At 37.7% G+C, this 72,089-nt stretch overlaps 1 pseudogene across 1 annotated transcript; it reads right to left on the bottom strand.

Moving 5' to 3' along the window:
* Positions 1-41,146: 41,146 nt before the first annotated feature.
* On the bottom strand, positions 41,147-43,635 carry LOC143633069 (serine carboxypeptidase 1-like; annotated as a pseudogene). Its single transcript, XR_013153625.1, has 8 exons — positions 42,815-43,635; positions 42,623-42,730; positions 42,279-42,549; positions 41,937-42,182; positions 41,698-41,860; positions 41,585-41,663; positions 41,405-41,510; positions 41,147-41,323 (listed from the first exon to the last, which is right to left on the bottom strand). The product of XR_013153625.1 is annotated as a serine carboxypeptidase 1-like (transcript).
* Between the last annotated feature and the right edge of the window lie 28,454 nt (positions 43,636-72,089).

Here is a 72,089-nt window from a genome sequence, read left to right as displayed (position 1 = left end):
CTGTTTAAGTCATTTAACATCCCTAATTTGGAAATTTCTGAAGAAGAAGAAAGAATTGCGTCAAAGATGATACTTGATGAGGAAGAGAATCTATTGCAACGACAGCTTATTGAGAAAAGTCAACCTTCCACATCAAACACTATTGATACCCCTGCTGCCTTACCTGAAGATGAGTTTATCAATCCATTTCACTCTCAGCCAGAAACAACCATTGATGAGATCTCTTCAAATTTGAAAGATAATTTGCATGTCGGTGCTGTTCCGACCACGAGAATTCACAAAGATCACCCATTGGAGAATATTATAGGTGATGTGTCCTCCAGTGTACAAACCAGAAGTAGCTTGAATGAGCACACCTGTGTTTATACAAGCATTAAAGAAACGGGTATAATGAACGAATGTTTGTACTCCTGCTTTATTAGCCAGATTGAACCGAAAAATTATCAAATGGCTCTTAAGGACAGCTCGTGGGTCGAGGCCATGCAAGAAGAGTTGGCTCAATTCGAGAAGATGGAAGTCTGGACTTTGGTTGAAAAACCAAGGAATGTGCATGCTATAGGCACAAAATGGGTGTTTAAGTGCAAGAGGGATGAAAAGGGGATTATCATTAGAAACAAGGCAAGGCTGGTTGTTAAAGGTTTTAATCAGCAAGAGGGTATTGATTACAATGAGGTGTTCGCTCCTGTCGCCCGGTTGGAAGCAATAAGATTGTTTTTGGCGTTTGCTGCATGTAAGAGAATGAAGGTGTTTCAGCTAGATGTGAAGAGTGCGTTTTTAAATGGGAAAGTTGATGAGGTTGTGTATGTTGAGCAACCTCCGGGTTTTCCTGACCCAGACTTCCCAGATCACGTATACAAGTTGAGCAAGGCGCTGTATGGATTACATCAGGCACCTCGTGCCTGGTATTCAACGTTATCGGACTACTTGCTCGAGAATGGTTTTGAAAGGGGTTTAATTGACAGCACACTGTTCGTGAAGAGAGAAGGAAGCGACTTCCTACTAGTTCAAGTCTACGTGGATGACATCATATTTGCTGCATCAAGAGTCTCCATGTGTCAAGATTTTGAGGATGTCATGAAGAAAAGGTTCGAAATGAGTGCTATGGGTGAACTAACTTTCTTTCTAGGATTGCAGGTTGATCAGAAGAATGACGGGATGTTCATTCATCAGACGAAGTACGTTCATGATGTGCTCAAGCGATTCAAGATGGAGAACAGTTCTCCATATGACACTCCAATCTGCGTCAATCACAAATTGGGCGCTGAATCAGACGGTGACGCAGATGTGGACCCAACTCTGTATCGGGCGATAATAGGTTCATTAATGTATTTAACTGCTTCTAGGCCTGATATAATGTTTGCTGTTTGTCTTTGTGCACGTTTTCAGGCAAATCCGAAAGAATCTCATTTGAAAGGTGCAAAGAGGATACTACGGTATCTCAAGGGCAAGCCGAAGCTAGGGTTGTGGTACCCGAAGGGAGGAGACGTGGAACTGGTTGCTTATACTGATTCTGATTATGGAGGGTGCAATCAGAGTCGGAAGTCGACAACAGGAGGATGTCAGTTTCTCGGTGGAAGATTAGTTTCCTGGCAGTGCAAGAAACAGACGTCAGTTGCAATCTCAACATGTGAAGCTGAATATATGGCAGAGCATCCAACTGCTGTTCACAGGTTTTGTGGATTCAGCAACAATTGCGCTACTATGGTCTGAATTTCTTACTCACTCCTATTTTAATTGATAACACTGCAGCCATCTCAGTAATTAATAATCCCGTGAAACATAGTAAAACCAAACATATTGACATTCGTCATCATTTCATACGGGATTGTGCTGAGAAGAAACTGATTAAGATCGAAAAAGTCGATACGCTCGAGAATTTCGCTGATTTATTTACAAAAGCGTTTGATAAATCCTGATTTCAAAACCTAATTGAGCTAAACGGGATGATCAATCCCGAGTAACCATGCTTTTCTTTTGTGTCTTAAAAAAAAAAAAAAAAAAAAAAAAAAAAACGTCACTAATCGCTTAAAATTATGTCGGTTATCTCAGTTGGAAGGACATGTCTTAGGATATGTTTTGGTCCTCATCTTCTACTTGTAGATTTTGAGGATATCCATTAACCAGATGACTGAAAGTGACCGGGGCGATTTATGATGTGTTTTCTTTCTATCGCTGAAAATTAGTCGTTCATACTTAGTTAGAAGAACACATACTTGTATGTGGTCGGTCCAGTTGATCCATTGGATCTTCAGGATTACCGTTTACCTGAAAACTTTGACGTGAACGGGGCGATTGAAGTCAAAATTTTTTTGGGAAATGAAATTACTTTTCAAGTCTGTTACTTCGTATGAAGTAAATGTGCTATGTTTAACAGAAAGTTGATCCAACCTTGGAAAATGATATATATACTGATTGTGTGTGCTTAACTAGTGAAGTTATTAGGCTTAAAAGACTTTAGGACAGTCATTGTATGTCATGGTAATTTTTTATGGTGCGTAAAAGTGTATGTGATATTAACTTAAATTACTCGATTTTACGTGGAAACTCCTTAAGAGTTTTGAATGTCTTCATGCATTTCTTTCCGAATGATAGGCAGAAAAGCGACTACCCAGTCATACACGAGCCCGTAAGTGTTCTGATTCCCGTGAAGAAAGCATTTCAAGACACTGCAGTGATCCAGATTCGGGACTTGCAATGGTTTAGTACTCCGAAGTCTATAAGTATGTGCGGTTAAAAAAAAAAAAATTTAAGTACTTATGAGTTATTGTAACAATCAAGACTTCTCAATTCTGGAGTAAGAAGAGAACGGGAAGCAGACAACGAGTATCTACAAGTTAATCAGACACTATGGGTCGAAGTCAATTCAGGGTGACTTGGGTATAGCCAAATACGCTTTGAGAATAGATAGAAGGCTTCATTATCTCTGAGTTGTTGCCCACTTAAATTTTAAGCTAAATTGAACCTTAATCCGTATCACAGAAACGATGAAAACCATTTAAGTTATTTCCATGCTTACAACCTGTTTCTCTATGTCATAATACGGCTAAACACGGATCTATATGACAGTCACGTAGTGAGTGTGATTCCTGTTAGGATCTTTTCTAAAAACATAGTGGTCCCTGACTAGACTGAAATTTGATCCCTTATTTCGTTAAATTTTTATAAGTTTTTCTATTTTTTGAAGTTGTATTATTTTATATCTGGTTACTTAGACTTGATCATTTTTGTTTAACTCTTTATGAAACTTTCAAATGTTAATTGCAAAATGTTCAAACTTAAAGGGTTGATTTTGAAATTATAGGCAAAGTTCTTGAATCCGGCGAACTTATGCTTAACTTCGCCTAGGCGAAGTTATCCGTAACTTCGCCTGAACTACACTGACCCTATATAAGGATTATTAAACAGTGATTTTCATTATTTTCAAAATTCTCAGCGAACATAAGCTCCGGATTTTCCGGCGAACTTAAGAGATTTCCGGCGAACTTGTGTTTATCTCCGTTTTCGATCTTTGCTTCTAGTTTCTATTATCATTGAGGGTATGTGTTGTCGATATCTCTCACAAACTTGTTTGTTCTTGATCGTTTTTACCCGGTTCGAGACCTCGGGTCGTCGGACCTTCAAAACCGAAATCTTAAAACCTTGTGTTAACGTGTGCATGGACATCCTTTTCAACTTCACATCCTTAATATCATGTGTATTGATGTCCTTGATCGTCGAACATAGCCGAAAACACCGGATTTCCGGTGTTGGAATCCTAACAGTCGCCGATTAAGTTCAGGCGAAGTTAGGGTTTAGGCGAAGTTATCCACAACTTCGCCTGGGGCTTAATTTCGCCTAAGGCGAAGTTATCCATAACTTCGCCTGAAGCTTAATTTCGCCTAACACTTATCTTCGCCTGAGGCGATGTTGTGATAAGGCGAAGTTATCTTCAACTTCGCCTAAACCAATTTGTTTAACAGTTATTTAGACGAACTTACAGATGAAGCGAAGTTGTTCCCAACTTCGCCTCACCTTTAAGTTCGCCTATACAGTTTTAATCACAACTTCGCTCATGGTATAACGCGAACTTGTGAGTTGCTTAACAGTTATCTAACTTGGTTCGTTTAGTGCAGATATGGCTGCTGTTGGCGGTGCTGGCGGTGATGACGGTAATGATCAAAGACAGTTCTTTCCAGCGCATAACCAGTACATCATGTTAGACCCAGACGCAAGTGGCGTGGAGGACTACAGGGAAATAATCACATTTCTCCTGCGCTCAAGGATCTTCCATGCGATCACGAATACCCTGCCTATTTCACTACCTAACATTGAAGACTTTTGGCAGTCGGTAGAGTATGATTGCCGGGTTGAGCCCCCGGTGATGCGAGCAACCGTAAATGGTCATGTTGTGCAGTTCTCTTCAGAAGATATACGGTTGGCTTTGCAGTTTGGAGAAGAAACGAGGGATGACCCAACGGAGTTCGTCGCTCCTTTTCATGATGGGGCATATCTCAGGATGGGTTATTCAGGTCCGTTGGGGGACACGCAGAGGAGAAAAGGATTTTTGTTAGATCAGTGGCGCTTCCTAATGCACGTCTTGATCGTGTGCATGTCTGGGAGGAAGGCAGGAACTGATGGAATGGGCGCGACGATGCAGTCTGCCATGACTGCCCTGACTTACAACAGAAGATATTCATTTAGTCAGCTGATATTTTACGAGATTGATCGTCAGAGGAGGGCTATGGCGCGTGAGCGATTTATTATGTATCCTCGATTCTTACAAATGATTCTCAATCATGTGGCTCCGTTGCTACCTCAGAGACGCCCTATTAGATACGTTGAATGTGTGACGAAGCGTATCTTTGCTCAGTGTCGCACTTCTAGCGCACGAAGCAAGCCTGAGCTGCGTCCCAGGCATACTCCACTGTTCGGGTATCTTGTCAACCCGGAGTATGTTCCTGCTGGTGGGGACGAGTTCAGAGACCCAAGACCACAACAGGCGGCAGCACCTCATGCTGTATCAGCTGCGCCTGCTGTGCCTACTGCTGAAGACGTCGACCTTGATGCTGCTTTTAGCGGCCAAGGATTGTTTGATATGGATGTCTCGGGTTCTCAGGCCATGGATGTTACTAGAGCAGTTACTTCGGTAGCTGACTCCGATCTTGATGAGACATTTGCTGAAGCTAGACGATTGATGGTGTCTAGGGAGAGAACGATTGGGAAGAGGATGAGAACGGTTGACGACGATGACGAGGAAGATGATGAAGAAGAAGCAGTTCAGCTAGTGCTCAGACGTTCAAGAAGAGAACGGACAGGTATGGGTTCGGGAGCTGGAGAAACTTCAAGGCTGGTATGTTTTGCTCCACCTGCCTTGTCTGGTATGTCTCTTATTCCTTCTACAGCACAGGTTACTGCCGTCCAGACGTCGACTCCAACAATTGTGTCTCTACCACCTCAATCGCTTACTCCATCGGTGGTAGTAGCACGATTTGTTGAGTCTACAGTCACTACTACTGCAGGGTTACCAAGTGTACCACCTGCGGTCACTTCTGCTGCTGATGTCCCGCCAACTCCAACGCCTACTTCAGACTCTGAAAGGATAGCTTCACTAGAGCGGATCGTAGCTGAACAGTCCAAGACTATTCAAAGCCTAGTGGAAGCAAACCAACTACAGGCCTCCCTCCTGGTCGAGCATGGGAAGATCATAGACGCTATGAAAGCGTTCTTGGCATCTCAGGGGGAGATGAGCTGTAGGGGAGATGAGTTGAGGACAAAACGGAGAGAAGATCATGACGATGATCCCAATGCACCGGAAGGTGCAGGTGGTGAGCTGCCAAGAACTTCTATAGCTCTTGGTACTTCCACAGCTGAGGGGGAGTCTACAAGCGCAGCTGGTGATGATGTGGTAGATATTGATGATGATGATGATGTTGATGATGTAATCGACGCGTTGAAAGAGCTAGATGATGATGATGATTTTATGCTTGAAGAAGATGTGCTGCCGAGTGATGAGATTGAGAAGATCGGTGAGCAAATTATTGTTGAAAATGTGATAGAAGAAGGGGAGATAGTAGATGAAGATATTGAACACGAGATTCCAGAGGTTGAGATGCCCGATATGGGTGATGAGACAGTTGTGGAAGATACTGAATGGGAAGAGCAGCCGAATTGGAAGGAAGGTTGTGCTCAATGGTTCGTAAAGACGAAGAAACCGGCGGTCCCTAAAATGTTCAAAAAGAGTTACAATATTAAGGGATACGCTGAAGCAAAGAAAGGTATTATCTGCTGGATATATGATGAGCAGCTGCGGCTCTTCGTGATCCAAAGATATGACGGGATTCAGTACTTCAGGAGAACTTTGAGGTCATTAAACACACTGCCTGAATGTGAGGTTAAAGACTTAGCCAGATTGGGGTTGATAAATCGAAGTGACAATAACATGGCTAGAGTCATCGGAAAGATCGTATGGAAAGAGAGCATTAAGGAGAAGAAGTTTGAGCTGCTGAAACCACAAAAGGGGAAACTTGTCGAAGACAAGGATAGAGGTTTGAGAGCTGATGGAAAGCCTTGGATGGTTATGAAGTATAAACCAATCCGGTGCCTTAAAGAAGTACCGATGAAGCTTATGCCCAAGGACGTGCTCAAAGACCTAAAATGGTGGTTCGTGGATTGTGAAACAGCGGAGGCGGTAATGGAAGATGAGGATGAACAAGAAGTGCTTAGGGTTTACGACCCGATGCATCTTGTTAATCTATCGCAAGCTGATCTGAAGATGCTCAACGAAAAGAAGATCTTCTACATTCCTGCTTGGAAGGATCAAGCAAGGAAATATCAAAGGGTGGTGTCGGTATGTGTTAGAGAAGGAGCGCACGCGTAAAGATATAAGATTATAAGACTCAAGCTTTGAAAATCAAGATATGAAGCTACTGCCAAGGGGGAGTCTGTTGGTACATGTATGTCAGTAGTTCATAGTCTAACGTTTGTAATCGAGTCTGTAATGTAATTATGTTTTTGATTATGTTTATGTTTATGTAACGAGCGAAGTTGTCAACAAGTTCGCTCAGGCGAACTTGTTGAACAAGCGAAGTTATGGACAACTTCGCCTGAGGCGAAGTTGTCGTGTTTATATATACTGTTCACCGTAACAGTTGAGGGGTGTTCGTGAGGTTGGTTAGGGTTCGTTTTAGTTGATTAGTTCGAGAGTTACGTGTTTACAAGTCAGAGTCTGTAATAGTGACCTCGTGTCACGTGTTCGGGTTATCAATATAACGTGTTTCGGTTATTGCTCGTGTGTTTGTTTTATACGTATTCTACGCTCGTATCTACCTACGCAGGGATTCCGCACCTGCGCAGATAGCGACATCCCGTGTACGATCCGTCCAGGAACCTACAGCTGATACATGCGAACTTGTGAACTAAGCGAAGTTAGGGACAACTTCGCCTGAACATGCCAGGCGAAGTTGTCGTGATTATATAAACATAAGTTACGGCTTATGTTTTCATTATTCAGTCAGTTTATTAGTTTACGTGTTTACGAGTTCTGTAATCAGTGATTGATATCACGTGTTTAAGGTTGCAATATAACGAGTATTTGTTTATTGTAACGTGTGTTCGATTGTGTTAACTCGTATCGTCTTCTACGCTCGTAACGTCTTACGTAGGGATTCCGCACCTACGTAGAACGAGATATCTCGTGTAGATCCGGCTGGGAACCTACACATTGCCACCATAGCAAGATACAAACACGAGTAGACTGAAATGAACAAACAAATGAAATGCAATCTTCATTGATCAAATATGTATGTTGTGTTGTTGTTTAGAGGATATATATAAAGCCATTTATATTTGCAGATGGATACATGTGGGAAGTAACGTTTAATGTTTTCTTGAGTTGACAGTTTAGGTGACAAATCCTATGTTTTCATTGTTTGAAAAATGAAATAAAACAACAAACTTGATACAAGGTTGCCGCCTCTTTATGGACTTAGATGCCCGTGGCTTGTACCTGATCCTCGGCTCCTCCCGAGTCGAGAATGGGTCAGTTCGGTTTGATTATGGTCTTAAACCGCACCATAACCGAACCGGTTATTAAAACACCAGTTACATATGTTACAATTCACGCAACAAGCTTTTCATATAATATCTACTAGCTTGGTGCCAACGCGACGCGACTGGGTATGCACACACTGACACACACATGACATCGAACGCGTAACCGGTGTCACCGTTTCTGTACGTGCATGACTTCACAATAGTAGAAGCTTAACCGGTGTTAGTATGCATGTCACACAAGACTGTACGCACGCGGTCAGGTGTCAGTGCGCACGTAACGCTACATTGAACCTGTCTTGACCCGCAACCCGTTCTGCCTGACACTCTTGACTTGACCCCTTTCGACCCGAACCCGACCAGGCCCGACCTGACCCAAAACAAATTAATCTTTTTTATATCGAGCCATTCCAACCTTAACCTTTTAGACCCATGAACCGAACGACTGAACCCTCCCGACCCGTTTGCCAGTCCTTAATAGTAATCACGTATCACGTTAATTTTTAAAATGAAAAAATATTAGCAATATCATACTCAAATTAAAGAGTATAAAATATTCGTTTTTATGGTATAATGTTTTTAGAAAAATATTAACGTGTGAAAAGCCTATAAATGTTTAAACATGTAAAGCCACGAGCCCGGTGCCCTGCATTATCTTTAGATTTACTCATAAACACAGTTTTAAATATCAGAGTAAATTAAAACTTTCGCGGAAACATTAAACTTCAACCATATATTACATAATCATCCAAATCTTTTCATAACAATCAAACTCTTGTCTTAAAACATAATATAAAGTCATTTTAAAACATCATAACATTCTCTTCAAGATGCCAGTCTCTTCAGTCCAATGCCATACGTATCCCTCAAGCCAGCTACCTTAGCCTATTTACCTGTGTGCATACTAAAGTCAGCTACATTGAGTGAGTTCTAGTTAATTAGGAAACATACATTACATTCACACATATATGTAACCGAAGACACATATTGTATACTTAACTTACCTTTCATTCATACACACATACATTCGTACTTTATTACTTTCATAATTTTCATATATTCCTTCTTTATTGCTTTATCTTACTAATACATACATATTCATTCCTACGTTTTAAATAGCATTTTGCCTTACTTCCTTGAGTATTATTAGGGCCCGGTTCCACTCTGCCTTGGATATTATTAGGGCCCGGTTCCCTTTTGCCTCGTATATTATTAGGGTATGGTTCTCTTTTGCATCGGATAACCATACAACTATACATCTGCCTCGAATATTATTAAGGCCAGATTCCCTTATGCATCGGATAACCACACAACCATACAATAGATATAAACAAGTTCTTATACGTTTATTTGTATACTTTTAATTCTTTCTACATTCATTCATTAAACATTCATATAACATACACTTATCACTTTAGGTAAGTGTATTAACTAACCACATAGGAGTATGCACACAGCCCCAAAAAAACATAACAAGGAAAGGGGCTAGAAACTCACTTGAGTACTGTTCCTCTCAGAGTTAATTGTAACACCTCTGCTTAGTTGTGCACGACTAACCGTGTAATAACATATATATCAGTTAACTACCTCTACCCAAATCATACTTCAAGGTTAGTGAAACCTCTAGCTAACGGGAGTCCGGGGGCAGCGCTTCTAGCAACAGGGTTCTAGGGGCGGCAGCCCCTAGCAGGGTCCAAGGGACAGAGTATTTAGCTAAGGTTAATTAAGCTATAAATTCATCAGAAAATTTAAGTTTAATCAAATCGAGTCTCATTCTATTCGAATCAAGTCTCATTCTAATCTAATTTAGTTTCACTATAGTTGAATCGAGTTTCATTCGATTCGATTCGGCTCAATTCGATTCGATTCATTTCATTTCGATTCAATTCTTAGTTCGATTCAATACTTCTTCCAAACAAATCAAGTTTATCAAGAACTTGATCCAAATATGGAATTTCGTGCCTTTCCATTCTGATCACTTTCTTACATCCCGTTATGCCCGTTTTACTGATAAAATGAGTTATGGGCTATAACAACTTCATTTTCTTGCTTTAACATGGTCCGAACGTCACTCGTTCATTCTGTTTCGTTCTAAACAACTTGTTTACTACAAAGTTTATGTTTTTCTTACATCATAAGGCCCGATTTGCCTTAGTATCAGATCTTAAAACAAATTTACATCTAAAACCTGACCTTTATATCAACAACATACCTTTTAGGGTTTCGGTTTGGTTTAGATAAGGACCAACACGTGGATCTAGACGTGTTTCTTGTTGTTTGATGATGCTTGAATCACGAAATCTTCCTCTCCTTAGCCCAAATCTAAATCTGGGTTGCAGAGGAGTTTTTGTGTGTGTTTAGAGTGTGTATAAGGAGGTTGGTGATGAAATGAGGGTTTTAGGGAGGGTTTAGGGTGTTTATATATCCTCAAGCCTATGGATTTAAGGGCCATCACCATTTTTTTATTCTATCTATTATTGTCCAAGTACACACTCTATTATTTTTATTTAACTTAATAAAATAATAATACACCATTAAGTAAACAAAATTATTTTATTTATATCAAAAGATGTTACACAACGTCGTTGGGGTAGTTGGTCTAAAATAAGAGGTATATATGTAACTATTCCTATAAATTACCAAAATACGGTTAAAGTTAAATGACCAAGCTTTTAATTATTTTTGAAAAAATTAAGAAGTAACTTGCCAACTCTACTTAAAATAAGTTAATATGTTATATGTCATCGTATTATCTTTATCTAGAGTAAAAGTAGTGTCTGGTGCCACAAACATTAAGCTTGTTGTTTGACTTTTAGATATGTTATTTGGGAAGTTAATCAATGTGTTGTGTTGATCTGGTGGTTGATGTTATGTTTGTTAAAACATTGGTGAGATGGGGCTCATGCCCGAATCTGGTTTGAAGCATTGGCCTTTTGTTTGATTTTAGGTTTTTAGAGATATATTATTATTATTATTATTATTATTATTATTATTATTTGTTAACGTTTTACGACTATGGTTTGTGTTTTACTAACACCCGGGTTTTACCAACCAAATAAATCTCTTTTTAAATATTTTAATTTTTTATATGTTAATCAACCGACCAAATCTTACTAATCTATTAAAGCAATACAATTTGTATACATATCATTCACCTAGCTTATCCACATAGGATTCTATGTCATCAAATTTTCATTTATTTATTTTCCACATAGTCACAATTAAATTTTAATCAAAAAAAACAAAAAACGTGCGGCCCATTTTATTTCTATAACTCGATTCCCATTTTTAGTCCAGTCGTTGTTTGTTCTCAACCTGCAAATTCTAATTTCTTTCTCCGCCCAATTGATGCAGCAACGATGACCATTTTCTCCATTGTTTACATCCGTCTAACTTCCATCCCTCTTCAATCTGTCATATATCAAAACATATTTTTACCCCTTTATCAATTTCTATCTTTATCGATATCTCTCTTTATCCATATGTCTTCAATCTATTATTTAATTCGTCTACTTCTTCAATTTGTCCATCTTCTTCATCAAATATGTGTCGGTAGGTATATTAATTTTAGAGTTCTTCAATTTACTGTCTTTAATTCCATGTTAGTTATTTCATTTCAACGTTGTAAATTTTTTATTTCATATAGTTGATTTAATAAAATTACTAGGTTATTGACCTGTGTACAACACGGGTAGAAATATTGAAATTGTCTAATAAACACATGTAATAAAGGACAACATGAGTTGTTATATATTTTTGGGATGACAACAAACTTCAAGTTGTAAATAATATTGTAACATCCTGAATATTATAATGATAAATAAAGAAAGTTACGCTTAGTGATTTCGCGTTATTAATTAAGTAATATCGAGTAAAGAACGGATCATGGACTTAGATTAATTAGGTGGGTTAAATGGGAATGGGCCTTAGGTCCATGGGCTTTAAGGGATATAAATATCCCCTAAACCAACCTAAAACCCTAAACCCTCATTCATTTCCATCTTATTCTCTACACACTCAACACACACACACACCCTACACCACCATAAACCTTACGGCCGAGAGGGAAGAGGGAAAACGAGATCGAGCGAACATCCATTTGTGGTAGATCTTTGCTATACGAGTCATACACGAAGATCTAGAGTCCATAAGCAAGCTAACCGAGACCGAAAGGTAAGCCGTTTTACTTTAAAGTTTACGTTTTTAGTAAACGTTTAAGCCTTAAAGATTCATGCTTTATGCTGTTACGTGTTAAGTTTTATCCGAAAATGAACATAAGAATGTTTACGGGTTTGGTTAAACTCGCATTCAAGGCTTTCGTGATGAAACGATGATGATTATGGGGTTTGGGGATGAACAGTAGGCCGCAGCTGGATAACTTCGCCAAAGGCCAAGTTCGCTGTGAAGGTTAACTTCGCCTAAGGCCAAGTTCGCCAAGCCTAACTTCGCCTGGCTTAAAGTTCGCCATCAGCTAAGTTCGCCCTATATGTTCGCTTCCTAGTTAATTTCACCGGATACATAAGTTCGTTGGTTATATAAGTACGCTGCTATATAACTTCGCCTAAAGTTAAGTTCGCTTAGAAAATAAATTAAAAACCTAATGGAAAATGTGTTAAGACAGTTAATGTAAATAAAATTTTTCCAAGCTGACCTAGCAGCTCGACCCCAGCCAAAGGCTCTGCCCCTTGGACCCTGCTAGGGGCTGCCTCCCCTAGACCCCGCTGCCAGGGGCGCTGCCCCCCGGACCCCCGTTCGTTGTGGGTTATATAAAGATAGAAATACAACATGAGTAGTAGTAGTTAATTGATACATGTAAATATTATACAGTTAGCCGTGCACAGCTCAAGAAGGGAATAACGATTAACGGAGAGCGTAACAGGATTCAGGTGAGTTTCTAGCCCCATTTATGTGTTATGTTTTCGGGGCTGTGTGCATACTCAATATGTTTGTTAATACGCTTATCCTAAGAGATAAGTGTATGCCTTATGTGAATAATGTGAAATGTATGAATGATTGCTTGATGGTACGTGAACGATCTTCGGATATTGCACGTACTGTCAGGTTGTAACGCTATGTATAAGGTAAGTATGATATGTATGCTTATGTGTATGAACGTGATAAAGTTAATAAAAGAAGGAAAGGATGGTTGTATGGTTACGAAAAGGGTACCGAGCCCTAATAATACTCGAGGTATGATGTATGGTTGTATGGTAACGAAGAGGGAATCGAACCCTACTAATATTCGAGAACTAGGGAACCGAACCCTACTAATATTCGAGGAAAGAGGGTACCGAGCCCTAATAATACTCGAGGAAAGAGGGTACCGAGCCCTAATAATACTCGAGGAAGGAGGGTACCGAGCCCTAATAATACTCGAGGAAAGAGGGTACCGAGCCCTAATAATACTCGAGGAAGGAGGGTACCGTGCCCTAATAATACTCGAGGAAAGAGGGTACCGAGCCCTAATAATACTCGAGGAAGGAGGGTACCGAGCCCTAATAATACTCGAGGAAGGAGGGTACCGAGCCCTAATAATACTAGAGGAATGTAGGGCGTAATGCTCTTTATAACGTAAGAAATGAAAGCAAGTTAGTACAAAAGAAAGTATGAAAGTATGATTGAAAGAATATAAGTTTGTGTGTATTGTATAATGTATGATTAACTAGAACTCACTCAGCGTAGCTGACTTTTAGTTTGCACGCAGGTGAGTAGGATGAGGCAGCTCGCTTGAGGGGACACGTGGCATTGAATAAGAGACTGGCATCGGAAGGCTCAGGGCGTGTTATGTTTTAATTACTTAGTTTTCGAAAGACAAGTTAGTTGTTTAAGACAAGTTTTGAATTGCTATGAAATGTTTTATTAAAGTTTTTATATTCCGCGAATGTTTTTATTTAACTCTTATATTAGAACTGCGTTTATGAGTAAATCCAACACGAAGGTAGGGCTACCGGTAACGGGGCCTTACAAATATTGGTATAAAAACAAATGATTGTAAAAGATAAACTAAAATAACATTCAAATTACAATATTTAGAAACATAATCAAAAGGTGAAATTTAAAATTCATAAGCTACTAAAGACTTTCTTATAATCCATATTTCTTGTTTTATTTGTAACTTTACCTTCCTTGTCTAATATAAGCATTTCAACACCGTCTCTACTCTTCACTCTTGATAAAGCTACATAAAGTTGCCCATGTGTAAACACCGGGTTTCTGAAATATATGCCAACTCTTGTCAGAGACGGACCTTGACTTTTGTTAATAATCATTGCAAAACAATCTGCAACTGGAACTGCCTTCTCTTCAATTTAAACGGAAGTTTCTTATCTGAATGGGTTAGACCACTACGAGTTATAGTGTGATAACCAATATTTGTACCTGGAGTAACTTTAACTTCAATAAAACGTCTACCAAAATTAATTACTTGCAATCTAGTTCCGTTGCACAAATTGTTCTTCTGATCAACATTCCTTAGTAAGATTGTTGGCACACCGACTTTTAAAACAAATCTATGGTTAGACAATCCAGATATTTTAAACCGTTTAGGAAATTCTGTGAGTGTAAAGCTGGATTGAAACCATGGCCCTGAGCTATACTATCAGGACTAAGGTATTCAACTTCTTCTCCTGGAAATAACGCCAAATCTGTCATTAATGTCTTGCACAACCTCATTTAAAGGTTCAAGACAACATACCTAATATGTCATAACACCAAAAAACATTGTTTAATAAATTGTGACATAATAAAGGAAATTAATTGTTATTACATGTAGTAGATGTAACAAAAATGTTCCAAACAACATACCTATATTACTTGATGTTGTTGACATATAACCTTGTATAGTATTTGCGGTTTGATTTTCTTTACAACCATATAATCAATTGTTATTAAATGGTGAAATTTTATAAGTAATGTAGGTTCCCAGCCGGATCTACACGGAAATATCTCGTTCTACGTAGGTGCGGAATCCCTACGTAAGACGATACGAGCGTAGAAGCGATATACGTTAAACACAAGCAAACACACGTTATAATACGCAAAAGACACGTTGTATTGCAACTAATAACACGTGATATTCAATCACCAATTACTCGTACTGAATCGTTAATTACAAAATAAGCCGTAAACAAGAATATATAGTTATCGACAACTTTGCCTAACAGGCTAGGCGAAGTTGTTGATAACTTCGCTTGTCCACAAGTTCGCTTTTAACAGGCGAACTTGTGAGACAAGTTCGCTTAAACATCAATACAAACCAACAAACACTATTACAGACACTTGATACTGAACTACTGACATCATGCACCAACAGACTCCCCCTTGGCAGTAGCTTCATATCTCTATCTTCATTCACGTGTCTCGTAATCCCAAAACTCTCGTATCTCCCATCTTCAAGCATGAACGCCTTCTCGTACACACACTGAAACTACTCTTTGGTATTTCTTGGCTTCTTCTTTCCAAGCAGGAATTTAAAATATCTTTTTCTCGTTCAGCACCTGCAAGTCTGCTTGAGACAAATTCACTAAGTGCATAGGATCATACACTCTCAGCAATTCTTGTTCATCTTCATCCTCCATCACTGCCTCAGCCGTTTCACTATCAACGTACCACCATTTCAGATCCTTTAGCACATCCTTTGGCATTTGTTTCATCGGCACTTCTTTTAAGCACCGGATCGGCTTATACTTTATTATCATCCAAGGCTTGCCATCAGCTCTCATTCCTCTGTGTTTATCCTCAACGAGCATTCCTTTATGCGGTTTCAACAATTCGAACTTTTTCTCTTTGATACTTTCTTTCCAGACTATCTTTCCAATAATCCTAGCCATGTTGTCATCACTCCTGTTAATCAACCCCAACTTGGCTAAGTCCTTCACTTCACACTCAGGCAAAGTATTCAACGATCTCAACAGTCTCTTGAAATACTGAACTCCATCATAGCGTTTAATCACAAAGTGCCTCAACTGCTCATCATATAACCAACAAATAATCCCCTTTTTCGATTCAGCATACCCTTTGATGTTGTAACTTTTCTTGAACATAGTAGGGACCGCCGTTTTCTTAGTCTTTACGAACCACTGAGCGTAGCCTTCTTTCCATCTTGGCTGCTCTTCCCATTCAGTCTCATTACCTTCCGTATCTTGACCCAAATATGACTTTTCAACTTCGGGAATTTCATGCTCAATGTTATCCTCCACAATCTCTCCTTCTTCAACCTCACTGTCAATCACAATACCAGCCCCAATCTTCTCAATCTCCTCAAACGGTAACACGTCGTCATCACCTGTAACATTATCAATCAGCACCTCCTCAGCATCCACTACCACCACGTCATCACCCCCCGATCCGCCAGTTGCACCAGTTGACTCCCCCTGAGTTGTGAAAGTCCCCAGAGCTTGTTCATTTCTTGGCAACTCTCCACCTGCATCTTTCGATGCATTGGGATCATCGTCTCGATCATTTCTCTTCTTCGTCCTCAGCTCGTCACCCTTACAGCTCGTCTCCCCCTGAGATGCCAAGAACTGTTTCAAGGCATCAAAAATTTTACCATGCTCAATCAGGAGGGACGACTGAATTTGATTCTCTGCAACGAGGCGCTGAATAGCGTGAGTCTGGATCAGATTTACTCTTGACCGTTCTTCCACGACCCTTTCAAGAGCTGCTATTCTTTCCGAGTCGGATAGGGTTGCATCGAAATCAAACCTCATATGTGAAATGTCTTGAGCGTACGGAGGAGGGATTCCCAAGGTAACCGGCACATCAGAAACAGGTGGAAACGTAACCGCAGGTGGTATCGTAACAGACAACCCTGCAGTGGCAACAACCGTCGACTCAACAAACCTTGCAACGACCTTCGATGGAGTAAGAGTTGGAGGGGGCAAGGACACAATCTCTGGAGCCGGGAGTTGAAATGTAGTGGGTGGTATGCCAAAGGAGGATGAGGTAGTCAACACGGGAACACCCGAGGTGATCGGCCCTGTAACTGTCAATGATGTAGGGACCATAGTCATACCAGACAGTGTGGGTGGAGAAAACGAACCACCCTCGAGCTCTCACCAGCTCCCGATCCTTCACCCATTCTTGCCCTTCTTGCTCGATGAACCAACCGTTGTAAATCCTCCTCAAAATCAGATTCACTATCATCTGTGTCTCTCTTTCTCTTCCCATGAATTCTTTCTTGAGTAATCAAAATCTGTCTTGCTTCAGCCACATCATCGTTTGAGGAGTCAGAATCAGTTCTTTCAGACACAGCTACAGTCGTAGCTACCATAGACACATCCACACTCGTAACCTGTGCAGACGAGACCTGTACCTCTTCCTCTAGATCAACACGTTCCATATCGAAGAATCCTTGACCGCCAAAAGCAGCTTCAAGGTCGACGTGTTCCTCCGGTGCCACAACAGGTGCAGCAGGCAGTGATTGGTGTACCACAGGTGGTGGTTGAGGTGCTCCTGCCTGTTGCGGTGCCGGATCCCGAAACTCGTCCCCACGAGCTGCAACATACTCCGGGTTGATCAAGTACCCAAATAACAGAGTATGTCGAGGACGGAGCTCTGGTTTACTTCTGGCACTTGACGATCTACATTGGGCAAAGATCCTCTTGCTGACACTCTCCACATATCGAATCGGACGGCGCTGAGGTAATGTGGGAGCCACGTGATTCAAGATCATTTGAAGAAATCTTGGGTACATCAGGAATCTCTCACGCGCCACCGCTCGTCTTTGACGGTCTATCTCATAGAATACCATCTGACTGAAGCTATAACGCTTGTTGTAAGTCAGTGCAGTCATTGCCGACTGCATGGTCGCACCCATTCCATCCGTACCAGCCTTTCTCCCCGACATACACACGATCATCACGTGCATGAGAAAGCGCCATTGGTCTAATAAAAACCCCTTGCGTCTCTGAGTATCCCCCAATGGACCAGAATAGCCCATTCTTAGAAAAGCACCATCTCTGAATGGAGCCACGAAGTCTGTAGGGTCATCTCTCGTTTCATCCCCAAACTACAAAGCAACCCTTATCTGCTCAGAAGAGAACTGCACTTCCTGATTGTTAACTGTTGCATGCATAACTGGTGGCTCAACCCTGCAATCATACTCCACAGTCTGCCAGAAATCTTCGATGTTTGGTAAAGAGATGGGCAGAGTTGTAGTAATAGCGTGGAAGATACGCGAGCGGATAAGAAAAGAGATGATCTCGCGATAATCATCTACACCACTCGCATCCGGGTCCAATGTGATGTACATGTTATGCCCCGGGAAAAACTGACGGTTGTTGTCTCCACCTTCGTCACCACCGGCACCACCGGCTCCTGCAACAGCTGCCATATCTACAACACAAACGGTCTAAGTTAGAGAAACGTCGAGGCAGATCGTAACTTCGCTTATTACCATGAGCAAAGGTAAGATAAACATTAGTGTGCAAGCGAAGTTAGACATAGGGCGAAGTTGAGCATAACTTCGCCTATACACTAACTTCGCTTGACAACAGGTTAACATTTAAATAATATTTAAACCATTAGGCGAAGTTAAGCCTAAGGCGAAGTTAAGGATAACTTCGCCTAATCATAAGTTCGCCCCTGATTAATTAAAGTTTAAAGTAACAGGCGAAGTTAAGCCTTAGGCGAAGTTGAGAACAACTTCGCCTAAACCATAACTTCGCCTGAACTGAAACGGCAAAGGTTTAGACGGCCAAACGAGATGTCATTTGGATAATTCGATGATTGTGGACTCTTAAACACATGATTTTATGGATATCTAGACGATCAAGATGATTACGACCACGTGAAAATAAGTTTGAAAAGCGGGTGTTGAGGGTTTGAATGAACGGGGCCACAAATCGGGTCGAAACGACCTTTGATTAACGTCATTGACATAGATTATAAGATATGACGATACTACACACCTTTAAATCGGATTAAAAACTGAGATAAACAACGAGTTGTGATTCGAGATATAACTTCGCCGAGAGATTATTTGATAAGTTCGCTGGTATTTGAAAAAGTATAAAGTGTTTGACCAAAATTCTCTTTATATAGGGTCAAAGTTACACAGGCGAAGTTGGGGCTAACTTCGCTTACCCCTTAACTTCACCTGTTATAGCAACTTCGCTTGATATGAATGTTACATAACAAACCCTTATAATTAGAACGTTATGCCACTAACTTTTAAAACTTCCTTTAAAGAGTAAAATGTTACGATCAACTACCAAGTAACCAGGTATAAAACCATAAAACGACATAAGTAAAATAAAATCTTAGAAATAAAATACACGGGATCAAATTTCAGTCTTGACAGTGACTAACATATTTTAGAAAAGATCCAAACAGGAATCACACTAATTAGATGGCTGTCACATAGATCCATGTTCAGCTAGGTTATAAGCAGGTAAATAACTTAGTATGGTTTTCATCGCTTCTGTGATACGGGTTAGGTTTAATTAAGCTCAAAATATAAATGGACACCACATCAGAGATTGTGATGCCTCCTATCTATTCTCAAAGCTTATTGGGCTTTCCCCAAGTCACCCCTAGTTGACCTCGACCCGTAGTGTCTGATTAAGCTGTAAATACATCTTGATCATTTAGTGTCTTCGCGTTATGTTTCTTGCATCTTGATTGAGAAGTATTAACATTATGGGCGAAACACTAATTTTTTTTTTAATAAATATTTACACAACTTCAAAACAGTAAACAACTGCAAATCCCGAATCTGGATCACTGCGATTTCTTGACACACTATCTTCACGGGAATCAGAGCACTCACGGGCTCGTGTATGACTGGGTAATCGCTTTTCTGCCTATCATTCGGAAAGATGTATATGGAGGCATGCACAACTCTTAATGAGTTTCCATTTAAAATCGAGGAGATTTAGTTAGTATCACTTCTACTTTTACGCACCATAAAAAGCTACCATAACATACAATGACTGTTCTAAAGTCTTTTAGGCCGAATTACGTCACTAGTTAAGCACACAAAATTAGCTTGTGTATCACTTTCCAAGGTTTGATCAATTTTCTTAGAAACATTGTAATTTAACTTCCTACGAAGTGAAAGACTTGAAAAATTATTTCATCTCCCATAAAAATATTTTAAATTCTATCGCCCAGATCAAGTCAAAGTCTTCAGGTAAACGGCTATCCTGAAGATCCAATGGATCAGCTGGACCACATACGAGTATGTGTCCTTCTAACTAAGTATGAACGACTAATTTTCAGCGAAAGAATAAAACCACATCATAAACCGCCCCGGTCACTTTTAGTCAGTTGGTTAATGGCTATCCTCATAATCTACTGGTAGAAGTGAGGACCAAACACATCCGAAGATATGTCCTTCAAACTGAAGCAACCGACATAATTCTAACCGATAGTGACGTTTCTTTCTTTTTTTTTTTAAATGTAAGTAAAAGCGAAAAATATGGTTACTCGGGATTGATCATCCCATTAAGCTCAACAAGGTTTTGAAAACGAGTTCTGTCAAACGCTTTAGTAAACAAATCAGCGAAATTATCTAACGAATCAATCTTTTCGAGCACTATTAATTTCTTCTCAGCACAATCCCGTATAAAATGATGACGAATATCAATGTGTTTAGTTTTGCTATGCTTTACGGGATTGTTAGTTACTGAGATAGCAGCAGTGTTATCTATACAGATAGGAGTATGAGTGAAATTCAGACCGTAATCGCGCAATTTCTGTTGTATCCAAAGAACCTGGGAGCAGCAGTTCGATGCTGCCATGTATTCTGCTTCACAGGTAGAGATAGCAACTGAGGTCTGCTTCTTGAACTGCCATAACACTAATCTGCCTCCAAGGAACTGGCATCCACCTGTTGTTGACTTCCGATTCTGATTGCATCCACCATAGTCAGAATCCGTGTAAGCGACCAAATCCAAGTCTCCCCCTTTCGTGTACCACAACCTCAACTTAGGCTTGCCTTTGATATACCGCAGTATCCTCTTCACACCCTTCATGTGAGATTCCTTTGGGTTTGCCTGAAAACGAGCACAAAGACAAACTGCAAACATAATATCAGGTCTAGATGCAGTTAAATACATTAAGAACCTATGATTGCCCGATATTGGGTGGGGTCCACGTCTGCATCACTGTCTGAGTCAGCAGCCAGTTTGTGGTTGACGCAAAGTGGAGTATCAAATGGAGTGATGTCCTCCATCTTGAAGCGTTTGAGAACGTCTTGGACATATTTAGTCTGATGAATGAACATCCCATCTTTCTTCTGATCAACCTGCAATCCTAAAAAGAAAGTTAGTTCACCCATAGCACTCATTTCAAACCTCTTTTTCATGACGTCTTCAAATTCCTGACACATGGCGACTTTTGATGCAGCAAAGATGATGTCGTCCACGTAGACTTGAACCAGAAGAAAATCTCCCCCTTTTCTCTTGACAAACAGTGTGCTGTCGATTTTTCCTCTTTCAAACCCATTCTCAAGCAAGTAATCAGACAAGGTTGCATACCAGGCACGAGGTGCCTGATGTAGACCATATAGTGCTTTACTTAGCTTGTACACATGATCATGAATGTCTGGGTCAGGAAAGCCTGGAGGCTGCTCAACGTACACAACCTCATCGACTTTACCGTTAAGAAACGCACTTTTCACGTCTAACTAGAACACCTTCATGTCATTGTGTGCAGCAAATGCCAAAAACAAACGAATCGCTTCCAATCTCGCCACAGGAGCAAACACTTCATTGTAGTCAATCCCTTCTTGCTGATTAAAACCTTTTACAACCAGCCTCGCCTTGTTCCTGATAATTATCCCTTTTTCATCTCTCTTGCATTTGAAAACCCATTTTGTGCCAATCGCATGCACATTCTTCGGTTTTGCAACCAATTTCCAAACCTCCATCTTCTCGAACTGGGCTAACTCTTCTTGCATGGCTTCGACCCACGAGCTGTCCTTTAGAGCCATTTGATAGTTCTTTGGTTCAATCTGGCTAATGAAGCAGGTGTACAAGCACTCGTTAATGATACCTATTTCTTTGATGCTTGCGTAAACACAGGTGTCCTCATTCAAGCTTCATCTTGTTTGTACACCATCAGACAGATCACCTATCACGTTCTCCAAAGGGTGATATTTATGAACTCCAGTAGTCGGAACCGAACTGACTTTCAGATTGTCTTCCAGGTTCGAAGATAGTTCATCAATGGGCGATTGTTGTTGAGAGTGAAAAGGATTGAAGAATTCGTCTTCAGTAGGGGCAGCAGGGGTGTCGACAGCAGTTGACGAGGAAGGTTAACATTCATCGTACTGCGGTCGTTGCACAAAATTTTCTTCCTCATCATAAAGAATCGGCGTAGCTATTCTCTCATCAACTTCTGCACAATCCAAGTAAGGCAAATTAAAAGATTTAAAAAGCTTATCATAGTCGAAAGCCTCAGCGGGCCCCGTGCTTGGTTTTGGTGGTTTGTAACTTGTGATGTCAGTGTTACACACCACCTCAACCTTGCTGGTCGATAGATTAAAGACTCGTCTGTTGGGTGTCCCAACAACATATCCGACTAAAATACATTTGTCGGCTTTCTCACCAAATTTTGAGTTCGTCTTTAATATCGAACATGGGGACCCGAATGGTTCGAGACCATTCAAGTTAGGCTTTCTACCATGCATAAGTTCATAACATGTTTTATTCAATCTTTTAACAGCTAAAACTCGATTAAGGATATAACAGGCTGTTGCAATAGCTTCAGCCCATAACACCACAGGAAGTTTAGCATCAGCCAGCATTGTTCTGGCTCCTTCAATTAGCGTCCTGTTCTTCCTCTCAGCCACCCCATTTTGTTGCGGAGTATACGGGGCGCTGTACTGGTGGTCTATCCCTTTCTGTAGGCATAACATCTCCATCTGGTAGTTTTTGAACTCTGTCCCATTGTCACTCCTAATGTATTTAACCTTTCTCCCCACGATGTTCTCAACCTTGGTAATCAAGTTAATTACCAACTGAACAGTTTCATCTTTTGTCCTCAGGAAATATACCCAAGAATATCGAGAGAAATCATCAGTTATCACCAAGCAGTACGATGTTCCACCTAGGCTTTTTACATTCACAGGACCGAAGAGATCCATGTGAAGTAGGTCTAGGGTACTGACTATTGAATTGATCTTCTTGGTGTGATGAGGTTTCTTGTGTTGCTTTCCCTTTTTGCACGATAAGCATTGGTCTTCAAAGTTGAAGTTTTTTTAAGGGAACACCAAGCACCAGCCCATTCTTGACAATGTAGTTCATTTTTCGAAGATGTATATGCCCCATTCTTCGATGCCATAACTCGGACTCCGATTCAGTTGCTTTTGACAGAAGACATGATTCTTCTGTTTCCATCGCAGTCGACCTCATGTCCATTACATATGCATTCTTTTCCCTTGGAGCCTTCATCACTATCCATGCCTCTGGTATCTTGAAACCAGGATACAGTACAATCGCTTCATTTTTGGTAAAGTGCACAGTGTAATCTTTGTCACAGATCTGAGACACACTCAGCAAATTATGCTTCAGCTCTTCAACGAAATTCACCTTTTCTAACTTCATTTTACCATTAGTCACTGTCCCAATTCCAGTAATTCTACCACCACTCTCTCCAGCAAAACTTACTCTACCTCCCTGAACAGGTTTCCATTCGTGTAACAAATTCTTGTTACCAGTCATGTGCCGGGAACAGCCGCTATCCACAACCCATTGATTGTTTGCAGCCCTGTTCAGCTGTTCCTGCACGATTAAAGCAAAGAATTAAAATCTGGGGACCCAAGACCTATTGGTCTTGGGTCGATTAAATCTGTTAAAAGACATCCCGTACTTTGGCTGTCCAAAGTTAGTATTAGAATGATTTCTGTAAGTCCTAAAAGGATACCTTCTTGTAGATTGACTATGAGGCCATCCAAACCTTCGTGAGTTAAGTGAATTATAACTAGTGGTTTGGTTGTTAACAGGGAAAAACTGATATCGATTTCTTCGAAATCCTGGATTAGTCCAATGTCTGAACTTTGATGAGTTCGCATTCTTACCATTATAGTAATTACTGTTAGTTTTATTCTCAGTTTTCGGAGGCCTCATACCTCTGAATCTCTGATTCAGAGGGCAATCAGCAATCAGGTGTCCTATTTGATTGCATCTGAAACAACTCCTGTGTTCAACCTTCGTCTCAACAGTTGTTTCAGATATTGAGGTTGCATTACTACCTGTTTGCCTAACATATGGTGGAACATACGGGTTTAGAGGGGAATTCTTTTCAGTAGGTTTAAATTCCTCCCCACGTTTTAGTAACACTACCTCTTCATTTGTCTCACTAGCTTCGGATGTCTTGTCCGAATTTGATGAGACAGAACTTGGAACAGAAATCTTAACACTCGAAACAGACTTTTTCGTATCTTTTTCACTCAATTCAGGTTTTTTAATTGAAACTTTGACAGGAACTGCCTGACTAATCTCAACATCAACAGATTTCTGATTACTAGGATCATATGTATAATTATGATTATAAGGTGGTGGAACTTCAGAATATCCAATTCCTCCCCTTTTAACTGGGGAACGTTGATCACTTACGAGGTGATCAAGTATTGCAAAGGAATTTCTAAACTGCTCAAGCTTTCTGTTTAGTTCCACCACTTTCACCTGGTAATCAGCTATCTGTTTATCCCTTTAAGCAATTAGTTTGGTTTTCTCTTCTAACACTTCATAGCTAGATCAATTACACTTGTATTTTTTCAGCAAGACTTGCTTTAAGACTTCTGATATCTTTTTCACTAGCCTTAATCTTTACTGAATAACTATTTTCTCTAGTTTTAGTGTAATGATGATCTTCTTTTAACGTTTTAAATTGAGAGTCCAAACTAACGAACTGATCAGTTAATGTTTTCAATTGTTCAGACAGATTTTCACATTGCATACAAGGGAGTTCAGAACTTACCTCAGAGAGCTGATCATTACCTCTGCCATATAAGCTTGATCTACACACCAATTGTAGGTTCCCAGCCGGATCTACACGGAAATATCTCGTTCTATGTAGGTGCGGAATCCCTACGTAAGACGATACGAGCGTAGAAGCGATATACGTTAAACACAAGCAAACACACGTTACAATACGCAAAAGACACGTTGTATTGCAACTAATAACACGTGATATTCAATCACCAATTACTCGTACTGAATCGTTAATTACAAAATAAGCCGTAAACAAGAATATATAGTTATCGACAACTTCGCCTAACAGGCTAGGCGAAGTTGTTGATAACTTCGCTTGTCCACAAGTTCGCTTTTAACAGGCGAACTTGTGAGACAAGTTCGCTTAAACATCAATACAAACCAACAAACACTATTACAGACACTTGATGCTGAAATACTGACATCATGCACCAACAAGTAACAACATAGTTATCTATAATAACAAAAAAAACAATGAAAATCCATATAAACAATATACTGATTTATATATGCAAATTAATTACCAAGCATAATAAGATATTGTTAAATTCATTAAGCTGTTTAATTAAATATAAAAGAATTGTTTAAGTAAATATAATCTAAAAACTTTAAACTGTTATAAAATATAAATAATTAAGTCAATTATTATTAATAAAAAAACACACATGCTTATGGTGTGTATGTTTTTTTAACCCTACAACCATTTATTTATTTATTTATTTTTAGTTTTTTAATTAGTTTTGTATGAGGCTGAGTAATTTTGGTCTTGTTAATTTTATTTACCATAACGTGTTTATAAAAATTTGAGTTTAAATTTAAATTTAAAAAAAATTGGTATGATCTCAAACAAAAAACCAAATAACTGGTTATTTATATGAATTACATCTGAATTTGTGAATTTTGTTGCAAACTATGAAAACAATATAAATTGAGTAAACTAAATATAAGTAAATAAATTATGAAGAAATATCTTTGCTGCTCTAATTAACACAAACTGATTCAAATATATATGTTAATTAAAACATGTATTTTTATTGGATTTAAGAAAATAAAATAGTATTGGATACATGAAAATTATGTTTCGTATAATTTCAAAAATAAAAAGATACAAGAAAGCTGTGTAAACATAAATATAAGGGATTACTTCATAAAATAGTAACCAAGTTTCAGCTTTGTTTCAATCAGGTCACTGGTGTAAAGTTCTATTCTATTTATGTCACTTAACCTTTATTTAGTGTTATCTAGGTAAAGTAACACATGTTAACTTAAGAGGAGTGCGAAGTAAACATTTGTTAAGTTAAGAGGAGTGCATAGTAAACACATGCTAACTTAAAAGGAGTGCATAATAAACCTATTAGCTTAAGAGGAGTTAATAATTAACACCTATTTACTTAATAGGAGTGTGAAATAAACACCTGGTAACTTAAGAGGAGTGCATCGTAAGAACCTGTTACTTAAGAGGAGTGCATAATAAATACATGTAACTTAAGAGGAGTGTAAAGTAAGCACCTGGTAAATTAAGAAGAGTGCACTGTAAACACCTGTTACTTAATAGGAGTGCATAATAAACCTAGATAACCTGCTATCTATGTCAAATATCTAGGATTGAAACCCTAAATAGAGGTTAAGTGACATAAATAGAACAAAAGTTTACACCAGTGACCTAATTGAAACAAAAGATGAAACTTAGTTACTATTCTATGGAGTTGCCCCTACATTTAATATTATTAAGAATCTGATTATCTAAAAGGTATAATGTAGTTTAGAATAACTATATTAAAAATCGTTTAAATTCGTTTGTATCAAGTGCTTAATTATGTATACTACATTTACAATTCGCCCTCATTTTACCTTTCTTTATTTAATTTTCAATTTAATTTTACCCTCCCTTTTAACCTTTTTATATAATTTTAATTTGTTTTATTCCTTTACATCACACATTCATTTTCCATTTATTTGGCCGTTAGGACGTATGACGGTTTCCATATGGTAACTATCGCATCCCCTTCGAATATACATATATATAAACATTCACGGTTCACCGGAGCAAAGAAACATAATCCGTCAAGTAACCCATTCGAACTGCAATATAATTGCCGCCGGTAAAGATGAGGCATCATCCAACAACTGAATATAGACTTGTAGAAGTTTCACCACAGTCAGCGACACCCATAGGAAACCTGTCATCGATGTTCATTTACTGACGTAACCGCTGTTTCCATCAATGTTTCAAACCACCCTTTAATCGTAATAACCATCACCCCTTCCAAATCTATATATACATTGCCATGTCCATCCATTCTCTTACAATGGTCGCCCATGGCATTCACAGCCAGATAATGACATAACTTTTGGCATCCCAAATTATAGAATTTGTTTATAATTTGCATTATCTATACATATACAACAGACTATAAATATGATGTTGATGATGTGGACCGGGATGTTGATGAGCGAATATACTTAGAATAGAGATTTAGGAATTGTTGCTTTTTGTGATGTAATAAATTAATAATAATATTTATGGCTGTGTAAGAATTATGTTTGCATGTATATTAATCAATGTTTTCAGACCTAGACCGGACATCGACCCGGACGACTTACCGGGTCACAGGCTGGACCGGACATGAACCCGGATGATGTCATAATATATATATATATATATATATATATATATATATAGAGAGAGAGAGAGAGAGAGAGAGAGAACAAGGTTAAAATAAAAAGACAATCTTACCTAAAAAGTGTAGGAAGGGATATGAACCGTTGGATTAAATAAAACACATAGGGGTATGATTGTAAACAGTAGAATATTTTAATTATGGAATAAGTATCTATATCAACCAACTTCCCATAATTTTTGTTGTTCATTCAAATCAATTATACGTTTTTTTTTCTTCTTAAACTGTAAATAAAAATCATTCTCAATACTATCCAATTAATCTTCAAAATCAAACATCATATTAGCAATCGATATTGATAACATCTTTACATTCTCTATTCAACAATCAAGAGATGACACTGCTATTCTTTATGGAAGACTTTCAATTAGTTTTTTTTCTTTAAACATGAAAACGAATTTTGTATGTTACGTTGTAGATCTGTCTTCTTGTTCCATGTAAATCTTTGTATTTCCATTGTTTTAGGGAAACTATCATTTTAAATGTAGAGTATTATGTTTTTGTTTAACATCTGGGTCATATAATATGTGGAATCGATTATATATTTTTTTTGTTGTTTGCCAATTTCATGTGTTGTGTGTTGTTTAAATAGAAAAAAAGACCTCACATATATTATCGAGGTGTTTTAATTTCATATGGATATTAGTGTGTTTTTTATATTTAAGTAAATTTAGTGTTTTTATATATTTTGTTGACTTTATATTGGTTTCCAGGTTGATATAGTTGAAGTGGATGAAGTGTTCTCACAAAAAGCTCTATTCTTCTATAAATCTGGTTATTGTTTCGCAAAATCGAGGCGAGCGAGTGTGTTTTAGTTCATTAGCATGCCAATGTTTTCGTATAGTGTTTTATTTCATAGTGGTAGTGTTTTTGTTCAGTATTGGTAGATGAATTATTGTGTTTATTGTAATTGTGTTTTGTTTATTGTAATTATGTTCACAAACTTTTGATATTCAAGATAGTGTGTTTTAGTTCTTGAATAATTGTGTTTTTTTATATGATTGCGTTCATTGTTCTTGGATCAAAAACACGCTGGAATATAGTTTATAATGCTTAAGATAATGTGTTTTAGTTCTTCGTATTCAAATTATTGTGTTTTAGTTCATAATGTTGTTCATATATTGGCGTGTGAATTGGGTTAAATAATTAAAAGATTTTAGGTAGTTGAGCATATTTTGGAAGTTTAAGAGAAAATTGCATAAATTTAGGAGCTTCCATGATTATTACCAAATATTGTATGACAAAATACCCTTTAACACATCAATTTAGCCTTTAAAATAAAACACTCCTCTATTTCATCCCACATTCAATCTTAGGCGTTGATTATCAAGAACCTACCACTCACATTTCTTCCTACACTTTTTAGACACACTCCTCTTTTTACAATATCCCCTCCCTATATATATATGTGTGTGTGTGTGTTTAAGTTCGAGAGAGAAATGATATTAGTGCGAGAAATAAGAGAAATGAATATGAGCCACTAATTTTATTTTAGGTTTTTAAATATTTAAAAACAAATAAAAAAGATGTAAATGCAATAATAAATGCACACTCTCTTTTCAATTAATACAACTAATATAACCATAATAAGTCTCCCTCTAATTAATATATCTAACTAATTAGAGCATTCACATCCCATCCCCTAAATTTATGTGAGGGGAGTATGAAAATTATAGGGTGAGGTTTTGAGTGTAAATTATAGGGTGGAAATAAAAATGTAGTGATTTTTTGTAAATTTGGGGAAACATTTGGGGAACATTGTTTGCCCATATTTATTTTTTAATATTTGTTGGATTGGTTGTGAGTAGAGGAGAGAGAAAACTATAATGATAAAGGTATAAAAAATATTATTTAATTGAACAGGAGAGAGAAATGTAGTGTTTTTTAGTGTAATTATAGAGATAAGGATGAGGAATGGGATGAGAATGCTCTTAAACTATAATAATTAAAAAGATAAAAACACTACTTTAGTTTAATTTTTTATTTACACATTCTTCATTTTATTCAACATAAATACAATTTATTCATATAATACTATATCTTTATATTAAAAAAAATAATTTCCACTCAATTTATTAGCATATATCAACGTGTTTTTTAACACTAAATATCAAAACATAATATATATATATATATATATATATATATATTTCAATTGGTATGCCTATAAAATTTATTGTCATAATAATAATAAAAAAATATCATACAAATGTGTCCATTAAATGTAAATAATAAATATACAACATACACAAAGTTATATAACCTACACTTCTTTTGAGCAATAAAAACGTACAACATACAAAAAACATACAACTTACATATGTAATTCGACACAAACAATTATATAAACTACACAAAGATACACATATCCTACACATGCGTAGGTTATATGTTTTTCGTATGTAGGTTATATTTCTTATTCTTAGAACAAGTGTAAGTTATATGTTTTTGTGTAGGTTGTATAATTTTTATTGACATTTAATGCAAACATGCGTAAGATAGTTTTTTGTATTATTCATCACATGTAACTACATGTTGATGGATATTGATATGTTGAGTTTGAAGAAATTGGTTTTGAATAAAAAGAAATTAATGTATGAATAAATTGTATATAAATTGTATTTGTGTAAGATAAGATTTTTGTGTGTAGGTTATATGTTTTTCGTGCGTAAGTTATATGTTTTCCTTGCGTGTGTATTTTATTGATAATGAATTTTGTGTGTAGGTTATATGTTTTTCGTGTGTAGGTTATATGTTGTCTTATTCTTAGAACAAGTGTAGATTATAAGTTTTTGTGTAGGTTGTATGTTTTTTGTTGATATCTAATGCAAACATATGTAAAATAGTTTTTTTGGTATTATTCTTTATAATGTAAGTATGTGTTGAAGGATATTAATATATTGAGTTGGAAGAAATTAGTTTTGGATATAAAGAAATTTTAATGTATGAATAAATTATACTTGTGTAGAATAAAAATTCAAGAGACAAAAAATAAGTTATAAAAATAAATGTGTTCTTAATATTTTCCAATTATAATAATTTAATTAGTTATATTAATTAAGCAGATAAGTATTATGGTTTATTAGTTAAATTAATTGAAAAAAGAGAATGATTAATACTTTTTTTATTTAGCTTTAAGCATTTAAAAAGTTAAAACAAAACTAATGGCCCATATTCATTTTTCGCATTTCCTGCGGTAATATCATTTCTCTCTTGAACCATCCCCTATATATATATATATATATATATATATATATAGGGTCAAGTTATTCTACAAAGGGTAACAAAAATAAGAAGTGTGAGTAGCCATAATAATTGACATATGTCAAATGGGGACCAAAAGAAAAAGGGTATAGAGGTAATTGTACACATTTTCTCTCTCCACATGCAAGACACATGTTAATACCCCCATCATTTTAGAACGTCTATAACTTTTTCGTGTGCTATTTTTTAAAAAAAATTCATCATAATAACAAACGTTTTTTATCTTTAATATAAGTATGATTTTTGTTATATAAAATTTAAAACAAAAATTACGTCATTGTGTCTTTCCGCACACCATTGTGTCTTTTCACTTATCATTGTGTTTTTTCGTCATTGTTTCTTTCAACTCATCATTACATAAAACACAATGATTAATATATGTTACACAATAACTTGAAACGTAAAACACAATGGTGAATACGTATAACTCAATGACCTAAAACGTATGACACAATGGTGAATAAGTATAACACAATGACCTAAAACGTAAGACACAATGGTGAATATATATAACACAACGACTTGAAACGTAACAATGAAAACAACATATTACACAATGACTTGAACGTAGTATACAATGAACGCAATACTATTTTTCTCAAATTAAATGAATTTGTCACATCTCAATCCGAATAAAAGACAATGAACGTATTACACAATGACTAAAGTAAATGACGAACAAAACGACACAATGACGTAATCTTTGTTTTAATTTTTGTCTTTAATATGATTACCAATTGAAAAATATAATGATCAAACTATAATACAATTCATATGAAAACTCAACTAAAAGACACGATGAACAACAAAAAAACACAATTAAAAAAACTCATTAATTTTTTTAATTTTATATAACAATATGATACTCATATTAAAGATAAAAAACGCTTATTATATGGTGAATTTTTTTTTTAAATAATGTCATATGAAAATGTTACGAACATTTTAAAATGATGGAGGAATTGACATGTGTCTTGCATGTGGAAAGAGAGTCAACAAAGGTGAGTTATTACCTTCATGCCCTTTCTATCAATTTTTATTTATTAAATTAATCTCAGTCATTCAAATCTAAGATCAATGGACTGGATTCCTTCTCACCCTTCTCATTTTTGTTGTCCGTTGTAAAGTTAAAATACAAAGGACAACAAAAATAAGAAGGGTGAGTAGAAATCCAGTCCATTTACCTTAGATTTGAATGACTGAGATTAATTTAATAAACGAAAATTGATGGGAAGGGCATGGATGTAATAAACCACTTTTGTTGACTTTCTCTCTTCACATTCAAGGCACATGTCAATTCCCCCATCATTTTAAAACGTCCATATTTTTTTCATACGACATTTTTTAAAAAAAATTCACCATAATAATAAGCGATTGTTTATCTTTAATATAAGTATCATATTGTTATATAAAAATAAAAAAAATTAATGAGTTTTTTTAAATGTGTTTTTTTGTTGTTCATTGTGTGTTTTAGTTGAGTTTTCATATGCATTGTATTATAGATTTTAATAATTATATTTTTCTATTGGAACTCATATTAAAGACAAAAAATAAAACAAAGATTACATCTTTATGTCTTTTTGTTCGTCATTGTGTAAAACATTCATTGTCTTTTATTCGGATTGACATATGACATTTATTTAATTTGAGAATAATAGTATTACGTTTATTGTATATTACGTTCAAGTCATTGTGTAATATATTGTTTCTGTTGTGTTTTACGTTTCAAGTCATTGTGATATACGTATTCACCATTGTGTCTTATGTTTTAGGTCATTGTGTTATACGTATAGACCATTGTGTCTTACGTTTTATGTCATTGTGTTATACGTATTCACCATTGTGTTTTACGTTTCAAGTTATTGTGTAACATGTACTAATCATTGTGTTTTATGTATTAGATAATTTGTTATTATTTTATCATTGTTTTTACATACTATTATTACACAACGGTGTTATAAGTATTTAAAAAAAAAACATAATGATGAGTTGAAAGTCACAATGACGAAAAAACACAATGACGAAAAAAAACACAATGATAAGCGAAAAGACACAATGGGGTGCGAAAAGACACAATGACGTAAATTTTGTTTCTAAATTTTATGTAACAAAAATCATACTCATATTAAAGATAAAAAAAACACTTGTTATTATGATGATTTTTTTTTAGAAAAAAAATATCATACAAAAAAGTTATAGACGTTCTAAAATGATGGGGGTATTAACATGTGACTTGCATGTGGAGACCGAAAATATGTACAATTACCTTTATACCCTTTTTCTTTTGGTCCTAACTTGACACGTGTCAACTAATAACTAATAATGGTTAAACATCAGTTCAAATTTCAAATGATTATTGACCATGTATTTATTGATATATTCTATTTTAGCCAAGGAGTCTTCTATTGAAAATTTACGTATCACGGTTAATTTAGAAATTCAATCATTGCCACACTTTCAAAAACCTTCCATTTATATTATTAGTTCTTTCAATATATATGATTTATATTTCAACTATTTGAACATAAGCAATGTTTGATTGGTTGGCTAGTGTGGCATTTATTAAGTTTCTCCTATCGGTATTGTGTCTGGGTTCGATTTACTTCATCTACAGCATTTTTTATTTAATGAAAAAAAGGATATATCGGTCCGGCCGGCGGTTCAACGGTTCCGGTCGGACCGCAAACCGTCAAACCCGACCGGGTTATTAGGAAACGGGTTATACTATGCGAACCAGACTGGAATGCCTACCGGGTCGCGGTCGGACCGGTCCGACCAGCCGGTCCGGTCCGGGTTTCAAAACATTGATATTAATAATAATATTATGGAATATGGATATATATTTTTGTTTGTGGTTGTGTGTATTCGATGTTTTATTTTTTCAAACTATAAGTTGTTGGTGAACCAATCTTTTAAGACAATTTTGAACTGTATGTAACAAATAATATTAATTTAAACATCATGTACTTGATTTGAACTTAATATATCACAAATCTAACTTATGTTTGTAACCAAACATCAATAACACCGCTGCAACACGCGGGAAACGCTACTAGTTTATAGTTAATAACAAATTAATTTTTATTTACTATATTTTGACGTCAGTAGATTGTATTTGTTGATGTAAGGTTTAACTTGAAGACAATAACATAACGAAATAAATTTAAATAAACTATAGTGTATTAACGCGTTTAAAATAAACTGTTACCATTCGAAATGCTAGTCAGTGGTTGTCCAGGCGTTGAAACTGCATGTTTACAAAAATGCACTCTTAAAAAACATTTAAAGGGTAAAAGGGTAAATAAAAAATATCAAAATGACTAACCGTATGAATTACTCCTCAAACTGGAAGACATTTATTGACCAAAGTTACGTTTCTTTGATTGGGAAGACATCTGTAATAGAATATATAATATAGTTAGCATATAAAAAGGGTGAACAACATAAATATAAAAACCGAAACTTATAGAGCATGATGTTTCAATTGTTGACTTAATAAAGGATTTTAGTACACAAAACAGAAAAATTAGAAAACCGAGACAACAAATAGTATTAACTTTAGTGACATTTAAAGGTTATATATATTGGGTGTTCATATAAATATTAAATATATGAAAACTAGAAATATTACACCGAAAACAATAACATAACTTACTCTACGGGATATCAAGACTATCAGTACTTGAATCGACAAACACGATTAGAAATTTATATATGTAAAAGTGTCTAACCCACCAGTGCTATGTATTGCATATGAATTAATAAGATGTATAAACGTAAATAACATTCACCTATCCATGCTCAAATTAGAAAACTACGAAAGATGTTGATTGGAAACGGTTTAAATAAGATAATTAATAAAAAGTGATATTACAACGGAAAGTTGTTTGAAATTATAAAGAAAGGAAACAACTGTATTCATATAATTAGTCGCATATTTTGTGCTAGACAATATATATAAATTGCATTACTAATTAGTTAAATATTTAATTTTGATTCACAACTCACAATGGACTAATGAATCTAGAAATTGCATTTTGATAATTATTTGAATATTTTTGGTTGTGTGAATTTACTAAAACACATAAATACATTTGTAAATTTAATTCTAGACCATTTGTGTGGCTTAAGTTTTCACAGAGAATGGTTGTTTTGACTTCAAACATCACAAAATGTATTACTACTAATTTATAGTAGAACAATTTTGATGTGTCATACCCTAATCAAAGGCGGCGGAATATGCCCAGATATAACGATTGCCCATAAGCACATGATACTATTTAAACCGACAATATTTAACAAACTCATTTCATTTCACAACATCGAAAGTGTCACGTAACAATATTCATAACAAAATATAGAAAATCAAATATTGTTCATTTTTGCTAATATCCTAAAGGTATTTGTGACATTTTTTCCACAAGCTCCATAATCAACCAAGATGTAAACCTGTAACATTTCATAAAATAAAGTTTATCAACACAAAGGTTGGTGAGCAATTCATAATTTTGAGCATATAAATATATAGTAAGAAAGATCCACAAAACTCGTATACGAAACAATAAATAAAAGCAATAATTTGGATAAAATCGCTAATAGAATTACGTTAGCGACACCTATCTATAAGGCCATGTGTAGTGGAGGGGCTACAATTGGGGGCGAATTGTGACACGTGGCGCCTAGTCAGCAAGGAGCAGAAATTTGTTTTTAGGGTGTAATGGTGTAGGGGCTACAAGTTGGGTCCACAGTGTCTTTTTTCTTATTTTCTTTTTATAATTAAGCTAATTAAATAAAAACCAATTTATTTAAATAATTAAATAAAAATGCATTAAAATTAAAAAGAAATACAAAAAAATACATATTAATATCCATAATATTCGCGCATTTTTTCGAATCGTCGTCGTTGCAACAATGCGGCCTCTTTGTGTGACCCGGGCGCTTTGAGGGATTCGTATTCTATACTCATTTCCCGCAACTCCATCATAGCGCCAATCTTTTCGTGTTGTTTGTTGGTTTCTCTCATGGTATCATTGAGTTACTCGGCAAATTTTTCGTGTTTTTTTTATCATTTATGTGATGATTGCGGTGAGTTCCACGAGTTTCGGTTGGTTCGGGTTGTTTGTAGGATTCATTTTACTAGATTTTTTGAAAATTTTGGATATGGATTGTGTATGAAATGGATATGAAATGGAGAAGAAGGTGTATGTTTATATAGATATTTATATATTGTTTTAATTAATTAATTTTTTTTATATATTTGACCGTTGCAACGGTCAAATTTAATATAATAATATTAATCTTCAAACAATCCGGCGACAAAAGAACCCCGCCCCCGCCCCATTTCGCCCACATATCGTGGAGGGGGGGGGGTGTTCGCGCCCCTTCTAACCCATTTTCGCCCAAACTCCCGCCCTACTACGTTTGGCCTAAGGGGATGCAAATAGTCTAGGGTTTAATAGTTATCGTTAATTGCATTACGTTAATGACACCTTGCTACAAGGGGATGCCAAGTAGTCTAGGATTTACAGATCAACCAACCAAAGGCGATAAACACATAGGCATAGAATCATAGAACACCAAATCGAGAAATTATTCAAGTAAAGTACACAATAACTTTTGTGGTTTAAGACTCAAGTATAAAACATTTAGTTAAATAAGTATGAAATGTCACCCCCAAAATAAAAGATAGAAAACGGGGTAAGAAAGTACTCACATTCAAGTAATAAACTTGAAAGATGATAATTTGGAGATTTGCCGGAACGATGGGTTTAACGAACAAAGCGTAAAAGGAAAGAAGTTCGGGTTTAGAAAGGTTGTTTTGAAAGTCTTAAAATAAAATAATTGTTGAGAAAAGTAAACAATTAAAGTTCAAGGTTTAAAATGTAACTATTTAAGAATTTATAATAATACCCTAAAAATGTAAGTTTGCTCGAAACCGGGTTAAAATGCAAGAATGCAAGTGCCTTTGGAATAAAGATACTAAAACGGGTTTTAACGAGTGTTCGGGTTGTTGGTTCGGGTCTTGACAATTGGTCAAACCGAAAGTCAACTTTCCAAAATATTAAATGTTATGAGATAACTCATAAAAATCAAGTAAGGCTTAACAAAGTATGTAGATCTATTGTTTTAAAACTAACAACGTACGTTAAGCGAGTGTTCGGTTTTGTCGGTCCAAACTTTGTTATGAGATCAAGTTGGATCCAACATTTCCAAGTACTTAAGAAAATAATTAAAATCAGTTTGTAAACTATTTATAAAGAATTATACAAGTCTTGGTAGCTAAAAACACACTTTTGTGTCTTAAGCGAGTAAAAGTCGGTTTAGTTCGGTTTGGTTCGGTTTCCATCTCACAATAAGTTCATAGATGGTTTCCACATGCCCAAATATCCAAGAACTTGTATAATAATGAACAAATGAAAATACTTAAGTTTTACAACCAAAAAGTTAACAATAAAGTCTTTAAACAAAAGTTCAGTTTACGGTTCGGATCTAGTTTCGGGTTAAGACCGAGTTTAGAATCTACTAACCCATAACCATGGAACTCATAAAAATGGTTTTATAAACTGAGATATAACATTAAACATGTTTAAAACAAGTATTTAACTAAAACTAGTAAGCAAAGTTCGGTTTACAGTTTAGAGCTATTTACGGTTAAACCGAAGCATAGACCCTCAAACCCATAACCATGGAACTTGTAAATAAACTAAGGAGAAGTTAAGCATGGTTAGTATGTATAAACAAGTTATATAAGTGTATATATATATATATATATATATATATATATATATATATATATATATATATATATATATATATATATCAAGAACATGAAGTTCTCCATGAAGCCTTGCCTTACAAGGTCCGAAACCTCACCGACCGGAATCGGAGATGTAACTACCAAAGGTAACAAGGGGTATTACATTATATATATGTTGTGCCACCATAAAAAAGTATTAATAAGACTATATAAGTTAATTAGAATGAAAGATTAAACTCGGTTTGACTTTTAGAAGTCAAACCTTCAAGAACACATAAACAAACAACCTTGAATCTATGGAGTTTGAGAAAGAAATTGGAGTTGTAGAAGGGAAAAATGAAGTGAAATGGGGGTGTATATATATATGGTAATGTTGGTGGTCAAACATGGATGAGTGTTACAAGAGTTTTCATGCAAAAATGGATCAAAACAAGACACAAACAAACAAAAACGGGTTGCTGGTCTGCAGCCCCTTAGCGCCACGCTATCGGGTGTATGCCAGATTTTCCAACTTTTCATAAATGAAAATTTTAGTCCATGTAGTTCGTTTTAAATGATTTTTACGCGTTTTAAAGCCCGAAAATGATGTTTTCAAGCCCCAACAAGTATAAAACAATATTGTAACATAAAATCTATCATTTTGATTATATCATAAGCTTCGGTTTACAAAACGGGTCGGTTTACATAATAAAAGTTTACAAAACGAATACAAATCGAGACTCGAAATTGATGAATGTCACGTGATGGGTGGAAATATTTAATTTCCAATAAATTCTAACAATACATTTTAGTTTTAAATTATTTAAATTCCAAGAAGTTCTAAGAGTGCAGTGTAAGTATGAAATTTATGGGAATTGACCAATAAAAAGAAGGCAAGTGTCCAAAACCTTTATTGCTTTAATAGTATATGTAGATTATTTTCATCTATAGCGTTTTTGAAATTTTCAAATTTTCTAAATTCAAATCCATTGTTCGACTGGAATTGAAGTATATTAGGAATTGTCTATAATTATGAAATTCAAATATCATTCAAGTATATTTCGAAATTCAAATATATTGTAATTTTTGGTATTTCGATAAATTAAGCTCTGAATTATAAACTGTTGAAAAAATTAAATTTTTTAGTTATTTGGTATAATATTATTATGATTTGTTAACTGTGATTAATAGTTATAGTTTTTAATTATAATTAAATCATAGATATTAAATTTTACTCTTACGATAATAATAACAGTGAAACTTAATTTGATAGGAATTTTTTTTTAATATGAAACCTATAGTTTAATTATAATGGTCTTATACATAACTTTTTTAAAACAATATTTTAGCAACTCATAACCAGTAAATATATGATTAGTTATATTCATTTTCATATTTTATTATGAAATATGAAAATTTATTATAAATTTTAAATCTATAGTTTGACTATAAACGAATTATGTTTGAAATAGTCTATAATTAGGTTGTTTGATTTCTAAAACAACATTTTATAAATGAAATATTAACCTTTAATATTTTTCTCGTGTGAAATTTTTGGTAGTTTCAAAAATTAAGCTCCGGATTATGATTGGAATTTTATAGTTTGTATATTTAAGTATTTTAATTGATTATTCTGTTTTTGATTTAATTAAAGTTATTTCTAAATTCAACAGGTTTAACAAAAATAACCATCTCCGTACGTGCTATATAACATCCATTTATAGATGCATTCTTCACATTTATAACAATCTTTTGCCTTTGAAGCTTCTACAATGTAGGTTCTTCATCCCTTATTTATAAATTTTATATTCAAACATAGTTATTTCACATAAGTCTAATATCATTTTATTGAGAAAAGATCAAATAAGAAGTTTGATTATCCTAAGAAGGCTAGGAAGGAGGGTATTTTTGTCTAGTACTTTAATATTGAAAACCCACTTAATTTAATTTCAAAAACCCACTTAATTAAAACCACTTAATTAAAACCCACTTAAATTGTCACTTATCTCCTACAACCACCACCGCCCACCGCCACCACCTTGCCGGAAAAGTCTTCGGAAATTTCGTCGGAAAATAAAACACTATGAAAAATACAATGAAAAAGACACAATGTAAAAACACAATGGAATAAACACTATGAAAATAAAAACACAATGACAAAAACACAATGAAAAACACAATTAAATTACACAATGTAAAAAACACAATGCAAAAAACACTATGAAAAAATAAAACACACTTTGTAAAAAACCCACGAAATATTTTTTTATTTTTATATAGCAATATGGTACTCATATGAAAGATAAAAAAAACACTCGTTATTATGGTGAAATTGTTTTGAAAAAAAAATGTCGTATAAAAAAGTTATGAGCGTTTTAAAATGATATGGTATTTAACATGTGTCTTGCATGTAGAGAGAGAAAGTCAACAAATGTGTTATCCCTATTATGCCCTTACCCTTGTTTTACACTTGATGATCTCTCTAATCTAATTTCAACCATTCAATTTTAAAATGAATGGACAAGATTATTTCATATCCTTCTTAGGAAAACTAATCTTCTTATTATAACTCAACCCTCATTTTATTTATAACAACTTACAACGGAGGTTCAAAGCTTTACAATGTTGAATGAAACTGATGTTCTCAAAACCTCTCCATCCACCGTTAAGGTTAGAATTTTGAGAGTTTGGACCATCAAGGATAACAAATACGCCAACGAGGACTTCTTGATTGAGATTGTGCTCATGGATCAATTTGTAAGTTCATTCATAACTATTTTTTTTTCTCTATAATAATTACTAGCCATTTTGAAAAGTCAGGATTTTGGGATTTTGGAAAACTGTTTTTTAACCATTTTAAAAAGCTAAACTAAAAAAGACTTTTGTGATTGCCAAACACATTTTAACTTATTGCTTTTTGAGAACGCCAATAAGCTAATAAGCATTTCTTAGACTCAATCCCAAACATATATGATCGGACTAACCAGACGTGTTATCCAACATGCCCGCCCAGAACGTAGTAGATTTTTCAAAACATAGCAGGTTTTTTAAAACCTTTAATTCAAAATATTTAAATTTTATGTAATACTTGGATATGTTGAAATTAGTTATGACAATCTAGTCTAACATGTGATCTGGTAAGGTGTTGGGTTTGATGTCTGGTCCGAACTGTTAAAATAGATAACAGAATTCTCAGTCTGACAACCGCTGAGGCGTGCGTTCTGGTAACCGGGTGCACTTACAAATCAAGCTTTTCTTTAATCCTTTACTCATTTTCAAAGGGTCCGGTTATTAGATAGATTAATCAATTTTTTTTAATTTGGTGTCATAAAGTGATCATGTATTGCCATTCTGTGTTTTCATTCCTGCACACCGGCCACCTGTTTGTAGAATGCATATAATTCTTTTCATGGTAAATTGTAATTGTTGCACATATATAATGTTTATACAACTTATATCGATCACTCGCTTGGATGATAAGCTCGAGCATTGATTTAGATCAGTTTAACATATTATTTTTCAAGCTATAATTAGTGACTGGTAGGAAGCTTTCCCTTCAAGAAGGAAGTGAAGAACGCTAGAGCACGCCCTGGTTGGTAGCTCGGGACGAAATGTCCAGCTCCTCTTATCGTCACAAATGTAAGGTTTTCGTATCCCACGACATATCCACCAACCTAACATAACATAAATCTGTTTTAGCGTATCATTTAATATTAGAAACTATTTAAATAAGAATCGAATAGAATGCTTTTTACCTCGCCTTGGTACTTCCATGGGTACCATGGTGTCTTGACTGATGTTTGTAGTTTGTTTATAGCATACCTACTTGATGTCACTGATACTCTCCCGTCTGTATCTCCACTGCAATTTTTATGTTTGTTCCTATGTTATAATCGGTTAAGTATATACACATAGATATTGTTAAACTTAGTTACCTGTAGATCCAAACACTGATACCACTGGCCACTAGATCCTGAATCACAGGCAACACTGTGAAAGGCATGTCCTCGTAGTCTAACGCACTGCATTTTGTATAAAGATTATAAACGCATTTCAAAGTTTTTGTCTTTTTGAGATAAAAAGTTGGTATTAGTTATTACGTACGTGCAAGATTCCCAATGAACCGGTTTTGCATGAAGGGAATGTTGCACAGCAGGAGTGTTCAAGTAGGTATAGATGTAGTTGTCACTGCATGGATCAAATCCTGATATCTGTATCAATCATGTAGAATTGTGAATTACTTCCATGTGAATATAAATATGTCTGATTGGATTTGTTAGTTCTTACTGATGGGGTGCTATTGCTGAATGGTGAGCATAAAGGGGTGTAGATGTCATAGAAGTAGATATTGCTCAAAGCAGCGTACGCATGATCTAGATAGTCTAAACATGCATCTGTTATGTTTGCACCCTCGGAAAAGTTGCAGTTGGAATTGATCCCTTTGTGAATTTCATCAGAAATGATGGCGTGTGTCCAGAAATAGTCAAACGTTCCTGTGTTTGCCGTTTCGCTATCCACGTATGCGTTGCCGAGCTGAAGAATAACATATTAAGTATTAACATGAACATGTTCATTCTTATATTCAGTATCAACAAATAGTTTAAAGTTATTAGTAAGTCCAATACTTACAGCAATTCCTTTAAGGTTAATGACAGTTTGATTCGTGATCTTGTTGTTTTTAAGAATTAATTGTGCGAGTTGAGGCACGTAATGCCCTGCATAGCTTTCGCCCGCGATGTAAAATCTCTAGTTTTGTATTCCGGGAATCTTTCTAACCAATTGACTAGAAATGTATACGAGTCTTTCGCTGTCTGTGTGTCTCCGGTTTTATAGTCTGAAGACGTGTTTGAGTAAGAAAATCCAACTCCAGCCGGGGATTCCAAGAAAAGGACATTTGCAACTGCAAAGATTACATACCATTCTTACTCGGTTTTTGTTGCTATTAAAGATATATATATATATACAAGTCTTACCATTGTTCCATGCGTATTCATTTCGTGACAGTGTCGTATTATCAGCATTGACTCGAAACGGTCCAAGTTCCATCATGGCCCCGTTTCCAAACGAAGAGCAGCCCGGCCCTGAAACATTTATTATCATTTTTTAGTATATGAACACAAATGACTTTAAAAATGAAAAAAAGAAAAGATAATCTTTTTATTTACCTCCATTGAGCCAGAGTACAAGAGGATGAGTAGAAGAGTTGACCGGTGACTCTGCAAAATAGTAAAATAGAGCTCTCCCATGGTTGGGGTCAACGGTCACATACCCTGAGTACTGATCAAAGTCAGTTCCGGCTAGCTGACCTGGCAAACTGGATATCTTGTCGGCCTCCTTCAGCCCGTCTTGAGGGCCTATGTAAACCGGTGAGGTTGAATACTCGGCTGTTTGAACTTCGTTACTTACATGATTCACTATCGATCTTCTAGAACGTTGGATCTTGAAAGCGTGCTCAAGAGGGTCGTATCCATTACTACCGTAGCAAGACACGAAAACAAGTAGACTGAAATGAAGAGACAGTTGAAATGTGATCTTCATTGATTATAGGTGTCCTGTCCTGCTGTTTAGATGATACAAAAACAATTTTATGTAAATGTTTAAATTATGTTACTTGCGATGGAAGGTAAAATTGCGAAGAAAAAAGTTACTAATTAATAACCAAGTTTTGTAATTGTTCTATTTAGTTCATTCAATTTAGACACGAAAAGTTTTAGAGCAATAAAACAATATTGAAACTTAAGTGACTTTTATAGTTAAGAATATTTATTGGAACAATATGAAACTTGGTTACTATTTTGTGATTCTATCCGTTAAATAAATGAGACAGAAAAATGAAACAACAGATCCAAGTTGTGTAAACAACCAAAATAAATTTATGGAATTTGATTTGAATAACCTGTGAAGTTGGAAAATTTGCAGAGAATCAGTAGTGGGATGATGAGATTGAGATGATTGGAATATAAGAGTCTACAATTGGAACCTTTGTTATTTTGAATGGCAGTCAACAACTGGAATTTACTATGTAGAAGCTCAACCATAAGGCTGAGGGGTGTGGGGCTTCAGCGGGGGCGCGAGAGCCCCTCCGCTCGCGCCCCCAGGCGCGAGCACCACACCACCGGGGCGCGAGAGGGGCGCGAGCACGGAATTCAAAGCAGGCGCAAGGTGGGTCGCGGGAGAAAGGTGGCGTAAAGGAGCATTGGGAGACGTGACATAGCCGTTGGGAGTACACAAATGAGCCGTTGGGCTCTTTAATTTAATAAAAAAAAATTATTCTTCCTATATATAAACCCAATATCACCTAAAACAATTACCACACCCAAAATCACATAAAACAATTACCACAACTTCAAAAAAAAACCCAAAATCAACCCATCTTCCAAACTTTTTTTTAGTACTTTAATGTTTTTTTAGAATAATGTTTTTTTAGTACTTTAATTTTTTTTTTATTTTTAGATATTAATGTGTTTTTTTTTTAATGTGTGTTTTTTTTAATAATTTATGAGTTTTTTTAATAATACGTTTTTTGAATATATTTATAAAAAAATAATAAAAAAATCCGCTGGAGCCCCTGCTGGAGCCCCTCCACACCAGGGCCAGGGGCTCCAGCGGGGGCTCCATCACCCATCTTATCCAGTTTCTCTCTCTGCCACACGTCACAATATTATTGGCTGGAGCCCCCACTCGCGCCCCCGTTAGAGCCCCCCACACCCCTCAGCCTAAGCTAGTATTACAACATAAGTCCACAAGTCAAGTTGATGTTGATGGAGGGAGGGAGTTAACACCTTAAATTTGTATAATACAATATAATAATATTATTATATAAAAAGCTATTGTTTAAAATATATAACTTAAATTATTTTCCAATCAGTTTTAATGTGTTTATATATATATTTTTTTGTGGAACACTTAAGCATACTTTTGCACTAGTCATATTTTTATATAGTAAATGTAACTATTTTATAATTTGTTTTTGTTTGTTAATTTTCAATAACATTATCTACTTAGAGCACTTTTAAAGCTTGCATTTTGTCGGACGTCCGCTCCAAGAGGACACCTGGGTGGCGGACTAGAGGTGATGGAGAAATCCCTACGTGGAAACGGACATAAATTTTTAACAAATTTAAAAGTTTCAAACCGGGGTTCAACAGGGGGACCCTCTTGGCCTTTCCTTTTTGCCTTAGTTTTGCACCCACGTATTCATCAAATCAGAATTCGGTGCAAGCTTCTCTTTCATGCTTGGTACTTGGATGATAGTACGATTATCGGGGACACTAGAGGTGGCCAAAACATTAGATATTATCAGGTCTGAGGGGCCTCATTTGGGTTTTGAATTAAACGTGAAAAAAACAAAGTTATTTTGGCTAACATGCAATGGGGTGAAGGTGCAGGAGGGGTTGTTCCCTTGCGGGATTGGAAGGTCGATGCTTGGTGTGAAACTCCTTGGTGGTGCTGTAAGCCGGGATGCGGGGTTTATCAGCAGTTTGGCTATGAAAAGGGCATCTAGCGCTGTGGAACTGATGAGCGGTCTCCCAAGACTTCGGGATCCTCAATGCGAGCTTCTTTGCTTCGCTCATGTATGGGAGTCGCAAAGATTTTGTTCGGTTTGAGAACATGCCAACCTATGTATGTGGGGGAAGCAGTTTCTATATTTAACAATGGCCTTCGAAGGGAGATTGAGGAAATCGTGGTTTGTGGGGGTCCGTTCTTCTGGGATCTCCAATGGAGGTTGACATCACTTCTTACCCATTTTGGGGGGTTGGGTCTATGTTCCGAGGATGTATCTACATATGCTTTTGTGGCTTCGAGAGCACAATCGTGGTGTTTGCAAGACCATATTCTTCAGGGTTGTGATATTTATGGGTTGGACTCTGATTATGGGTGTGCGATGGATCGTTTACGTACTTCACTTCTAGATTTTGATCTTAGCGGGTTCTCTAATAAGGACAACCCCCCCCCATAAAGCCCAACAATTGTGGCGAGTGCCTTATTTAGTGGAATCGCCCAGAGAGAGTTTAGAAGTGAAGTTTGATCTATCCCCTCGTCAAAAGGCGGTGTTTGAATGTCTTCAGGCTCCTCGGGCTCAGGTGTTTCTAACGACAATACCCATTGAAGGATTGGGCCAACATATGTCGGGTTTGGAGTATCGGACTTTCCTTAAGTACCGGTTAATGATCCCTGTGTTTCCGGCTGATGAGCCTCGCCCAATTTGTCGCAAGGTCTGTTTGGATTATTTTGGAGACCATGCGATGCATTGCAAAGAATTATCTGGCTTTAAATACATACATGATTTGGTTAGGGATGTTCTCTGTGATGTTCTTAAACGAGCAAGAATTTCTGCTAAAAATGAGGCCTCTATTAACTTTCTCACGGATCCTCTTGAAGGGAAGTCTACTTTATGACCAACTGATATTCTTGTGTTCGGGTGGGCAGGGGGAACACGCTGTGTGGATCTTACAGGAGTGTTTTCTCTTGTTGGGCTCAGGAACCGTGGGTTTGTTGTGGGTCAGACTGCATTGAAGGCTGAATCGGGCAAAGTTGTTAAACACGAGAAAACTTGTTTAGAGAATCAACATGTCTTTCTCCCATTTGTTTTTGATACATTTGGTTTTCTGCCCCAGGGGCTGTGAATTTTTAGAGTAGGGTTCAGTGTGTCGTACACGAAACCTCTTCAGCTCCTAGGTCCCAAAGCTTCGTTTTTAGTAGGATTGGCTTTGATATTCAAAAGGGGTTGCGGCGCAGCTTGTTGCCCGTTTTCCTGCCACTTTATTGTAATCGTTTTATATACAAAACTGTCTTGAAATTTAAAAAAAAAGGCCAATTTAAAATTTGAAATATATATATATATATATTACCGTTTTCAAATGGTTAAAAAATCTTTTTACCCCGTTAATTACCTATTCTTCTCTAGAAAAACCACTTGTACTATAAATGGAATACAATCAGCTTTACCTTTTAAAAAAAAAGCGGTAACAATTTTTCGATTTCGAAACCTGATCCATTAGATGAACATGAAAAACCCTCAAGTTGTTGAGCCGAGCAACGCTTTGGTTGGCGAACCGTACAATAATATAATTGTTGAACCATACAACTCTTGCTGTCGTGCCGCACACGCTTTGGGTTTTAGAAGATGGTCAAGCGGACGATGAGTTGGATTATAATGATCCCGATATAGATGATTGGGATTGTAATAAATTGGATCATCCATGTTTTGATCCTTATACCCACGAGGAGGGTTCGGACTTGTCAAGTGATGATTGCCACTGGAAGTAATCAAACCATTTATCTTACGTTTTACTTTTATTTATGTAATTATTTTGATTTCTGATTTTATATTATATTTTATTATTTAAATATATATGAAATATAAAATTTTAAAATATTATAAAAGTATTTTTATTTATATAAATTAGTTGTAGAAGTAGGTAATGATGTGAACTGAAGAAACGCGAATTCAACCATGGTTGAACGGGACTTCCACAGGGTGCAGCCAGTAGAATGTCTTGAATCTAAGGATGTTGAATATTGAGATCTACGAGTGTAAAATGTAGAGAAAGCAATCGTGTAGTGGATGTTAGAAGGAAAAGACGCTTCTAGCTTAAACTAACGTCGTCATCGCCTTCATAATGGTCTCTCCATGCATACAAGTGTATAAAGTACAAAGAGGTAGCATGAGGTTAAAGAGGGTGAGAATTGGAATCATTTACTATTTGGTGGAGCCTCCTATTTATAACCGGTGGTGTGGAGTATTGTGAACAACTTATTCGGCTACATCGCGAGGGAATATATGGTTTGTCAATTCTTAAGTCATCATAGTGGAGGTTCTGGATGTCTTTTTGTGCAGGGTCCATTGTTTAGTACTATTGTCTCCTTTGTGTGGCCATTTTGGTGGTCTCGCGCATACCTGTTGTACAAGCGGCAATTTCCTGTTGGTGCCTTTACCTGCGCAGTTCTGGTGTTGCAGTGGTCCTTGTTGTACCTTCTCTTACACGATATACTCGTCTGGTATGCGTTTGCATATGTGTTTTTTTTTCTTTTGGCGTTTGCAATACTTGGAATCCTAAATTACAATCCAAATAACTCTCCCCACCCACCCCACACTTGAACTTACATTGCCAATCACCCTTTAAAATGTGAGTTTCATTTATCACCAAGAGACATGGTTGTGATTTCCATGTACACAGCCTTCTGATCCCTTTATAGCACACGACTATGTTAATTAAACTTACGTAGTCTTCTGCATTGTCATATTTTCTTTCCTTCCCTACTACAATGGCAAAATATGAAATACTCTCGGGGACAGAAGTTGTCTGAATCAGTTACAAAATATATGTAATGTGCTAAATATATCTAAAGTAATTATATTAACACTTTAGTAATTATTAGGTTTTGAACAACAATTATTATTATTAGTTTGTTACTCATAATACTGTTATAAAATAACGACCTATTAGCAACCAACATTCATAGTAGATGAATATAAGAACACATATAGAGAGAGGTAGTATAGAATGATGATTGAGAGAAGTATTCTCATTGAGTATATTAGATCAAATACAAGAAGGCTCTATTTATAAGAATACAATATGAGTACAAACTAAATGCTAAGATGGGAGTTAGAACATAGATAGTCACCACAACATAAATGTTCATAACACTCCCCCTTGTCTATCAATGTTATAAATGAAAATAACATCGTACTCCTTTAATACGCTTGGTGGTGTTGCCTCGTTAAAAATCTTGCTAGGAAAACCCATTGGGACAAAACCATAGCTAAGGGAAAAAGAGTGCAACGCGTATTATACTCCCCCTCATTTGCACATCCTTCATGTGACGGGTTTCAATCTTGTGAGAAAGTTTGTTTAAGACTTTTGTAGCTAACAACCCGCCGCTTGATGGTGTAGTGTACACTTCCTTATTTGGAGTAATGTTGTATTATCTTCGTGCATGACTTGTAGTGCCTCGTGTTGTAATAAGTGACTTGTAATGCGTCTTTTTGTAAATAAGTACCGCAACATCCATAACTTTGTTATATTACATTCCCTGCATTAATACGACTAACCAAGCCCCTTTTTCTACGGGTTAGCAAAATATAAATTCATATATTACATACCTTTCATGTATCAAAATCTTTGTTTAGATCATTTCGGTGTCTCTTCACTAAAAACAAATTATATATTATCAATAAATAAATAATATTTGTATAGTTATGTATAACTAGCAAAAAATATTTCATAAATTGCAATAAACTATGGTACTTCTCGACCAAGAATTTCTAATTAGAGTAACAGAATTTTGTTCTGTATGAGATGAATTTCATCCATATTAAATGTTTCAACATCTTCTATATGAAGTTTGATTGGTATAAAAATATGACTATACAAATGCTCTACCCGCATATCATCTCTTTATGAGTTACAACATCAACATGATTGTCACACCCCAACCTACGGCGGAAATGCCGGGGTGCGAACTGATTGTCACAGCTCTCAAGGTACTATTATGCAATATTAAATGTGTCAATATTTATTAAATTTAATTAAATATTCAAGTACATCAAACATATAAATAAACAAGTACAACAAACATCCAACATTAAATTCTTGTGTCTTCTTCTCTAACATGCATCCTAAGTTGTTTTAAACAATCTTGATAATCACGTCACACGATAACCTGCATATGCGTTAAAAATACAAATAGGTTTTGTCAACACAAGGTTGAGTGAGTAAATCACCAGATTTGAGACACTATATAATAATATGTAAAAGTGCAAACTGATAAGCCATAGCACATAACAGTCAAACAATTATAAAGAAAGCTAACCATAAAGAAAGGGCTCAACCAATCCATATAAATGGACATTGGCTACCAAGAAAGGACTAAACCGCACCATAAAAATGGACATCGGTTGCCGAAGTAAGCAATAGCATACAAATAAGCAAGTAAGCAAATAGCAAGGTAGGAAAACTGATAAATACACAAGGATAAACAGTTGCGGTTGAGTACTATATAATATAAAAATATCTATGAACGCATATGTCCCCAAAACGGTTAAAATAAGTAAAAGAGGGGAGTGAAATACTCACCTTCCTTAGCAATAAGCAAGAGACAAACGAATGCAGTAAGAATGGTAGTAAACAAGAGTTGCACTCTTCGGAAGTTATCGACAAGAAATCCTCGTACCAAGATCAGAGAGGGATTAATCAGACAGAAGCTGGCCGGCGTTAACAGGTTATGAACGAACAGCAGATAGACCAAACTAATCTAATTAAGTATAGGGGTAATGTCAGCTAGGGTTAGATGATTGTGTATACAAGTTTAATTGAATTAATACAAACGATTTCTTGTGTAATAAGTCCATTTTAGGGTCAGCTAAGCGAATTTAGAAATATGAATCATAATTGATGGGTTTAAAAAAATTAAAGTGTCGGTAGGTCGCGAAAGGTAAGTATTCTATGATATTGATTCAATTTCTATATTTTTTGCGAGAATTGAGGTTCAAGACGTGAATTCGTATAAACGGATCAGTAAACGAGTCGTGGTTAGGTGATTACGGGTCAATGGGTAATCGGGTTTACAGGTTGTTGGGTTAATGGATTATAAAAATCAGAAATTGCGAATCAGTCCTTGGAGGTTAGAGATGGAAACAGAAATGGTTTAAAGTTTAGTTTTTGGGTTAATAATGTATAAATAATTAGTTAATAATATAATAATAATCAAATAACTCAATAAACGTGATATTATTTAAATAACCCGAACATTGAAATGGGTCAGATTTTATATACATATTAGATTTTTCAAAAAGTCCGAGTTGTTACAGTCTCCCCTACTTTAGGGAATTTCGTCCCAAAATTAAAGGATATTATAACAAAACCATTACCGTTTGAGGAAAATAAAATTTAAAAATTTAAAAAAACTTATCATAGCACAAAACTTTGAATAGTTAAAATAACGCTTCAAATGAAAATTCGATAAGGACACTTATATATAGGATGTACCATCGGCGTATCCACCATGTCCTTATCATTTTTACATTTGTACCATTATTTCAACTACTTCCAATTCTATATTATAACACACAATCTTACGCTTCATGATTTCCATGCGAGGAATCTGATAATTATGTTCCGGACCATAATTATTTTCATCGTCGGATGGTCCACATGGTTCGTCCCATCGTGTGGATTAAAAAACATGATTTCAAGAAACAAGGAATTTAAGGAGTTTTAATTATAACAATAGAAAATCACCATATGTGTAAAACAATTTCAAAAGTTGTAGTGTGTTAATAAAGGAAATTTCTAAGACGTCTTTCAAACGTAAAAATATAAATATTTAAAGTTGGAAAAAAGAGATAACTTCTTAATAGTTAAGGTGAATGGGTTGTAATGAGTGAGGATAAGGAAATAAGATAGATGTAGGCTTTAATAAACTATCTATTTAAATAAAAGGAACTTTATTCATGAAATAAATGATAAAAGATAAATAGTTCAAATGAAAAATAATCCAAGGCCATAAGGAGGCGTTACAATACGTAATTAAAGACAAAATAACTTAAGATAGATAAAAGGAACGGCAAAGTTTTCACGGTCTTTGAGTAGCTTAATTGATGTGACTTGGAGCACCATGAGGAGTTACATTCATAGAGGTTGGAGCAGTCGAGGTAGATTGACTTGGGATAGCTTGAATAGTTTGCAAAAAGGTTGTCTGATGGAAATATGTTCGGTGAAATTGAGTTTGCGGGTGCGGGGTTTGATACTGTTGGGTTAAGTCTGGGTGACCTTGATTGATAGGAGGAGCTTGAGGACATGAGGTTGATGGGTTTGAGTTTGGTGTGCATGGGTCAAGTAGTAGGGTACAGTCATAGTTTAGCTGGTTGAGCATGGATATGATGAGGACACGAATTACGGAGATGGTTTAGGTCTCCACAATGGTAGCAAGCACGGGCATTAGGAACACCAGGTTGAGAAGTTGGCATAATACCGTTTCGAGAAACAGGCGTATCAAATCGTTGTGGAGAAGTTGGTGCTCTACGGACTTGACGACAGGCATTAGCAAGATGGTCATAGCGGTTACAATTGGTGCAAAGACGAAAATTGAGGTTGATCAGGTGGTGACGGTTGCAAGTCTTGCAGATGGGGTGTGCTCCTTTGTAAGGTCTCTTTTTCGAACAAGAGGCTCGCGGTTGAGTAGGATTGGTTGCAGTCGGGTTCTTACGTTTCTTGTTTTGAGTATGAGTGGTGGTAGATGATTCGCCGTTACCAGCAGATATATTAGTGGTAAAAGTTGGACCAGTTGCGTTGATGTTTTGAATTTGGGTCACAATCCTAGGGATCGCAGCAGCTATCTCTTTGGCGATACAGGCAGCCATACGGTGACTTTGAGAATCAAATGATTGATGTCGAGGATAACGTTGGTTTCTTGAATGAGACATTCTATAGGGACCAAAAATAACGATTTATAAGATGAAGGTTAAATTGAGGAAGTCAATAGATTAACAAAATGGTTAAGTATATAGATAACTTATGATAACGTTGCCTTGAGAAGTAAAGGGATTGCGTCATGAGGATTAAAAGTAAAAGTTTAAAAGATGAGGGGGGTACATTGCGTAAATAGTTATTAAATGATGTAGTCAATAAGATTAATGTGTGGTGACTACATGAGGAGTTAAGTCAGTTTAAAATTTAGATTATTATTAAGTTTACAATAAACTAATGAAATATAAAATGTGGATATTGGCTTCCCATGAGCTTTCCATGGCAATTTGAATGGCCCAACGAACTAACGAAAAACAACTGAGTTGGACAGTCCATGAGCGTTACATGGCATTTCGATTGCCCCAACTATTTAATGAATTAACAATGCAATGAAGTTTGTCGGCCCAATGAGCGTTACACGGCGTTTTAACCGACCAAGCTAAATAACGAAATATCGAAATAAATTGGGTAGTCGGAGAATCTTGTGAATCACCACGTTGATTACTCAAACAAAAATATGAAATCAAGTTAAAAAATGAATAGTAGGAGTGCCCATGGGTTCGATGGATTTTTCACCCAACTAACCATTTAAATAACGGAATACCATAATCAGGAAAACCGAGTTTAGCCACGAATCACCGTGAATTCGGTTAAAATCAACCTAAGGTGTCGGTCATATGGCATTTATGGGTCTCGCTCGGGTCCATAGGGTTGAGTACTATGGTCAGGTTATCACCCATGTAAGGAATAGCGTCTTACCTTTGGTTCTTGGAACCGTTTTGCCAGTGCCCAACTCATAGTTTCTCTTCCCTTTTCATTTATCGTAGGGACATGCAACATAACCTAGCCTTAAGGTGTACGAGTGAAAACAACAGGTGGGAATTCTTAAGGAATTTCCCGAAAATAAAAGCAATCTAATTTTTGAAAAGTTTTCTTTGAATGTTGAGGCATAGCCTCGGAGTTTGCATGTGTGTGTGCATAACAATACAATAATTAGTAAATAATTATCTAGGAAAGCTGTAAACAATTAATTTTGAACACATAGGCAAACAGATAGGCACATATAGGGCTCCTAAACATGTGTCTAAGGCAATTTCTAACGACCTATCTTAAACCTTCGGCTCTAATACCAATCTGTCACACCTCAAACTACGGCGAAAATGCCGGGGCGCGAACTGATTGTCACAGCTCTCAAGGTACTATTATGCAATATTAAATGTGTCAATATTTATTAAATTTAATTAAATATTCAAGTACATCAAACATATAAATAAACAAGTACAACAAACATCCAACATTAAATTCTTGTGTCTTCTTCTCTAACATGCATCCTAAGTTGCTTTAAACAATCTTGATAATCATGTCACACGATAACCTGCATATGCGTTAAAAATACAAATAGGTTTTGTCAACACAAGGTTGAGTGAGTAAATCACCAGATTTGAGACACTATATAATAATATGTAAAAGTTCAAACTGATCCTGTGAGATATACAGATAAGCCATAGCACATATCAGTCAAACAATTATAAAGAAAGCTAACCATAAAGAAAGGGCTCAACCAATCCATATAAATGGACATTGGCTACCAAGAAAGGACTGAACCGCACCATAAAAATGGACATCGGTTGCCGAAGTAAGCAATAGCATACAAATAAGCAAGTAAGCAAATAGCAAGGTAGGAAAACTGATATACACACAAGGATAAACAGTTGCGGTTGAGTACTATATAATATAAAAATATCTATGAACGTATATGTCCCCAAAATGGTTAAAATAAGTAAAAGAGGGGAGTAAAATACTCACCTTAGCAATAAGCAAGAGACAAACGAATGCGATAAGAACGGTAGTAAACAAGAGTTACACTCTTCGGAAGTTATCGACGAGATATCCTCGTACGAAGATCAGAGAGGGATTAATCAGACAGAAGCTGGCCGGCACTAACAGGTTATGAACGAACAGCAGATAGACCAAACTAATCTAATTAAGTATTGGGGTAATGTCAGCTAGGGTTAGATGATTGTGTATACAAGTTTAATTGAATTAATATGAACGATTTCTTGTGTAATAAGTCCAGTTTAGGGTCGGCTAAGCGAATTTAGAAATACGAATCAGAATTGATGGGTTTAACAAAATTAAAGTGTCGGTAGGCCGCGAAAGGTAAGTATTCTATGAATATTGATTCAATTTCTATATTTGTTGCGAGAATTGAGGTTCAAGACGCGAATTTGTATAAACGGATCAGTATACGTGTCGTGGTTAGGTGATTACGGGTCAATGGGTAATCGGGTTAACAGGTTGTTGGGTTAATGGATTATAAAAATCAGAAATTGCGAATCAGTCCTTGGAGGTTAGAGATGGAAACATAAATGGTTTAAAGTTAAGTTTTTTGGTTAATAATGTATAAATAATTAATTAATAATATAATAATAATCAAATAACTCAATAAACGTGATATTTTATTTAAATAACCCGAACATTGAAATGGGTCGGGTTTTATATACATATTAGATTTTTCGAAAAGTCCAAGTTGTTACAATGATTTTAAAATGTTCAAACAGGTGGATCGAATATATCATATTCGTATCTCTTTTCCCCGATATAATCACTGAGTTGATTATAACATGTCTGACTCAGCTATATAAGTTCACATTAGAACTTGTTAACTTCATATAGCAAATTTCTTGAGTTTTAGTTTAAATGCTTCATGCGTGTATAGTTTGTCATGGATTTCCTTCCATGTTGAGCAATAATGTATAAAATTTTAATCTTCAAGAGTTTTGCACATAACTTCATCTTTTTACCACATCATTTTTTATATCATATTCAAAGATACCATCAACAATTATCTTATTTTCATTTCATATTGCACAATTCGTATACATAGTTTATTGAATATCACTATATGCTTAGTGATGCATAGGATTTACATCATTAAAATGTTTACTTTTAAGCAATGAATCATCTTAGGGAACTCACAAGGAGTTTCATTTGTATTTCATTCATCATAGTATACAAGAATTATAATGTGCTCGGATTCAATTTATATATTGCAGTCATATCGTTCTCGAGAACTTTATATGATTTTGGCAACTTAAATCCTTTGAAGATTTCATACAAATTTCATTTTAAATATATATTAGGCATATATCAAATCTCTCTTGTATAACCAGTTAAACTTGTTGTATCCACCATTCAAGAATATGTCTTCTCATAATTAATTATGAGTTTTCATAAAATACTTTTTGCCACCATTTGTGCCTTATATTTCATAATGTCACATTTCTCATTATGCTTCTGCACAAAGGCTCATTTGTATCTAACGTATTTTACAATCGTTAGTTGTAGGGACCAATTGCATGAAACTTCTAGATTCGTGAGTGATTTCATTTTTGCTTCACTTGTGTCTTTTTTCTTTTTATTCATTTAAAATTTCATTTATCAGCAAAACTTAATTCATGATCTTCATCTTTTCCATTATTTCAAGCGCTATACAAAACTATCAACGACGTCGATTTTCTGTCGATTCCACACATTTTCAGACATGATATAATATATTGAGATCTCTTTATTCAGGTACCTTAGGTTCTTCTGGAACCATCATGTCTAATGTCTCTTCGGGAGACCTTTATATTGTACCTCGACTTGACCATTTTCATTACCTGCTCCATTTTCGAGGATTTTTATAATGGGAACCGAATAGTCTACCATGCTTCAGGCACGCCATAGACTTATCACTAATATATTGTTGTCCTTCAGGGACACTAATCTTAATCGGAGCACTAGCAGTTGGTATATGCGACTTGGCTAGTCACTTTGTGTAGGTCAGTAAATGTGTCTAGTAATTAATTCGCATATTCTTGTAAATGAATTATCTTTTGAACTTCTGGTTCACAAATTATATTTTATTTTTAGCTTGAGGATCAATATGACATAATGATAATTCATTTCAACTTTTTTCTTTATTTTCCAACTGCTTCTTATCTCCCCCCTAATGTTGGAAATATTATTTTGCTGAAGTAGAAATCAATAAATTGAGTCGTAAACGAATACCACGTTAATGACTCTAAATGCATAGTTATCAATACTTTTCCGCATATAACATATATTCTCAACTTTCCTTGGTGTCTCATCTTTGTGTGTATGATGGATCAATTTTAATACATACTGCACACCAAAATCAAATATGGAAAATCTTTGGTTTCTGACCTAAAGCCAGTTGTAATGGGGAGGAAGTATTATAATTTATTGGTTTGATGTGAATTAATATCAAAATGTAAAAACACATGTTCCAACGTAAACATATGAACTTTTGCTCTCATGATTATTAGATTTGCAATCAATCAGAGACGTGTGTTCATCGTCTTCGACAAAAGCAATTTTTGCAACAACATTCATCACATATAGTTTAACACGTATTCCAATAATCATTAGTGATATGAGAATCAAGATCACCGCTTGTATAAAAAATAGTTTATAAGAATGTGCTTGCTATCAGCTAAGTCACAAGTCACGCAAACTTCAGGTTGCGAATTTGATAACCATTTAGACGATGCATCGATTTAAAAATACTAAATGGTATCATGTAGGGATATGCATATCCTTTTTTTCATTTTCATAGTGTATTAGAGATTTACACCCAACTTAGTTGGTTAATAATTAACTTCCCCTTGAGAGCAAACATCGTATGTTTTATTACCATGAAGAACTTTCTGGTTCTTCAATTTCCACATCATCAATGACTCGGAATGGTCTAACCGGTCAAACCAACATATTAAACTCATGATTCATAAATTTCATGCTTATGATCATATATGCTTTAGTTTCACTCGTGTTTGTTTGATACACGATAGAAAATATGAAAACATAATGTATTATCGTTTCAAACGTTCATGTTATAACACATGTCGTGTAATTTATTCTCGTATAATTACTCCCTTGGTACACCACTTCTTGTGGTCAATTTTAATATTAACATGGTTGATCTCATTATTAACGCAAGAGTTACTACAATTTCCTTATTTATCATGATCATGATCTTTATAACGATCATTGTATAATCATCACTTTATTAACAAATTTACTCGCATTATTAGCGTGAGCATCATAACAATTTCTTTATTAACCAGGGTCATAGACTTTACACCAATCATTATATCATCACATTCACTTTAAGGAATTGATATTAACCAAACACTTTTATGGTAACATAACTACAATTTCCTTAGTCATGTACATAATCGCGAGCTTTACACCTATTATTCTATCAAAATTTCATGGTGGGCGTTTTCATCGTGGTCGTTTCAAATCTTGTATATTATTTAACAATCTTGCTACTTCATGAGCATATATGAAGCATGACAAATGCTAATTAGTTTATTCAACATTTTCTTATGAATAATCTTCTCATCACATAAATATCAGTTGATGGGTAATTGTGATTAAGTAATGCTCATTTTACAAATGTCTATAAGATTTAGAGAGTTTGACACAGGAAGTGTCATATTATAATTAGACTTTACCACAACTAAAATGTGTTTATAATCTTTTAATGAGAATGACAATAATACACAACTTTGTCTTTTAGTTGTTTTAATTAAGATCAATTATATAAAATAATGTAATTTTAAAGCATTAAATATCATTTGTAAAATAATGAAGCATCATTCTCTAAATTTAAATCTCTTTATTTTTCTAATAAGAAATTTCATAAAAATCCTTAATGCATTGCATATATAAACTAATAACTCATATATAGTGTCTTGAAAATTAAAGGTTTCTTACCATTGAATAATTAGTATAATGTTTTAAATGCAAAAGACTAACAATAAGTGTATTCAAGATCAAATAAATTTTGATAAACAAAAACATACAATCTTCCTTTAAATCTCTTATGTATCATGTTATTACATGGGAGTCATACCATTCAAAAACAACTTTTATCCACTATTAGCGTGAATTATATTGTCTATATGACAATTGACCAAAAATGTAAATAACAAAAATAACACTTGAACAAATGATGGTCCATAAATTTATGTTGGTAATATCAAACCATAACTAAAAAAAATAGTCATAAAAAGTGTTGAAACATCATGATATAAACATTTTCATTCATAACAAGCAATAAATTGGGTGACTAAACATGGTCATAATTGGTCTTCAAACATCATAAAATAAATTAAGTTATGTATCATGAATCAATACATAATTGGTTTTAAAAGCCCATCTTTTAATGTTGTTACAACTCATAACTTTAATAACATCTATTCAAGGCTAATTGCAACATATAGATTGATATATCAATTCAAGATTCGTTATGTTTATATTACAATTGTTTCTATGATAAATAAATAAACAAAATAACATAATAATTTATTCATCAAGATATTAACTAATCGAGTTATAATGGTTTCATATATATAGCAATTGAGCAAACACCATAACTATATCTATTTTATAGACATTATCTATTTTATATAACAAGTATGATGCAAATAATCATAAAAATCATCTTGTATCATCTTGTAATGCTCATGACATATAATGAGGTTATGCATGCTTTCAATACGAGAAATCAATTTTGACAAACTTTAATAATACAAGTCAAATATATGAAACTATCATATATTATTAATAACGAATACTTACAATTAATCAATTATCAAATAGTTGTATGAGAAAAATCAAAATCTGAATAAGTAATAAACTTAGTAATACTCTTCAATGAGATAATGAAAACAACAATAAAAGTATTATTGTTTTATTATTACTATATGTTATATGATAATCACAAATTAATTATGAGAGACACCCATTAATTCCTTGACCAGTTTATAAAAATGGCAAAGACGAAAAAACCGTCCATTTATCTTGTTAAAAGAAAAAGTAGTAGTTATCTTTTGTTAGTTACAAAACCCGGATAAGCCTTTCGTATTCACTCTTTAATCTTATGATAAAATAAATCTTTAAAAAAGGTTTATTAACAGTTTGTTTTTTTTAACAATTAACGACAATTTCTTATTTAAATAAACTGATAACAACATACTTTTTATAATAAAATAAATAACTTGTGAACGTCCATTTTGTCAATCAGAAATGAAGAGGTATGTACCCGCCTCAACACCGAGTGAGGCGGGTCAACCCACAAGATATAGACAAGAGGCTTGAAATCAAGATATTATGAAGGCACAAAGCCAAAACCTATGCGCATGGCGCATATCACATATGCTCAGGCATCACATATGCTCATGCATCACATATGCTCAGGCATCACATATGCTCACGCATCACATATGCTCACGCGTATCACATGCTCACGCACCATATATGCTCACGCATATCACATCTGCGCGTGACGCATCCGCGCGTGACGCATATCACATGCTCACGCATATCACATCTGCGCGTGGCGCATCCGCACATGGCGCATATCACATGCTTGTGCATATCACATCTGCGCATGAAACATCTGCGCGTGAGAATAAAGAGAAGACCTCGCGCATCCTCAGGATAGGCGCATATCACACATGCACATAATCAACCTCGTCCTTATCCAAATCAGGATAAGGACAACCTTGATTGTGCACGTCAGACAACCTTCCAGAAGGTATCTTTTTAAGGAATAAGAATATGCTGATGTTGACAGCTGCCAATGAAAGGTGGACAACTCAGCAAAACCCATGTGCTACCACGTGATTGCACATGGGTCAGGTAAAATACCTGGGTCAGAGAATAATCAATGAAAAAGCACCAGGTGTCCCAAGGACACGTGGCGCAAAGCAATAGGAGGAGGCCAAAAAGGCCCTAATTGGGTCTGAGCCCAATCATTGGAAACCCTAGCACTATAAATACCACATCAACTCCACAAGGAGAGGTATGCCCTATTACACAGTATTACACATTATTAAGCAATACATTCCAATTCCTTACCCTCAGATTATTATCTTCTCCTACAATCTCTTATTCTCACACCGGAGGGTTACCCCAAAGAGGACCCCTCTATCCCTTTCTGAGGGGTAAGTTTACGGTGCTGTTCATTTTGTAGGTGGAAGAATCCAGATCCCAGAGAACCATCGGTGGAAATAGCATAATCACACCCGAGGAAAGTTGATCGTCTACCAGTGAGTCGATCTACGTTTCTTCATTGGCGCCATCACCTGTTACAACGGCAACAAAATCTCATCAGTTCTCTAAAAAAAAAAAAAAATTCACCATGGTTTCTGGTGTTCGTAACAGCGATCAAGTTCTGGAGGATATTGAGCGTGAGGATGTTAATGAGGGACAGCGGTTTCTGAGGGTGCCGCGTGATTCTACGCGCACCACCAGTAACCATCCCTTCATCACAACTCCTCATAGCCAGACTGAAACTCCTCCAGACAATCTCACGTTCCAAAATCTTACCGGCGCGAAACAAAAAGGACCAATGGGTCCAGAAGATGAAACCAATGACCCTAAAGAATGGCTCATAAACGAGCAACGACGTCTAATGGACAAGTACAATGAGCTGGTCAAACACAAAAAGTTAGCCGACTTAACACAAAGGCTAGCGTTTGACAAGCAAACCGTTCATGGAACAAAAAGGGCGCGCGCGCCGGAAGATGGTCATTCTGTTCACACTGAACACGCTGAGTTTAGTGATGAAGAAGTGCACAGCATGAGGAAGACGCGAGATACTCATGCAGGAGGCTCACAGCTCCGCGCGCACGTGAACATGGCGCCTGGAGCCAAAGCCGATCTGGATCTGTACACACCGTACAGCCCACCAGTGAGAGGGCAAGTGGACGTAACCACACCATACAGGCCAGCCATCTTTGTGAAACATTCAAAATTCACTGAGCGCATCGCGAAGGCCCCCATTCAGCACAAAACCAAGATGCCAAGTGGTTTGGGCAAATATGACGGCAAAACAGGTCCAGACGATTTCTTACAAGGTTTTTACAACACTGGAAACCTAGAAAGCTGGACGATGCCAACATGGTGTCACATGTTTGCTCGCTGCCTCACGGGCGCGGCGCGTGTCTGGTTCGAGAGCTTGCCGACTGGGCAAATCGATGGGTTCGAGGAACTATTGGAAAAGTTCCAAGCCCACTTCGTACAGCAGCGCAGACACACGCGCGACCCTGATGACATCATGCACTGCGTGCGCAGGAATGATGAAACGATTGAAGACTACATAACTCGTTTCAATCAGGAGTCTCTGGCAATTGGAGGTATCACTGAGCAACTTTTGCGCGTGGCCTTTATACAAGGCGCGCGCAGTGATCAACTCCGCAGAGCTCTCGTGAGCAGAGATGGCATGCCAACCACTTGGGCCAAGCTAATGGAAGCATCGCGAGTCTTCGCGAGAAATGAAAAACAAATTGCCCAAGATAGAGCGAGAGAAAGAGAGCATCAAGCAGAGGCACCGCGCAACAACGAAAGAAGGGGCAAACAGAACTCTGTGTGGTCCAGGTTGCAACCAACCAGTTTTTCTCCCGCAGAAAAGCAGGCGCAACCAAGCTCACCCCAGCCCCAAAAAGACATTCGTAATCGCGGAGAAGGTGATAAGAGGGAAGGCGGCAGAGATCCTAACAGACCTCTGCCAAGAATATGGACTCCCCTCACTAAAACGCCTTCACAAGTGTTAAGCACTGAGAATGTCCAGTTCAAAAGCCCCAAGCCACTACACTACAAGGGACCATCAAACAGTGGCAAGTACTGTGAGTTTCACAAGTCCACAGGACACAACACTGATGCATGCCACCACTTGAAGGATGCAATTGAAAAAGATGTGAAATCAGGCAAGCTGGATCACCTGGTGAAAAACTCAAGACCAGAAAATGAACAACCAGAAGGAGCCTCAGCCAGCAAAAAGTTCAAAAGAATCTGTGTAGCCGAGGGAGGAAGGCAAGGGCAAAGATCAAGAAAGAGAAGCGCGCAAATCCAAGGAGATTGGCGCGAGCAACAAGTAATCTTCCCAAGAATCAGGGGAGGCCCTTCTATCAGCAGTCCTCTTGTCATCACTACACACATTGCTCATTATGAAGTGTCAAAAGTCCTGGTGGACACTGGCAGCGAATCAGACATCATGTATGAGCAATGTTTCAGGAAGTTGGATCCAGCAGACCAAGCAAGGCTTGAAATTGTGAATGCACCAATCTCTGGTGTTTCAAATGAAATCATTCATCCCCTAGGTCAAATACAATTTGAACTAACTATGGGGGATGAGAAACACAAGCGAGCCGAAGTTGTCAACTTCTTGGTCTTGCCCACCACTTCATGCCACAATATGATCTTGGGTAGGGGAACGATTGCCCAATTCAACGCCATACCGTCGCCAGCGCACGGCGCGTTGGGGTTCCCAACACCAACAGGTGTAACTTTTGTATACCGAGATCATTTGTGTGCAGTGACAAGTACACCACGGGAAGGGAGAATGAAACTTCCAATGGCAGACAACGCGCCAGAGGAATGGATTCTCAACCCAAAATTCCCGGAGCAAACAATCACAATTGGCGCTACGATATCAGACGACACGAGGTTGAGAATGAAAAGATTGCTCACAGCATATATGTCGGTCTTCGCGTGGCAACACTCTGATATGACTGGGGTTCCGCAAGACCTGGCGCAACATTCTCTCAACACGTTCAAGTCTGTAGAGCCAATTGCTCAAAAGAAGAGAGTCATGGGGGATGAGAAGGCGAGGGCCATGAATGAGCAAGTTGAGGATCTATTGCGCGCAAACATCATCCGCCCGATACGATACCAGACATGGGTAGCCAATCCTGTGATGGTAAAGAAAAGTAACGGGTCGTGGAGGATGTGCATTGACTTCAAGGACCTCAACAAAGCATGCCCAAAAGATTGTTACCCCCTCCCAAACATCGACGCAAAGGTGGACTCCGTGGCGCCATTCAAGCTCAAATGTTTCCTGGATGCCTACAAGGGCTATCACCAGATTCAAATGGCACCACAAGACGAGGACAAGACTGCCTTCAGAACCGACAAGGGTGTTTTTTGTTACACAAAAATGCCCTTTGGTTTGAAGAATGCGGGAGCCACCTACCAAAGACTTATGGATGCTGTTTTCAACGAGCAAATTGGAAGAAACCTAGAAGTCTACGTGGATGATTTGGTGATCAAAAGCAGGGAGGAAAAACAAATGCTCAAAGACATCGAAGAAACCCTTGGGCGCCTAAAGGAAGTTAACATGAAGCTCAATCCGAGCAAATGCACTTTCGGCGTACAAGAGGGAAAATTTCTAGGTGTAATGGTCACCAAGGATGGTTTCAAGGTGAACCCAGAGAAGGTGGAGGCCATCCTTGACATGCCCTCGCCATCCACCATGAAAGAAGTCCAAAAGTTGAATGGGAGATTGGTATCAATCAACAGGTTCCTAGCGAACCATGCAAGCAAATCTACCCCATTCGTTAATACATTGAGAAACTGCCTAAAGAAAAGCCAATTCAAGTGGACTCCTGAGGCCGAGCAAGCTTTCAGTGAGATAAAAGAATGTTTGATAAATCTGCCCGCGCTCACAGCTCCACTTCCTGGTGAAACTTTGACATTGTACCTATCAGCAGGAGAGCGCGCCATCGGCGCAGTATTGTTGGTGGATCGCAAGGGAATCCAAACGCCAATATACTATGTGAGTCGGGTGCTGACAGATCCTGAGACGCGCTACTCCATCATGGAAAAGTTAGTTTTGTCACTAACACACGCGTCGCGCAAGCTTCATAGATATTTCAATGGTCATCCCATTGAAGTTCTGACTGGTTACAACATCCAGCAAGTCTTGCGGCGTCCCGCGCTCTCAGGAAGGCTGACAAAATGGGCGCTGGAATTAGGAGAACACACGATCGCCTATAAACCCCGTCCAGCAATAAAGGGACAAGTCTTAGCTGATTTCATCGCAGAAATCCCCGAAGGAAAAATTGAAGAGGCTCAGCGCGAGGTAGACCCTCCGCGAGCCAATGATGACGAAAATGTTTGGAGATTATTCACTGACGGAGCTTCAAACAACGAAGGATCCGGCGCAGGCCTCAAACTGGTGGATCCAGAGAACCATGAATATACTTACGCCATCAGGTTGGATTTCAAGAGCACCAACAATGAAGCTGAGTATGAAGCCCTGCTGGCTGGCCTGCGCATCGCGCACAAATTCGGAGTTAAAAAGCTAGAGGCCCATGTTGATTCATACTTGGTAGCAGCACAGGTCAATGGCCTTTATGATGCCAAGGAGAACCCCATGCCTCTGTATCTAGAGCAGGCGAAAAAGCTCATCGAGCAATTTGAGTGCTTCAGAATCATTCATATTCCGCGCAGTGAAAACAAATCTGCCGACGCGCTGAGCAAGATGGCATCAACCAGCTTCGATCACTTTGGCAAAGATGTCAGGGTAGAAGTAATGAGCAACCCGTCGGTGGGAGCGAAGTCTGTCCTTGTAACTCATACAACCCCTTCATCATGGATAACTCCAATAATGGAATTCTTGATGGAGGGAAAGGTACCGGACGATCGCGCACAGGCGAGGAAGATAAGACAAGTCGCAGAACTATGAACTGCTTGATGGTACATTATATCGACGCTCTTATCTTGGACCGCTCATGAAATGCCTAGATGCTGAGAAAGCAAGCTATGTGATCAGAGAGATACACGAAGGAATCTGTGGAATACATGCTGGCCCGCGCATGGTGGTTGCCAAGGCAATGAGCGCAGGTTACTATTGGCCAGGCATGTACTTGGACGCATTAAAAGAGATCCAAAAATGCAAAGCATGTCAGAGCTATGCGCCAAACACCATGCGGCCAAAGAACAACTTGGTTCCGGTGACCTCTGCATGGCCTTTCCACAAATGGGCAATCGATATTGTGGGTCCCCTACCGCAAGTGCAAGGGCGAGTAAAATTTTTGGTAGTGGCAGTAGACTATTTCACAAAATGGGTTGAAGCCAAGCCACTAGCAAAAATCACAGCCGAGGCGATGAAGCAATTTATCTGGAGCCACATCATATGCCGTTTTGACCTTCCCATGGAAATTGTGAGCGACAATGGCAAACAATTCACTGACAGGAAGATATCCAGCTGGCTCAAGGAATTGCGCATCAACCAAATTTTCACTTCAGTATACCACCCTCAGGGGAATGGCCAAGTGGAGCGCGCGAACCAAAGCTTGCTAAATGGGCTGAAGAAAAGGTTGGAGGGAGAATCCCATTCTTGGGTCGACGAGCTACCTAATGTCCTGTGGGCGCACAGGACATTAAGCAAAACCAGCAATGGCGAATCCCCGTTCAGCCTAACCTATGGAACGGAGGCAATGATTCCAGCAGAAATTGGATGCCCATCCCATAGAGTGCTCATGATGAACAAGATTGATAACGAGCGCGAAAGGAGGTTGGATCTCAACTTACTTGAAGGGCGCAGAGAGGCGGCTATCATCAGTGAAGCCAAATACAAGAAAAAACTGGAAAAATATTACAATCAGCGCGTGAAAGAATGCCACTTCAAGAAGAATGATTTTGTCATTCGAAACAATGAAGCTAGCCGCGCGATTCCCCCGGGAAGATGTCCCCCAATTGGGAGGGACCTTATCAAGTCTCGGAAGAATTGGGAAAAGGCGCATACGCTTTAAAAGATTTGAATGGAAAGAAGATCCCGCGCGCATGGAACGCAGCACAGCTTAGAAAATGTTTCATGTAAAAATTGTCAAATTTGTAATCAAGGCTCTTTAAGCCATTATGAATAATGATACGCGCTATCTTCTCTTAATGTGGATTCTATTACCTTTTGCATACATGTTTCACACTTCCCTTTATTAATTTTGAGCAATATGATAACATTGTATTGACATCAAAACAAAAAATAAAACGAAGTAAAACATACATGCGCGAGCTTCAAGCTCAAACGCGTTAACGAGTCTTAACTCTAAAACGTCAGGGCCTTAGCCCAATAATATGAGTCTTAGCTCAGGGCCTTAGCCCAATAATGTGAGCCTTAGCTCAAATCACTCACAACATCCATCCTACATGCTGCGCAGCCTGACCATAAAAATACCTAAGCACAACTAAGACAAAGCACATGCCAAAACATAGTTGTTAAGGTCTCAGGTCGAGGTCGCGCATGAAATTGTAATGGATATCAGAGTAACACATACTGACACGTAAGGCTAAAAAACTCATAATTCCCTATAATAAATTCGCGATAACGTCGCGCAAAAGAGGAATAATGAAACGCCAAAGCACGTGTCAACATAGTCAGGATATTGCAAAATCACTTACAATATGACAAGGATTAAGTACAATAATTTCCTTACAACCTTGTTCTTATTTCAACGTGCAAGCATATCTTATATTCAACAAGCAAACATGCAATATAAAGAGATGAATGGGGAATGCGCAAGATGCGAATAAGGGAAAAACAAAATTTCATTCCAAAGCATTGAAATTTACAAGTTTACAAGATGATGAGATACAAACTACAAATAAAAAAAAACATGAAGGGCTTCTCAAGTCTCCACGTCGACGTCAGCCTCTTCATCGTCCTCATCACCGCCCTCAGCATCTGGCGCAGCCCACTCCTCGTCATCTCCAAACTGACCATAGTCAAGATGTTCGTCCTGAATGGAGTCGCCTTCTATCACAATAGTGTCAGGAGCGGGTCATTTGGCCACGCCAGAGCCGCTAGCAGGGGCAGCATTCCCCGCGCCATCATCGCCGCCACCAGCCCCTTCGTACTCGTCAAGTAATTTCTTTAGCGCGCCGAGATCGGGCTGGTCTGCGAGCGCGGATATCTGCAAATCATAAGGAAAAATATGAGTACAAAAAGACTAGGAAAATAAGTCAAGGTAAACTCATTAAGGTTAAAATACCTGCGCAAGGATGGGAATGGGAGTATTCAAATACTTCTCCCCCATCTCGGCCATGTCCGCGCAGACAACGTCGAGCTGATAAGGGTAGTCGGATGGGTTCTTCTTCAGCACGCTATATTCACAACCATCCTTGAACCCTTCAGCTCGACCCACCAAGCGCGAGGCAGCGTTGCAATCCATCACAAGGGTCTGAAACTCGTCTGAGTATTTCATCGCGTAAGCGCAACGAGTCATACCCTGTGAGATTAGCCATTGGCGATCCTGCGCGAGGGAAGAAACAGACGTCTCAAGAGCAGGAATCTGAGAGTTTAACAACTCAACAGTCTCCTTAGTCTGTTTCAGCTCCTCTCTGTCGGACGCTGCTGCCGCCAAGGCCTCTTCCCTTTCCGCTCGCGCAGCATCGAGTGCTTCCTGGCTAGACGCTGCCGTCGCCAAGGCTTCATCTTTCTCTGCCCGCGAGGCCGCAAGCTCCTTCTTCAGGCGCGCAACCTCACTCTCCAATGATGATTTGTCAGTTATAGACTGCACAAGAGCTTGGTCACGCGCCTCCGCGTCCAGCTCCAAGTCGCGCGCTCGCCGCGCGTACTTGGCCGCGTCCGCCTCGGCCGCCTGTAGCTTCTCCCGCGCAGCCTGTAGCTCATGCCCGCGCTTCACAAAGGCAGCGTTGGCACTTTCTCGGTTTTCGCTGAGCTCTGCTTGGAGTCTCTCAGCTCTCTCTCGAGCATCAGAAAGATTCCAAGCAGATACTTTAGCCTCTTGCTTGGCTTCCGCAAGAGCATCACGTACCTTTACGTAATCATAGCGAAGCTCTTGGGAGGCAGCAAAGAAAGCTGACCCAGCGAACAGATGGTCATTGAGCAAGTCCACGCGAGCGCGGTCCTCCTGAAACCTCCTTTCAGCTGGAGGCACAGAATGAGCCCAGAAGTCCTCACACACACCCATGGACTGAAATGAGCTGTCCTCAGTAATATTCCATCTCGGGCGGTAAATGTGATCGGCTTCCTGCAAACACAAAGTAATGATCTAAGTCATCAAAACACTAATATGGAAGTCCGCGCAGCGGAGTAAAACGAACTTATACCTGCGGGGAGCAAGCAGAAAAGTCAGCGCCAGCCCCACGAGAAGACTGCGCCGCGAAATCTCGTGGCGCTGCAGGGCTGGCGCGGCCGCCGTCGGAGTCTTCAAGTTGAACCTCCTCATCTTCCTCTGAAACAGGCCTTTTCTCCTGCGACCTGGAAGAACCAAAACTAGTCTCGCGAGGAGGGCTGCGCGCAGGAGGAGGTGAGGGAGGTCTCGACGCCGCCAGATCGGCGCGTAAAACGGCCTCCTGCTACTTAGTAATCCCGATGAGGGGAGATTCAGCGCTTGCAGGAGCAGGAGCAGAACCAACGGCGCCAGCAGTGCCGCCAGCAGCTTGTACGCCAGCTATGACTCCTATGAAAAAATCAACAAAAAGAAATGGTTCATGACTTGATCTAAAAGAAAAAAGTCAGAAAATAAAAGCGCAATACATACCTTGGCGCACCGCCGTTCGCGAGTTAAACATCGCCATGAAGTCCATTCTCCCCCTTTTTGGGGGTAAAACAGGGGACTTCGAAGCGACCTCCGGCGCAGCCTCGGCACCTTGTTGCGCCTGAGGTTGATCCACCAAGGTCGCCGGCTCTACAAACATTTGAGTGAGCAAAGATTCATTAATAATTCTATCAGAATCGCGCTCATAAAACCATAAAGTATAAACAAAGTATACCTGTCGAAGAGGAAACAGCAGGCGCATCGCCGCTTCCCTTTTCTGCCGCGCGAAGGGAGGAGGTGGCAGCCCCATACCTCGTGTGGACAGGAGGTCTGCCCACATTTTGAGGCAAGGAAGACAAGGAAAACTTGGAGGTAAACTCCGGGGTTTTCTCAAGTCCCTTCGCCTGAGTAAGAGGATCCTGAGCAAAAGGGGCATCATCTTTCTTCTGTTTCTTACTGGCCCCTGCGCCAGTTTTCCCTTTAGCTTTACGCTTTAGTTGGGGCACCTCAGCCTCCTCCTCCTCCTCCTCTTCCGCGAGCTCCAGCTCGTAGTTCTCAAGCGCGTCTACAATACGTGCAACAGAAATGTTAGCCAAATTTGGTATTATAAAGGCATAAGCATAAGTACAAAGGCTTACCAGGCGCATCGCTGTCAAAGAGAAATCCCAGATCAACAGGGATGAACATGTCATCGAAGCGATCGGGGAAGCCAACCTCCCCAGCGCCCAGCGCGACGGAGCCACCCTCCATATGCTCATCATAGGCGGCGTGGACATACTCCTTGCTGACTGCACAAAACAAGTCAAATGATATCAGCAAAACGAATTATATTCGCGCAGAAGTAATGCAATGAGTTAACTTACACAAGCCGTCAACTTGGATAACGGGCTCAGTCGCGCTGTCAGCCCACCTCCTGCTCATACCAACCCCCACCAGCGCCTCCTCGCAAATTTTCTTGGCGGGGGATGGTTCGGCAGTCAACTTTTTTACCCAGGCGCCAGTTGGGTTCTTGAAGACACCCACATCCGCAGGCGCAGAAGAGATCGCGCGCATGGTCATGCGGATGGGGATCACACCAGCCCTGATATAGAAAAATCTCTCAGACCAGTCATGAAGGCTCTTGAATGAAACAGTGCAGCACTTGACCTTCTGACTGCGAGGAATAAATGAGAACCAAGAATCTTGGATCTTGGGCTTATAAAAAAACTGAAAGCGCCGAGGGGTGGGCTCCTCGCGCTGAGATTTGCACATGAACTCAAAGTGAGTCATGCGCACGAGTCCAAACGGATGGACTTGGGATATATGAATCCCATAAAACCTAAGCAGCGCACCCACAAACCTTGTCATCGGGAGACGAAGGTTGCAGTGGGTGAAAAAATGGCAATAAAGGGATATATAGCCGGTGGGCGGGTCCGCCGCCGTTTGCCCGGCCGCCGGCAGCATGCAGCCATACTCAGGGAGAAAACCCTGAGAGGCGATAAGGCTGTCAAAATCGGACTGCCTCAGTTTACAGGGGATCTCATCCCACTTCTTCACTGCCTTGGTCTTCCCTACCTCCTCCGATGAGGCCTCAGCAGCCCTCTTCCCCTTGCCGGTCTTCTTCAACATAGACATTACTAACGATTTCACACGGCGATTGCTGGGGGAGATTGTGTTGTCTGGGCTATCAGACATACAACAGAGTCAGGCACAAGTTGCTTCTGAAGAACGGAAATCTGAAAGATAGGCACTTAATCGGAATAGAAAGAAAGGAAAGCTCTGAATAAACAACAAGGAAGATGAAGGATAAAAACTCTAAGGGCTTGCTTTTATAGGCCCAGGAGAGAGAAAATTTGGTACTGATCGGACTTCACGCGCCTCCACTCGCAGGTGTAAGCCAACGCGAGCGCGACACGTGTCCCTGACACTGTGTGAGGGGACACGAAAAGAAACGATACAGGTGCTGCCAGAGTTCACGCGCCACCACTCGCAGGTACGGACCAACGCGAGCGCGACACGTGTTCCTGACACTATGTGAGGGGACATGAAAGGCAACTGTAGCACCTCGAGCACACGAAAAGTCTGACACGTCTCCATCTCTGACGCATGTCAGCAACAACCAACCACGTACATGGACGATTCGTTTCAACCAAAAGGATAGAATTTCGCGCAACGATGAGTAATAAGAAGAAAAAGACAAAACCCTACTAAAAGAGCAAACTATTAAGTCTAATATCTATCTTACCTTGCTCGCGCGAGACAAGACACACATTAGACTGGGGGGGCTTGAAGAGGTATGTACCCGCCTCAACACCGAGCGAGGCGGGTCAACCCACAAGATATAGACAAGAGGCTTGAAATCAAGATATTATGAAGGCACAAAGCCAAAACCTATGCGCATGGCGCATATCACATATGCTCAGGCATCACATATGCTCATGCATCACATATGCTCAGGCATCACATATGCTCACGCATCACATATGCTCACGCGTATCACATGCTCACGCACCATATATGCTCACGCATATCACATCTGCGCGTGACGCATCCGCGCGTGACGCATATCACATGCTCACGCATATCACATCTGCGCGTGGCGCATCCGCACATGGCGCATATCACATGCTTGTGCATATCACATCTGCGCATAAAACATCTGCGCGTGAGAATAAAGAGAAGACCTCGCGCATCCTCAGGATAGGCGCATATCACACATGCACATAATCAACCTCGTCCTTATCCAAATCAGGATAAGGACAACCTTGATTGTGCACGTCAGACAACCTTCCAGAAGGTATCTTTTTAAGGAATAAGAATATGCTGATGTTGACAGCTGCCAATGAAAGGTGGACAACTCAGCAAAACCCATGTGCTACCACGTGATTGCACATGGGTCAGGTAAAATACCTGGGTCAGAGAATAATCAATGAAAAAGCACCATGTGTCCCAAGGACACGTGGCGCAAAGCAATAGGAGGAGGCCAAAAAGGCCCTAATTGGGTCTGAGCCCAATCATTGGAAACCCTAGCACTATAAATACCACATCAACTCCACAAGGAGAGGTATGCCCTATTACACAGTATTACACATTATTAAGCAATACATTCCAATTCCTTACCCTCAGATTATTATCTTCTCCTACAATCTCTTATTCTCACACCGGAGGGTTACCCCAAAGAGGACCCCTCTGTCCCTTTCTGAGGGGTAAGTTTACGGTGCTGTTCATTTTGTAGGTGGAAGAATCCAGATCCCAGAGAACCATCGGTGGAAATAGCATAATCACACCCGAGGAAAGTTGATCGTCTACCAGTGAGTCGATCTACGTTTCTTCAAGAAATAAACTAGTAATCATACAAAAAAAACGATAATCCAACAACCAGAAAGCAAGAACCTCAAAGAGTGTGAACCTTTTTTTTTCTAGATTGTTAACTAGCTAACCTTGTAAACGTATTTTCAGATCATGAGAAATCAAAGACAAATTCCATTGTTTTAAAGATACAATCTATCATAAGTAAATGAGGATAAGATGATAAAAGCATTCTTGACGAAACCAACACAACTTTTATAAAAGACAAGATCCGCATACCAAAAGTCACATAACCATACTCAAAGAACCATAAAGAATAA

The sequence above is a fragment of the Bidens hawaiensis genome, unplaced genomic scaffold (genome assembly GCF_021521415.1).
Source record: "Bidens hawaiensis isolate Kalapana, Puna unplaced genomic scaffold, B.hawaiensis_p1.1 tig00006607_1, whole genome shotgun sequence".
NCBI classification, from domain to species: domain Eukaryota; kingdom Viridiplantae; phylum Streptophyta; class Magnoliopsida; order Asterales; family Asteraceae; genus Bidens; species Bidens hawaiensis.
The sequence above is the reverse complement of the archived record's forward strand: the minus strand, read 5'-3'. Positions and strand labels throughout refer to the sequence as shown.